Source organism: Gordionus sp. m RMFG-2023, chromosome 3, assembly GCF_954871325.1.
Source record: "Gordionus sp. m RMFG-2023 chromosome 3, tfGorSpeb1-WG-v2, whole genome shotgun sequence".
In the NCBI taxonomy this organism is placed as follows: domain Eukaryota; kingdom Metazoa; phylum Nematomorpha; class Gordioida; order Chordodea; family Parachordodidae; genus Gordionus; species Gordionus sp. m RMFG-2023.
Genome location: NC_088777.1, coordinates 23,031,371 through 23,092,546, shown reverse-complemented (window position 1 = coordinate 23,092,546; position 61,176 = coordinate 23,031,371). Strand labels below are relative to the sequence as shown.

At 26.8% G+C, this 61,176-nt stretch overlaps 3 protein-coding genes across 7 annotated transcripts; 1 reads left to right on the top strand and 2 right to left on the bottom strand.

The window, feature by feature from the left end:
- Nucleotides 1-445: 445 nt before the first annotated feature.
- On the bottom strand, nt 446-1,712 carry LOC135926815 (uncharacterized). The gene is made up of 2 exons (XM_065462746.1): nt 885-1,712; nt 446-811 (listed from the first exon to the last, which is right to left on the bottom strand). Exons 1-2 carry the CDS (start codon nt 1,710-1,712, stop codon nt 446-448), a joined length of 1,194 nt encoding a protein of 397 aa, XP_065318818.1.
- A 3,603-nt stretch (nt 1,713-5,315) lies between these two features.
- LOC135927142 (SAFB-like transcription modulator) lies at nt 5,316-28,005 on the top strand. 5 transcript variants are annotated; one of them, XM_065463092.1, is made up of 15 exons: nt 5,336-5,359; nt 5,402-5,435; nt 5,478-5,519; nt 5,571-5,772; nt 6,529-6,590; nt 6,631-6,725; nt 6,835-6,984; nt 7,033-7,174; nt 7,231-7,340; nt 7,390-7,514; nt 7,578-7,652; nt 7,698-7,819; nt 20,828-20,934; nt 26,361-26,896; nt 26,957-27,836. In XM_065463092.1, exons 1-15 carry the CDS (start codon nt 5,351-5,353, stop codon nt 27,639-27,641), a joined length of 2,496 nt encoding a protein of 831 aa, XP_065319164.1. In that variant the 5' UTR covers nt 5,336-5,350; the 3' UTR covers nt 27,642-27,836. The 5 variants fall into 5 exon arrangements, with proteins under 5 accessions (XP_065319161.1, XP_065319159.1, XP_065319164.1 ...); XM_065463091.1 differs by having other exon boundaries at nt 5,565-5,772; XM_065463089.1 differs by having other exon boundaries at nt 5,316-5,359; nt 5,478-5,772; nt 7,231-7,337; nt 26,957-28,004.
- A 4,449-nt stretch (nt 28,006-32,454) lies between these two features.
- Nucleotides 32,455-33,804, bottom strand: LOC135926814 (uncharacterized). The gene is made up of 6 exons (XM_065462745.1): nt 33,530-33,804; nt 33,305-33,370; nt 33,200-33,259; nt 32,961-33,162; nt 32,585-32,916; nt 32,455-32,462 (listed from the first exon to the last, which is right to left on the bottom strand). The coding sequence occupies exons 2-6, from the start codon at nt 33,333-33,335 to the stop codon at nt 32,455-32,457; spliced, it is 633 nt and encodes a 210-aa protein (XP_065318817.1). The 5' UTR covers nt 33,336-33,370; nt 33,530-33,804.
- Between the last annotated feature and the right edge of the window lie 27,372 nt (nt 33,805-61,176).

Below are 61,176 nucleotides of genomic sequence, written 5' to 3'. Positions count from 1 at the left end.
TTTTAAGCAGTTTCTTTATTGATCTCTTATTCTTATTTAGCCTTAGAAACTGTTTAGTGTTTAAGTTCATATCCATGATGTATTTCATTGCCCTATAGTATCATAATCTTTTAAACTTTCCATAGGATTTGCCGTTGAAGGATCAATTTATGGCATCAAGGACTAAGCTGTTATTGGTATGATTCCTCAGAATATGCGCGAAGAAGGTTATACGCTTTTTCTTTAGAGTTACATGTACCGGAGTATGTTTAGACCCCCTTAAAGGTTGTCGTTCGAAATGATGTTGGGGTAAAAGACGCCATTGATTATTCTTAAGCATTTATTAACAAACGTTTGCAATCTCTTTGTCTCTGTCTTAGTTATCTCCTATGTATCACCCCCGTAAAGGAGGATTGGAATGATAGAAGAGTTGAAAATTATTAGCCTAGTGAACACCGATATCTCCCTAGTTCTCCATAGAATATTTGTAGAAAGCAGCTCTAGCATTCTGAATTCGGAATCTCAGTTCATCTTTATAACTGCCTTTATTGTCGATGTTCACTCCAAGATATTTATAAGAAGACACTACTTTGACAACTTTTCCTCCAACTAACCAAACTCCCAGAGGAAGAGCATGAGACGATGGCATGATTACAGTCTTATCGAAGTTAATATCTAATCCAACCTTAAGACTAAAAGTGTTTAGTATCAAGACCAAATTGTTAGCCTCCTCCAAGTTTTTTGCAATCAAGACCAAGTCATCAGCATAACTAATCGCCCTGTTTTCCAAAAACCACGGCTGATTGGATCCAAGTTCTAGAAGATTCGCCCCCTAATGTATCAGTAATTACTCTATTCATTACTATATTGAACAGTAGTGGAGAGGTGACACAGCCTTCCTTAACTTTTTTTGTCCTGAAAGGAGGTGAAACTTTATTTAAGAATTTAAATGAAGCCATGAGATTATTATAATGCATCTCTAAAATCTTGATGAAATTGGCTTCTATACCGCATCTCACTAGGATAGCCCACAAGGTATCATGAGTGATGCTGCCTGAAGCGCGTTTGAAATCAATGAATATAAAATAAAAAGGTAATTTATATTTTTCACACTTTTGTACAATTATATTCAGCGCCAAGATTGGCTCGTTTATATTTCTGTTTGGGCAATATGCACAAATGTATTTGGATAATAGGTTAGGGGAGAATGCTAGGATTCGGTTTTTTAAAAGGATCATAAAGACTTTTAATACTATCGAGGTAAGGGCAATCGCTCTATAATCTTTAAATTTAGTAGGGTTAGGAATTTTAGGGAAATTGTAAAAGATAGTTAAGTTCCAATCTCCTGTCATTTTCCCTGTATGCCAAATCTTATTAAACAACCCCAGCAAAAGCTGGGAGACCTCTGACGGGGCAGCTTTTAGGTGTTCTCCCAATATGTTGTCGTGACCTGGGGATTCATTGTTCCTAAGCCTATTAATGGCTTTAGTTATTTCTGCCACAGTAAAGTTTGCGTCAGGTGGTTCTATGTTGTGACTAGAGGAAGGGAATAAGGATGGCCTCTTGGAATCAAAGATTTTCATATAATGATCCAACCAAAGGGCGATCTGTTCATCTGGGTCTGTAATCAGGAAGTTATTGTCTAGTTTGATAAACGGGAGAGGTTTAAACACTTTAGCGCTACAGAAGTGTTTAAGCTTTTTATAAACATCAAAGGTCCTGTTGTCCTTCATGTCTCTATCAATCTCAAATGCTTTTTTTGCAATGTAGATCCTTCTATCTTTCCTAATAAGCCTATGAATCGTAGTTCAAAGGTTGCCATCCCGTTTTTCACTTGACTTTAGTTCCGCTATCATCAGAATGGTGTCTTCGGATAGCCATTCATGTCTCTGGAAGGACTGTTAATGCTTGGGAGATCGTTGCAAGCTCCAAATAAAATATTTTTAAAGGACAACCAACATTCTTCCGTGGATTCTGATTCCGATGAACCATGATTTAGCCATCCTAGCTCTTAAGTTTTGGACTAAAAGGAGCTTAACTTCTGAACACTGTAGATTCCTTGCTTTTATTATCCAGGGGGGAGGACTAGGTTGATTTGAGATGGCTAGTCATCTAGAGTTGCCCCATAAATTTCTTATGGTGATACTTCCTCTGACTGGCTTATGATCAGAAATATTAATGTTTAGCAAGGCCCTAACATCGGCAAACCAGCCATGAATGTTGGAAATAAAGAAATCGATTTGAGAGGTGATATTATTTCTCCTATAGATTAATGTGTTTCTTTCACTATGGAGAAGATGTTTTCAATTTTAAGGTTTAGGCTCTTACACAGATCCAAAAGCTTCCTGCTATCCTCACCATTTGGCTGTGGGATGGCCGCATTTCCAATTACTCCATCAGTTATAAAGGACTCCTCCTTCCCAATTTTGATATTTAAATCGCCCAAGATTATCAGATTGCGGCTCCTAGGGAGTGAGCATACAATGTTTTCAAGATCGTCTAGAAAGGAGAGCCTATCACTTCTGTGAGGAGGGGCGTAGACATTGATTAGGATCGTTCGTTTAAACCAGGTTTTAGATACAGCAAACCACATCTTTCAGAAATGGGTAAAAATTTATCTACAAATTTGTGTACTCTCTTACTAATCAAAAAGGCGATCCCTGACCAGCTATTTAAAGTAGTGCCCGAACTGTTTAATATGAAATTACTAAAATTGGCCATATTATTATCCTTAGAGTGGGTTTCTTGTATGGCAATTATATCCATTTTCTCTTCCGCCATCAGTCTAAGAAGAATCGTTAGTTTACTTTTTAAGCCATTTATATTAAGCGAAGATAAAAGTAAATTTCCTTTTAAACCAATTTGACGCTCCATACAAACTACTTCCAGTTATAGTATATCGAGAAATAAAAATAATGGCCACTCAATTTGAATAAAAATTTAAATAAGCAATTTGCTAAATTTTAAAAATGAAATAAAATAACAAGAACTATATTTCGTTCTTCCGATTAGCGCCTTTCTATAAAAAAATAAGAATGGCATTTACATTTATTAAAAAATTTTATTTTTCAAGTTTTTTCCGATTATTATATATAAAATTAAAATAAGGTTTATAAAAATGAGGGACCCGGAGTGAACCGTTAAACCATTATAAATATCTGAACCGTAACCGAACCTATATAATTATTTTTTGAAGGAGTAAAAAGAACTTTTATAAAAAAAAGTTAAACCGGTTCAGTTTTTATATTTTAGAAATGGAAATAATAAAAATATCCAGAATTATTTTGCTCTTATAGTACTGGCGTTTCCCGTATCTTAAAAATGAGTTATTTTGAATCATATATATTTTTTAGAAAAAAATTGAGAAAAGATCAGAAAAATAAAGTTTTAAAATGTTAAAACAAAAATGGGAATAAAAATATAAATTGGAAAATTTTTTTTAGTTTTTTCCGGGGGTTTATTTTCTATGGGGTTTTTTTTCTGGGATTTTTTTTCCGGGGGTTTTTTCCGGGTTTTATTTCCGGGGGTTTTTTTTAACATTTTTTTATATATAAATCTTAGATGCATTAAACATTTTTTTTATTTAAGAAAAATGTAAAAAATTAATAAATATTTTTTTACATATTTAAGAAAAATTTAAAAAATTAGTAAATATAATTTAAATTATGATAATCAACAAATTTTAAATAGTTTTTTCAAAAATGAATGCCGAGATTTTAGTATTTTTAAACAATATCCTTATATAAATGTTATTCATTAGATATAACACCACAATCCTTTTTAATATAGCTAAAAATGTCTTTACAGATAAACGAGGATGCCTTAATGACCAAAATTTTGAAAATATTTTGTTACTGACAAATCTGATAATTATTTATAATCATTTAATCGTATATTATATTATTTTATTAATGATATATAATAATTATTATATTAATCATATATTATATTAATATCTAAAAATCATTATTTTAGTTATATTTTTATAAATGTGATATCGATTCAAAAAATTTTTAAGATCATTTCATGAATTTTCACAATAGAATCCTAATTTAGGTTTATTCAAACCTTATCTAAGAGTATAATTTAAAATGTATCTGTACCTAGATACATTTTAAATTGTATGTATCAAGATAACTTTTTAGAAGCTGTATCGGTATCTAGATAAATTTTTAGATGATGTATCTGTATCTAGATCCATTTAAAATCTAACAACTCTGATATTTAGTATTTCAAAACAGGTCTTAGGGGAGAGGCGGGGATGTTTGATAGATTCTAATTTAAAATTTATTACTTTTAGAAGCTAATAAAAGGTTATAAATATTTTGATTAATAATTTAATATAAATTAAGCTTTTTGATAAAAAAAAATAAGATTTTATTTCGTATACCTTCTAAACAAATGAAAATCAAAGGAGCGGTTATGGAGTGGCACTCCATTACTTGGAGCGGGAGCTAGCTCCTTTTAAAAATGTAGTAGCGGAAGCGGGAGCTAGCTCCTTTTGAGAAGGCGGAAGCGGGAGCTAGCTCCTTTTAAAAAGGAGCGTTAACAACTCAGTATGAGATTGATAAGCTATAGAGACACACCCTTTCTGCCATATATGAGCAAAATCTCAAGGCTAGCATAATATTATTATGGCTGAATTTTAATTGGAAATCGACTTATATTGGGCTGTTTAACAACACTGATTCGTAACAGATTTATGTAAAGAACATAGGTACTTAAGGCTAAAGGAAGGATTTCAGAAATTTTAATTATTCATATATTTTTGATTCTGTATATAAAACTGGTGTTTTAAATGGCCCGATTATTTGGGTTTTAAAAACGGCCCGATTAAGATTTTAGCCAAAATAATATTATTTAAGCCATGCATAGCATATGTAGAATGGAAGAAAGATTTGGTTCACTATTTGCCAAGTTTTAAGACTCACATTATATTGGCCAAAATCTTATCGGGCTTAAAAATTGACGCAAAGTAGGCCGTTTAATAACACTATAATAATGAACTATTAGTATACATGCCGATCAGTTGCAAGATCAAGTAATTATAGTAGCTTTTTAAGACATGGGGAGAGAATTTTATAATAAAAAGATTTATCATCATTCATCAAGCAAGTTCGGTTTGTATTTTATAAAGTGTTGTAAATTTTTTATTATATTATACAACCCTTATCAATAATTCAAAGCATAAAGCTTAAATATTATATACTCCTTGATTAACCCTATTTTACATCATTTAAAATATCTATATTATATTATTTTGATTTAATTTAAAGAAGTAATACATTATATTTAATATTTTAAAATAAATAAATTTTGATCTAATTATTTAACAGCTGCCATCTTTATTCTAAAATTTAGCCTAGATCTAATGGAAAAAGTAAAATATAATATATAGTGTATAAACTGTTCTCTAAAATAGGAAGAAGTCATGGAACAACATATATTTGTAGCAGGTTTAATTTTCTTTATGCGAAGCTATTTAATATATTTTTTAGAGCAATTAAGCAATGTGCAAAAAAATAACGAAATATTTAAATGTAATAACGTCATTATAGGAAATTTTATTAATAATGTTAAAAAAGTAACAGATAAAGCAATTAATCATCAAGTTGATGAAATGACCTATGTTATTGAAGAAAATCAGAATGTTTTAGATTTGGATATTAATAATGAACATTCTACAACCCTTCACAGAGCTACACCAATTAACTCTTTACTGGACAAGGAACATAATGAGAAATTAGAAACAAATACTAATTCAACTAGAGATTCATTAAACTTGTCTGAAAAGTATAAGATATACATGTATTGCATCACATTTATATGGACATAAATTATTTATTTTCATTAAACTTATTGAGCCTGAATTTATATGTTGTTTATGAAATAATATATAAATTTAAATGTCCAATATTGGAATGTTTCCTGATAGATTTTGCTCTGGATCTAAAAGAATTCAAGATTACTTTTACATAAATTCAGTTTTAAAATTTATGTCCTAAATGTTTAGTCTCAAGGATTACCATACTTTTTAAACTTCTAATAATGAATCTAAATTTTCTTTCACAGAAAATTTTCTTTTCAAACTCAAAAAGAGCAAAACTAAATTATGTAAAATTTTTTCTAAATGGATTAGTACAGATATCTAACTTCAGAATCAGTATCTTGTCTTGATAAAGTTTAAATATCTACACAATTTCTCAGCTATTACAATGAAAATATAGGCTAGTATTCAAAAGAATCCTTAATTATATCACATATCTCTAAACAAGTACTTTTAAAAACCAGAATCTTACTTAAAGGATAAATCAACAAAATCTAACATCATTAGTTTACATTAAATATGAAGAAAATATAGCTAGCTACATAATCTACAACAACAAGCCATAAAATAAGATCTTAAATTGTTTAAAAGGATATAAGAATAATTCTACTCAAAATTGAATGATGAGATAATTGAATCAAAATCTTTTAAATATAAGGATAAAATTTATCAACCATCAATTTTCAACATAACAACAAACTCATTATTTTAAAACATTTTAGAGCAAATATAACTACTTCACAAGAAGATTTGTTAAGTATAAATACAACCCATAAAGCTTCTGGTAACATTAATTAACTATTATTATGATTTTTTTTTACTAGAAGCAAAAAGAAAAAGTCAAAATATATGGGTTAAGGAATTAGTTTTGACTACAAAAGCTGCAGATTTGAAAGAACTTTTTGATAAATATGGAAAAGTACTATTTTAAAAAATTTTTTATTTTTATTTTGAATAAAAATATTTTATATTTGTGTTCACATATTTAAAAACTAATGAGCAAAGTAATTTTTCAAAAAATATTTTAGGTTATGGGGGTTAAAGTAATTTCAACATCAACAACTCCTGGATCTAAATGTTTTGGTTTTATTACTATGTCTAGTCACGAAGAAGCAATTGTATGCCTCGAAAAATTGGACAAAACTGAATTTAATGGCAATGTCATATCAATATCTTTGGTATTTATCAAAATTAATTTTAAACCTTCATAACAAACAAAAATGTAGGCCAAATCAGATCCTACTATTCCTAGGAATGTTGATAGCAAAGTTAAAAAGACTAGGCACATTAAACTTTCTAATGACAAAACCTTCACCTGGAACAGTAAAAAGAAAACTATAAAATTGCTAAATACCAGCCAAAAGACTTGTAAAAGAATGCATATATAATATTGATAAAATTACAAGTAATTTTTTCTTTCCTAGCTAAAAAAGTTCCAAAAGAAAATGAAAATCTGAAAAGGGATAGTAAATCTAAGGCAAAAAATGAACTAAAAAGCCTTCCACAAGATAAAAAACCATCCTCAATTTCAAGAGTATAACTCATTTTATAATTTTTACTCATTATACTCTTGTTTAATATAGGAGAAAAAAATTGATAAAAAAATTAATAAATCTATCATCAAACCTACCAAATTATCTTATAGTTCCTATTATATGAGACAAAGGCAAGTCTTCTTGAGAAAACAACGTGAGAGGGACATGTTAAAGTATTTCTCAAAAAATTGCAATAATTTTGTCTAAATCTTGTTATATTGATAATATATTTATAGACTGCAAAGGGAAAAAATGGATGTTGAAAAACAAAGGGATCAATCAAATTTTTATAACAAAACAGCTAATAATTAGTTAATCACACTTTTTAAATATTTTAATTGAAAATAAATTTATAGTGTTAGGCCTCCTGCATACCAAAGGAGGACATACAACTTAGGTACAAATCAATATAGACACAGAAGGGAAAATAATCAACCATTATATAGATCTATGAAAAATCAACCAGCATATACAAATAGTAATATAATTGTTACATAACTACTCTATTAAATTTTTTAAAATTGGTATTAATATTTAAATTTATTCATTGATCATTCATTTGGTTAGGGTAATACACATTACTAACTAATAACCTGTCAAGAGAATGACGGAGTTTAGGGGTAATTAGTTATATGGTATATACTTTATTAATATATATAAAAATATTAAAATTTAGGAGAAATGAGGTAAATTTGTGAATCACACCTTATAAGATATTCATTTAGGACCCACCTTTTTTGATGGACAAAATCAAAAATATATAACTAAGAATATCAGAGCTCCCATTAATCAGTATTGCTGATCAAAAATGACTGGGAATGAGAATTTTCATCTTATTCTTATGATAGTTGTTACCTATTATTTGAAAATAATATCCAATTTTTGTTTTATATCTACCCTTCAAGCCAGGTCCAATCCATTATTTAAGATATTTTTAAAATGTTTTTTTTCAAAATTTTTTGCTTTTTAAATTATTTTTGGTCTAACTTTGCATTTTAATTTTTTTTTGGTGATAATACTATAATTAAAGGAAGATCCTATAAATAAAGAAATATTTAGTGACTACTTTTTTTTGTTGATAATGCCTACAAAGTTTTTAAAGGGGGCATAGGCAAGGTAAAGTAGATGAAACTTTGCATTTTATTTTTTTTGGTGATATACTATAATAAAATGAAGATCTCATAAATAAATTTCAAGACCAGTGTAATTGTACATAAGTATTAATTCTTTAATAAATATTAAAGAACTAAATTATTATTAGGCGATTATGATAGGAATAATTTTTAGATTGTTGTTGAAGCACTTAGAAATATTTCATTTGTCTCCCTACATATTCCATCGATGATCCATATAGCCTCCGAGGTCAAATGCCGACCACGATTATATTTACACTTCCACACATGAGTTTTGTCAATTTCAATAACACAACCAAACCCACCCCCGATCATTTTATGATTCTAAGCTATATGAAACCCACATACCTTGTGAAATTTTTTAAACCTAAATAAGTGAAATAAAAAAACAATATTTTACTTTAAATTATCATCTAGAAATTGTATTCCTAACAATGTTCAACTATGCTTAGAGTGTTGAAAGAAGCACACATATTAGCTTGTCAATTTTATTTTGTATAATTATTGATTCTGATTTGCTAATGGTATTAAATGAGCTAATATACTTTTGTGATGGCATATTTAACTGGGATTCTTTGCTGTTCTAATGTAATTGATACTGTGTGAAAGATATAAATGGTATCTTAAATTTTTAATTGATTCACACAATTTAATCAAATGAAAATATAGTGGAAACACATAAATCTTCCTTAGAATATTTGATCCAATCATATTTAACATTTTAAATAATATTTGTTCCAAATGTTATTCCTATGTGATGCAAAAATTAAAAGATCCATTAATTCAGATAAATGCAAACAATCAGGGCAAAAAAATATATATATCATTAAATTTAATAAATTATTTTAATATTTAACAAAATTTTTAGGCAAGTGTTTAACACTATCGGGTTGCTTGTACAGGCTTGGCCTTTATTTTTCCCTATTTTAATTTTAAAAAACTTCCTTCTAAAATTTTAAGATTTGGATTTGATTTAGGGAAACTTGTTTCTATAATTTTAGTTCCTCTACCATGACTGTATTAATTCTATTAAAAAATTATATTAATTGGCGATAAACTATTCATTTAGATGAATATTTCAAATGTAAATATATGCTTTACTTTATCTTGTTGTTAGCTTTAGATTTAAGTTGTTTTTGTTGTATCATTTTACCTACATTTTAAAATATGACTATAGGAAAGAATTATGAAATTAATACAAGAATCCACGAAAAAGGGAAATTTAAATCAAAAGTATCTATATCGTGTGTTTAAAAGATACTAAGTTCATGATTCAAAAGTAACTTGTATCTTAGATACAAGTTTACATTATACTGCCTAACTTTGATATGCTTATAAGGTCATTTCATGTCAAATCAATCACTTTTCGGCCGACTCCTTTCGATTTCGATAAAAAATTGTAGGCTGGTTATATATATTCACATTTAATCATAAACAAAATTTTAGCACATTAGCAACTATATTAGCAGAGATAATCAGAGTTAAAGCAAAAAACGTCTTTTTTTTGCTCTTTACTGATGTAACTAGTTTTTAATTTCAAACTAAATATGATCATATATTGAATCTAATATCAATAGCTAAGTCAATAATTGATAATTATGGCGAAAACATCAAAATTAATTTTTTATAAATATGGGTCATTTTATGGTCAGTGAAAATTTGAAATTAATATTACGAAATGAATATGATCTCCAATTTTTAATTTATAACAAATATTATTCGTTTACTAATGGCGCTATATATAATAGTTTTAATATGTTAAAATTCATTTTTTTTATGGATTAAAAATATTTTAATGTATATGGTGAATTCCATATCAAATCAACAAAAAGTCGATTTTCAACCCGACCCCCTTTAATTTTTCTTAAATTTTGTATACTGGTAGTATATACTATAACTAAGAAAAAAGATGAAATTATACCTTCCAACACAGTTTACCCGCTAAGATATGGCCGTTTAAAGCACGGAAAAATGGTACATTTTTGACAAAATGCACCTCATTTAGTTTCAAATATCTCGAGAAATAATATGTTAGAAAAATAATTTAAATTTTATTTTGTAGCTTAATAAAAGTTCTTTAAAATCACATAAAAATAAATATGATGGACATTTTATTAATATCAAAAACCGGATGTGTAAAACCGGAAATGGCCATCGAAAAAAGGTATTTTTAAAAAAATTTTTCTTTCCTATAGATAGATATCATACTGCTTTATATTTATACAAAATCCTAGACTGGGATGAACATGGGTTTAGGAGTTATCACTCTATATGGCTAAAATTGAACAAATTTAACATTAATATCATCATATTTTAATTTAATGAATAGTTATGAAATAATGTTTATGTCTAAATGATAGGCCCTTACTTTTTTATCTTTATAAAAAAAAATTGAGAGGTGGCTGGGATAATGAGCTGTTTAAAACTTTAGTTAAATTTTATCTCGAAATTTAAATTAATTGACAATAATTTTAAATTTTTATTTAGCATAAAATAATCTACCAAAATTGAAATTCAACAATAAATTTTCCCCCTTATATTCAAAATTAAAAGAAAGGCTTAATATATTATTTGACGAGAATTCTATAGATTATAAAACATATAAACAATGGATAGCAGTTGATCGAACTACCCTCAAAACATTGACAAAATCCGCTGACGAATTTGTAGATTATTTAATTGAATAATTAAACAATTTAATTCCTAATTTGTTTATAGCTTCACGATAATCATTAATTCGAAACTTTTTAAAATTCAATTTTGGCGAATTCTTAGTTATTGCAGACTTTTCAGAGAACTATGCATTTGTAGTGTAGAACCATGCACAAGGATTTAATCAGACCAATAATCAAGCCACTATCAACTCTTTTATAATTTATTACCGTGAGAACAACATAATAAAACATGTAAATTTAGTGGCTATATCAGATTGTTTAAAGCACAAAGCATGTGCATTTTATTTATTTTAAAAATTGATCGTATTCTTGAAGGAAAGATTTAATAGAGTGGCTAAAATTTATTATTTTTCTGATGGAGCAGTAACCAATATAAAAAATAAAAGATTTCATTAATCTCTACAATCATGAAAATGATTTTGGGATAAAGGCTGTGACATTTTAAACCGCACAAGGTAAAAGTCCATGCGACATTTTGGGGGCCGTTACTAAACGGTTAGCAGCTCGAGCAAGCTTGCAACGTCCATATGAACATCACATATTGACAACAATAGAATTATTTAATTATGCAAATAATATCGATGGGGTAAATTATATATTTGTGAGCAATAATGAATATATGAACATAGAAAGTCATCTTGAAAGCAGATTTCTGAGAGCAAAGAGAATTTCTGGAACACATAATTCCAAGATTTTATTCCCCTAGACGAAAACAAAAGTCATAATTTATTAAAAAATCTTGGATGATTATAATATATGATATATTTTAATTATAAATTTTTGATTGTATTATATGTAATGCAAATGGAGGCAAATAAAGTTATAAATATGTTTAGAATTATTTTGTCAAGTAACTTCGAGACAGAATTTAACTAAAGTGTTAAACAAAGCTCATTATCCAAGCCACCTATCAATTTTTTTTTATAAAGATAAAAAAAGTAAGGGCCTATCATTTAGACATTATTTTATAACTATTCATTAAATTAAAATATGATGATATTAATGTTAAATTTGTTCAATTTTAGTCATATAAAGAGTGATAACTCCTAAACCCATGTTCATCCCAGTCTAGGATTTTGTACAAATATAAAGCAGTGTGATATCTATCTACAGAAAATTTAATTTGAAAAAATACCTTTTTTTTCTATGGCCATTTCCGGTTTTCGATATTAATAAAATGTCCATGATATTTATTTTTATGTCATTTTAAAGAACTTTTATTAAGCTACAAAATAAAATTTAAATTATTTTTCTAACATAATTATTTCTCGAGATATTTGAAAATAAACGAGGTGCATTTTGTCAAAAATGTACCATTTTCCGCGCTTAAAACGGCCATATCTTAGCGGGTAAACTGTGTTGGAAGGTAAAATTTCATTTTTTTCTTAGTTATAGTATATACTACCCAAAATTTAAGAATTGAAGGGGTCGGATTGAAACCTTGGTTGATTTGATATGGAATTCACCATATATATCATACTTAATCGATTACAATGTGCATTATAGATATTTATTTGTAATTCAGATCATAAAATTTTTAAAATCTTGACAAATTTTGTCTAATTAAGATAGTTTATAAATTAATTAAATCTTGCTTCATCTAAAGGAATACAAAGACTGGCTAGCTTGTGAGATTTCTTCAGGAGATATTATATATGTTCGACCGATGGGAGTAGAAGTATTGACCAGCGAGAGAATAGATTTGGGCAACACTAAAATATCATCTATCAGAGGAAATTTAAATGAGGCTGAAGGTCCACAAGGGTGTAAAAATCCGATTTTTACTTCTTCATTTTTATCGATTATAAATCCTAACCACCATTTGTCATCATATACACATTTTACATATCCATTAATATTTTTAAATATAATTTTCTCATTTATAAACGAAACTTGTTTTATATTATATATTTTGGAATTTGAATATATTTTGGTTTTTAGTCTATTTTGATCAATGGGAATAACCCCGTGAATTTTTTGGGTCCCATATATGGGCATTGCAGAATTAAATTTTTACGAAGGGCTAATTCCCCTTCTATATATTCTAGATTGGATATATATTCATTGAATTCCATTAATATTTTCTTTAGCATAATTATATAATTCTAATGGGGTTAGGATTTGATTATTATTTGGTCTTTGAGGACTAGCTCTGACATCTTATCTTTTGACAGTTCCTCCGATACCGTCACATGCATTTTTGCCGTGAGCAGTGGTGAAGAAATGCCATTCGGCTGAAATATTAAAATCGTATTTATGAAGGCATATGTTCAGAAAATTTTTGCGATTTTTATATTGAGACGCGGCTACATCTTAAAAATGAATCCCGGAAAAAAAAACCCCGGAAAATAAACCCCCAGGAAAAAAAACCCCGGAAAATAAACCCCCAGGAAAAAAAACCCCGAGAATTTTTTTTCATTTTTATAGAATTTAATTAAGACCTAATAATATAGGCATATTTTTATTTGGCCTAATCTTCATAAAAAAATGCTTAAATAAGAAAAACTGATGTTTAAATTGGTACTGGGAAAAAATGCCTCAGTAAAATAACTATGTATTGTAAAAAAATTTTGCTATAGTAAAAATACAATCTTTAAATATGAAATTAAATAGACTAAATTTGACAAAATAAGAAATGTTTATTTTATTGGTAAATCATGATTATGTATATACAAATTTTATAATTTATAATAATAATTATATGGGTTGACATCGAATAAAATCTGGAAGGCTTTGCACCCCATCACAGTATTCTTCGCAAAGTTTCTTTAGCCGAATCTGGTTGTTAGAACTCTGCAATTTTGTTTTCGATGTCCAACTACCTACGCGCCATCTTTCAAGTTTGGTTTCATCGGCAGCCACCTCGCATTTTATTTTTTTAATGAGTACCCAGATTGATGGGTGTTTATTCCCAACCAGATTAGAAAAACGATGATTCCAACCTTCGCATTGATTATTTGTTCGTTATTCATCTGAGAGAGTGCTCTGATTCACGTTCCAGGTTTCTGGAGGAAATCGAGGCTCAATTCGACGTGTTTGGGGTTGAGAATTGCTTCTTATGACCTCCCTTGATACTCCATTGACATAATTTTTATCGAAATAATCAAGAATATCCTTACCATTGCTCGGAGTAACCGATCTCAGGAATGTCATTGCATTGCCCATATCACATAACGGAAATGCTAAGCCGTCCATCATGCCACAAAAAAAACTTAGTTTCATCTGTCCTGTATATACCACTCTGTCCTATTAGATATTAGATTCAAGGAATCATCTGTTGCAAACATTATTATGCGTTCTTCAGCTTGTGGGCCATTATCAAATAATAAAAATCGTTTTGAGTTCTGGGAGCCACAATTTGCCCAATCACCTATAATATTAAAATTTTTATGAAAATATAATTATATTTAAACTAATACCTTCAAAAACTAGGTCTTCCAAATTCTCAAGATTTGAAGGGTGTTGCATTGCTTTGTGATTCCTTAGAGTTCTTTTTATAGAATCTTCCGATAACATATGCGACTGAACTCTTTGGTCTAATTTTACAATTTCCTCTGCATAAATTTTAAGAGGTTTTGCCAAAGAGTCTGCACATCGCTTTTTCATGTTAGCAATGGATTTCATTGCTACTAGTCCATCAATATTTGATGGATGATTATGAGCTGTATCAAGAACCGGGTCTTGATTATCGAGTGTTGAAAAAAGTATTGCTCGGCATTTAAAAGAAGAATACTTTGAGCAGCGCCATCTAATCTTGTTTGAGATTTTTTTATGTATGGTATAAGAATAACCTTCAAATATGAGCTTTCCAGGATGAATAAGATCCATTAAATTTTTTTTATAAAATATAAATTTTATGAATAAAATATTTTTGTAAATTAAAAATTTTTTTTGTCTTTATATACGGCATAAAGATCCAAATAATTATTGTTTAATTTTATAAATAAATACCAATTATAGCGTTTTTAATTGATAAAATTTTTTATTCTTTTGATTAAAAATACATTTTAAAACTTAATGATCATAATACATTTTAATATCTGTTCATTTAACTAGTTGCTGAACAATAATATTTTTAACAAATTATTAACTTGCAATTGTCTAAATACCAATTCAATATAAATTATTGCTAGATTATACTTAAATATGAGAGTGTATAAAAATAATCCCAAGGGGGTTTTTTTCCTGGAGGTTTTTTTCCGGGGGTTTTATTTCCTGGGGGTTTTTTCCGGGATTTTTTTTCCTAGGGGTATATTTTCCGGAATTTTTTTTCCAGTTTTTTTCCTATTGCCCTTAAAAATATATTATTTTTTCTGGTTTAGAATTAAAAATGGCTATTAATAAATTTTTTTTGATAAAGGTGGACTTCACTAGTATTATGGTTTAATGATTCGGATATAATAACAAAATTTATATTTTTAAAATCTTCTCCAGATTTATAATATGCTACAAATGGATGTATAGTGGCCTGCACGTTGTTCCAATGAAATCCCTGAACTTCTTGTTTAATAAATAAATAATTTTCAGAATAATCTAGAATTGTTAAAAATTTTTCATCTTTTAAATTTTCTTTGCAATCAAAAATAAAGTTTGTTGTTTAGCTATAAACGAGTGACATTTGAACTTTTTCTAATAGATAATCGATGAAATCATCAACGGACTTTATAATAGTTTTGATTCCATGTCAAATGAGCAAGAAAATCAAGATTTTCATCCGACCCCTTTCAATTTCGATAAAAAGCTATAGACTGGTTATATATGCTCACATTAGATCATAAACAATTGGAAAATCATGTATTTTGATATAAATTGATTAAAAAAACAAATATTCTTAAATACATCTAAAAAAGATAAATATTAATAAAAAATATGAAAAAATTACCAATTATTGCATTTTAAATGAATTTTGCTTCAAAAATGCTCAATTCAAAAAGAGTACAAATTAAAAAAGTGGATACAGATATCTGATTTTAGTATAAATTGATCATAAATGCATAAAATATTACTAAATACAACTAAAAAAAATAAATATTACCTTAATTTTGCTTTAAAAATGCTTTTGCATAGAAAATTCAATAAAAGTGTATAAATTAAAAAGTTCAAAAATATCTGTACTAACTTTTTTAATTTATAGATTTTGGTTGAATTTTCATGGCATAGAGTACTTTTGAAACATAATTAGAATTAATATATAATCTTGAGCATATTTGAAGCAAAATTATATAAAATTTATCTTCTAAAGTTAATAATTTTGATAGTAATTTAAATTGAAAACTTAAGGCCCCCAAAACGAAATTCTTTACCATTTTTCTCAAAAACCAATCGATAAATAATTATAAAAATTGGTAAATTTATAAAGAAATATAAGTTTAGCACTATCACCAATTTTCAGGGATTTTTATTTAATACTTTTTAAAATATATCCGTATAAAGACCTAAATTTTACCATTTTTGAGATTTCGAAAAGTTGTCTATACGGTAATATTTTTAAAACTTGACGTGTAGGGAAAATTTGGAAAACGGATTCGAACTCAGCGTCAAATTCTGCATCAAAACTTGTTTTTATTTTCTTCTCCCATTTTTCTTGTCACACAGTGTAATTGATAATTATGGCGAAAACATCAAAATTAATTTTTTTTAAATGTGGGTTATCTTATGGTCAATCTTTCGAAATGAATATGATCTCCGATTTTTAATTTTTTGAAGAAATATTATTCGTTTACTATTTTTTTAATAATATTTTCAACAATTAACTTGGCTGGATATTTATTTTAAAAATTATTGCGATTTTATACTTTTTAAAAAATAGATAGCGCTATATATAATAGTTTTAATATGTTAAAATTCATTTTTTTTATTGATTAAAAATATTATTAAGTATAATTTATCAAAAAATTCGGTTATATAACTTTGTAAACTTCATTCCCCTGAGATATTCGCAGGATAAAAAATTTTAATAATTTTTTTAATATATAAATGTAAATAATAAAAAAAAATCTGACTAGCACACGAATAAAAAAGCAGGATTAAAGGAGTGCGGGAAAATTATTAAGGGAAAAGAAAATCACATTAATTACCAGGCCTAAGATTCTTTTATGGAATTATCATTATCTTAAATTATTATAATAACCAGAGATAAAGAAAATTTTCGAAGATTTTGAAAAAATTTTTAAGCAATAAAAATAACAAAAAATTAACTTTATAAAATTTTGGGTATCAAATGAATTTGAGCATTCTCTATAAAATCAAAATTTCTATGATCAAAGTCTTTGAATTTTGAGCAAATGTTTATCACTAAAAAAATTAATCAAATAAGCCAGATGTTTTTATCTTTTATTATATAAAAATAAACTGATTACTAAAATTAATAAGCGAAATAAATCGTGAAAACACAAACAATAAATCGCAGTTGTTAAAAAACAAATTGATTTCTTTAATATTTTTTGCAAATTGTAAAAATAATACTATATTTCTTTAACAATAATTAAAAAAATTAATTTTTTATATTTTTACTTGTCTTTAAAAATAAATAAATTTTTTTAAATGAAACTTTTAAAAGATAAGCTAAAGTGTTGCAATCCACTAAATAAACAAAACATAAAAATTTTAAAAAGAATTTATCTGTACTACCTTGGATGCTTAATATAAATAGTTATTTATATCTTAAACAAAAAATATGTAATTCGTGCCGCTACCAGTTAAGTAAAATTGGTCCACACATTTTCTAAGAATTTATATCCCCAATAACCTATAATCAGGATGCCTTTGAATCGATTAATGATTACACAATATTGGAGAATCACCAATTAAAAGAAAACTTATAATGGAGAAAAAATAACCCAAAAATAAAATTTAAAAGATTGATAAAGCATTTAGAAATATCTGATTCCGAGAATTATAGTCCAATGAAAGAGGAAATTCTCATTATATTAAAAGATAACTTTGATAAATTATCAAAAAAACAATATCAAATTCTTACAATTTTGCTTCAAAGATAGAGTGTAAATAAATTTCAAGAGGAATTCAACATAACATCCATGACAAGAAAATCCAAAATGATGGTATAAGAAAGTGGAATTCTTTCCCAAAACATAATGCAGGAAAGACACTAAAAGAAAAAACATTTAAACTCGTCAAGAATTTTTATAGTTCTGATGAAATAAGCCGACTCATGCCCGGAATGAAAGATTGTGTACTGTTAAAGGCGAGAAAGAACCAGTCCAAAAAAGACTAATATTGAATAATCTAAAAGAAATATTCAAGATGTTTAAGGAAGAATACCCAAATATATCAATTGTATTCTCTAAGTTTGCCGTTAGGCCAAAAAACTGTATTTTAGTGGAGCTAGTGGCACACACTGTTTGTGTGCGCCATTCATCAGAATGTGAAATTAATGACAAATATAATTGAAATCATAGCAGTAGAAGATTACTGTATAAATTCTTATAACTATCTTTTGGCGCAAATTATTGGTAATCCCTCTCAGCCAAAATGTTATTTAACAAATTGTGACCTGGTATAGAATCTCTTAAGGGCCAATATACCAATTGTTTCAGAGAAATCATCTAGAATATGTTACTTTTAAACAATGGATCACGGTGGATAGAGCAAATCTTGGAAATATTATAAAGTCCTTTGATGATTTCATCGATTATCTATTAGAAAAAGTTCAAATTTCACTGTGTCACTCTTTTATAGCTAAACAACAAACTTATTTTTGAAGATTAAAGAAAATTTAAAAGATAAGGAATTTTTAACAATTCTAGATTATTCAGAAAAATATTCCTTTATTTTACAAAATGAAATTCAGGGATTTCATTTGAACAACGTGCAGGCCACTATACACCATATTATAAATCTGGAGAAGATTTAAAATATATTAATTTTGTTATTATATCCTAATCATTAAACCATTATTAATTTCTTAACAGCCATATTTTAATTCTAAACCAGAAAAAATAATAATTTTTAAGATGTAGCCGCGTCTCAATATAAGAATCGCAAAAATTTTCTGAACATATGCCTTCATAAATACGATTTTAATATTTCAGCCGAATGACATTTTTCGCCACTGCTCACGGCAAAAATGCATGTGACGATATCGGAGGAACTGTCAAACGATTAGTTGTCAGATCTAGTCTTCAAAGGCTAAATAAAAATCAAATCCTAACCCCATTAGAATTATATAATTATGCTAAAGAAAATATTAATGAAATTCAATTTGTATATGTATCCAATCAAGAATATATAGAAGGGGAATTAGCCCTAAGATTTAATTCTGCACCGTCCATACATGGGACCCGAAAAATTCACGGGGTTATTCCCATTGATCAAAATAGACTAAAAACTAAAATATATTCAAATTCCAAAAAATATAATATAAAACAAGTTTCGTTTATAAATGAGAAAATTATATTTAAAAATATTAATGGATATGTAACATGTGTATATGATGACAAATGGTGGTTAGGATTTATAATCGATAAAAATGAAGAAGTAAAAATCCGATTTTTACACCCTTGTGAACCTTCAGCCTCATTTAAATTTCCTCTGATAGATGATATTTTAGTGTTGCCAAAATCTATTCTCTTGCTGGTCAATCCTTCTACTCCCACCGGTCGAACATATATAATATCTCCTGAAGAAATACAAGCTAGCCAATCTTTGTATTCCTTTAGATGAAGTAAGATTTAATTAATTTATAAACTATCTTAATTAGGCAAAATTTGTGAAGATTTTAAAAATTTTATGATCTGAATTACCAATAAATATATATAATGCACATTGTAATTTAATATGATATATATACATTAAAATATTTTTAATCAATAAAAAAAATGAATTTTAACATAAAAACTATTATATATATAGCGCCATTAGTAAACGAATAATATTTGTTAGAGATTAAAAATTGGAGATCATATACATTTCGAAATATTAATTTCAAGTTTTCAACTGACCATAAGATGACCCATATTTTATCAAAAATCAATTTTGATGTTTTCGCCATAATCATCAATTATTAACTTAGCTATTGAATTAAATTCAATATTTGATCATATTTAGTTTTAAATTAAAAACTAGTTATTTAACATCAGTAAAAAACAAAAAAAGACGTTTTTTGGACCTTTAAACCCGATTATCTCCACTAATATAGTTGCTAATGCGTTAAAATTTTGTCTATGATCTATTGTGTATTTATATAACCAGCCTACAATTTTTTATCGAAATTGAAAGTGGTCGGCAGAAAAGTGATTGATCTGACATGGAATGACCCTTTATATATGAATCAATATGATAGTATTAAAATACATCTGGTATTATATAAGATAACCTCAAACAATGAATTACTATTCTGATTGTCACGGTACTATACATAATGGAAAATAATGTCATCATCCTGGTATACAAAGGAAAAAGTATGAAATGAGAATTTTGTGTAATTCGTTCATTTCCTATAAAAAATTAAATTAAGTTTTATTTTACATTTTTGTTTGTCTTCCTTATATCAGATTGATATTTATGTTTAGATTCAATATTACATCAAAATTATGATTTTTATCAAATTTATTGATTTTAAATAATAAGATATTTGAAACCTAATCCTTCGAAACGAAAATATATTAACGATTATTTAGTATTTACCAAAATAATTACAATTTAATATATTTTTATTAGGTTTTAGATATTTACGAGCACCTTTGATTAGAAACCAATTTCAAAAAAATGAAAGTTCCAGCAAATATGGTGGCATGAGCATACAACAACGTTATACACAACATAAGGTTAAAATTTTCCATAGTTTGTTGGATGCTTAATTTACAAAATACATGATGTTAATTTGCTATCATTTAGTGATAAATTGTTCATCGCGGTTTTTCGCGCATATAAACTAGGCCTTAGTTTAATTTAGTTGTATTGGGATATATTTAATTATAATTAGGGTTGGTAGGACTTAATTAAATTATTTTTTGTATAAAAAATACGAGCTTTTTTTATTCATTTAACCATCATAAATTTTAATTAATGACTAATTTTTTTATTATAAATAGTTTTCTATGTTGTGTTATTCATGATGATTATTTATATTGTGGGGACCTATGCAATTTAATTTTTTAATCCTAACTCAATTAGTTCTGGAGATATGACGGGTCAAAGCTAAAAAATCTTCAGCCGATAAAAATAAATATTCAAAAAATATGAATAACTAGATAGCCCTTAAATAAGAGGTCTGCTTTAGGCGGGTTTTTGGACCATACGCCCGCCCACCTAATGTTTAAAAAAATTAAACTCGCCCACCAAATCCGCCCATAGTTTTCAAAAAAATAAACCCACCCGCCCATTAGTCTAAAATTCCTTACTCGCCCGCCCACCCATTAGCCTAAAAAATTTTACCCCCCCCCCTTTCATTCCCCTCACTCATAAATTTTTTTAACTCAAGCCCGCTATTATAAAATTTAATTATGGCCATTATTTCAATTTTTCAAGCATCTAATTAAAAAAAATTCAGCATTTATTTCTTTAAACAGTTTTATAATTTAGAAAAATACTATATAAAGCATAAAAAATATTCAATTTAAATTATGGATAATTTATTTGATCAAATAAAATATGAAAAAAATATAAATATAAAATTGATATTAGGGATGTACCGATACCACTTTTTGGAGGCGGATCCGATATCATAATTTTGTATTCTATAAATATACCAATGCTTTTAATTTTTAATAACTTTTTATTAGTATAACATCTATAATTTAACTATGCATGTCATTTAAATATATTATAATGGTCAGTTATTATAGCTTAAGCTTATATTCAATTCAATAAGTATATAAAATATTTTTATTGATAAATCACATATTTATATAAAAAGTAATAACATTAATCTATTTACAAAATAAAATAAGTAATAAACACATATATTATAATATTTAAAATTAATATATCTAAGATTTCTTTTTAGAAATAACAAAATTTCTAATTTATCTGAGGTCAGTCTGCGGCGATGGGGACTGTCAATATCACCAGCTTCACTAAAAACAGATTCAGATGAGATACTTGTGGCAGGTGTTGCTAGATATTGACGAGCAAGTTTAGATAGGGTTGGATATTTTTGGCAATTCACAGCCCAATATTTCAATGGATCCGTAGGGGTATTATCATTTAGTGCTTTGAAAACTGGTTCATTGAGATAGTTTTCAATCTCAAGGGAATAAGGACAATTTACACCGGTAATGTTATTAGATTTCTCGTTATCTTTAACCACATCAGCATAAGATCCCCACAAATTAAATATGCCAGTTGAATCCATTGCTGATGTTGATGGAATTTCTTTTATCTCCATATTTTGATTATCCTTTTCTAAATTGTTTAAATTATAAAATTTAAATGAAATATTTATTAAAATGATTTAATTCTTTACCTAGGCTGGATGAATTAATTATCTCACCAGGATTACTGTCAAAGCATACTAGAAGTAGTTTTTGTCTATAAAAGTTAGATATCGATTGAATTGAAAAAAAGATGGTTTTAAATCGTGGATCCAAAATTGTTGCTATAAAGTATATTTTAATCATTATAAATAGAGGAAAAACGTTTGGTAAGATCTTTATACATAGCATCCTTCATAGTTTGGACACCTTTATCATACTCACCATGACTAGTAAGCTCCTTTTTAAGTAATTCTACAAATGGAATTACTATGCTAATAGATGCTTTTTCTCCACTAATTTCTTTAGTGATGCGTTGAATTGGTAATAGAGCCAGATTTACCTTTTTTGCTAAACACCACTCATTTGGAGTTAACATATTGAGGGTAAAATCATTACAATAAATAAGTAAGGCTTTTTTTGCTCCAGGAGTCTTTCTAGCATATAAAAGGTCGAATCCCACCTTATGTCAACATCTTGAATAAGTTTGTGGGTGGGTAAATTTAATTGCTTTTGGATAATTTTGAGTCTATTGTTAGCAATAGATGAATGATTAAAATGACCAGTAACCTTTCTTGCTCGAGATAACATATCAATAATAGCTCTCTTTGTAAAAACTCCTTTTACTACTAATTGTAGGGAGTGGGCAAAACATGAAACAGATGAATAATTCCCTAAATAAGGTTTGTAAATATATATATAATTTAATTACCTAAATTGCAAGCAGATTTTATATTTGGCGCATTATCACGTACAATAGCATGAATTTTACATTTACTGATATTCCAACTGGTCAACATTTTGTTCATAATATCGGCAATATTTTGTCCAGTGTGTGAATCATTGAAAGTTGCAACATGAAGTAATCTTGCAATTGGTTCAAAATTTTCATTAATCAGATGACAAGTCAAGCTAATATGTGAATCCGACCCAGAACATCTAGACCATATATCACTTGTAAAACTAAAGGGAATTTTTTCCCTATCATATTGACATTTAATTTTATTAAATATATCTTGATATATTTCGTTGGTTAATTTTTCCGAAAAATATTTTCTAGATGGAATTTTGTAGTTTCCACATAGATGATTCATTAGTCGATTAAAGCCAATATCCATTACAATAGAAAACGGCTGATTATCTACGGCTATCATATGGTTTATATGCATCGATATCGCTTTGGATCTTGGGTCATCAATGTCCCATATTGTCTGCTTATTTAACAGACCTGGCAAAGTTTTTTGGTTAAATTTAGATTTTATTTTAATTTGATCTTTTTCCATTTTTTTCTATTTTCTTTAGTTAATAGAAGTTCAAATGCATTTTTATGATTATTCTCGAGATGCTTCCTCAAATTTGTGGTGTTGTAAGACTTTTGACATTTACCACCTCTGGAAATTTTATCGGTACAAGAGTCAACTTTACATTTAGCAAAATTAGAACATGGCGAATCCAATTTAAAATAATCCCATATAAGCGAATAAGAAGCCATTATTTTACTAATTTTAATACCGGAAATTTATGTAATATGCGAAATAAAACAATAGATTATATAATGAAATGTATAAAAAAATTTTATTTATAAACATATTCCAAATAATATTAAATAAAAGAAAAGATTATTTTAAAAATTATCGCACACTTATAAACAGAATGAGAAAAAAAAATAACAATATGGCAAAATGTTTAATTAATTATTATTAAAAAAATAAACATAAAAATGGATTTCAATTTATTTATAAAAATAAACATAAAAATGGATTTCGATTTTTTTATAAAAATAAATGGGTTTTATAAAAAAAAGCCATTTTTTATAAAAAATAAATGGGTTTTTTCAAAAACGCCATTTTTTATCGGATCGGAATTTTTTTAGTATTGGCCGATAACCGATATTTAAAAATGGGCGAAATATCGGCCCGATCCGATCCGATAAAAAATATCGGTACATCCCTAATTGATATTATAAGTAATAATAATGAATCGACATTTTCTGGATTCAAACACGTCTTTGTTCTATAAAACTTCCAGCAATGCTAAATCTTCGTTTAGAAGAAGCACTAGTTCCAGGAATTGCCAATATTTTTCTTGATAATCATGATAGCTTTGGCAAATTTCTTTCTTGTCGTTTCCACCAAAGTAGTTTTAAATATCTAAAAAAGTTCATGTTACTTATAATGATTATAATATAGAAGAATCTAAACTGTGTAAAAGATTTAGTAAAGCAGATAAACTAGTTGAATTAGAGCTTAAAAAATTAATTTGCTACAACATATATAATTATCTTGCAGATTCATTCGATTTGAAAGAGGTCCACGAAAATGGGCATATTTGTCATAGAATGATTTTTATATTTATTTTAGCCATTTAATAAATCATGAAATTAAATCAGGTTTATAAAAATTTAAATTATTTTATGATGATTATTTTTTAGTCTTAAATATTGCTAAATATTTATTGTAATAAAATTAATATATGTTAGATAAGTTGCTTTGACTTATTTTTTTCTAGGATATTTTTTAAAATATTTTATTATATATTTAATTTAAATTTATCAACTCTAATTATACCATATATATCGGAGACCTGCTGGTTTGGCCCGGCCTACAGGCCGTATTTTAATTATTTTTAAAATACACAAGCTGGACGTATAAAAATTTTTTTAAAAATACCAGGGCCGAATATTTTTAATTTCCATTTATATCTATAAAAAGTAAAAATAAATGTAATATATTTTAAAAATCTGGGCGGGGCCTGAAAATATAAAACCTGAACTGGGCCTATTAAAAATTTTTTAAAAAGAAATCCGTGCCACAATGGTACCTCAGCAAATATTTTATATGTATAAAAATATGTAGGTGGCATGAGATGGGATGCATATTTAAAATAATGTCTGTTTAATATCAACCATTATCTTCATTTAATATGTGAAAAGTTATAATTTTTATGTTATTTACAAAATGTTTTGTAAAACAGGATAGGAATTCCATTTATTAAACTGTTATTTTATAAAAGGCGATAATTTTTTTTAATCCAGGGTGTATTTGAATCATTTATTTTTTAAAAAAATTTTGTATGATCAAAGCTTTAAACATGGGGGTTATAAAATTTTTATACTTATTTATATGATTTCTTTGTTTATTTTTAATTAACAAGAAAAATTAAATTTTTAACACTTTACACAGAGTTGTTCATATTTTAACATCCTAGCCCATATAATTTTGTAGTTATTAAGGGTCAAAATATGGGTAATGACCTATTTTTACTTTTATCGACTGTCAATCATAAAGTATATACATTCTATTTTTATGGTGGTCTATTTAACTCTATTTCAAAATTCTTGAAATTAAAATTTTCATGTTATAAAATCGATCTATATTTGTATAAAAAAATTGAAATGCTATGTTGCTTTCATGGTAAAAATCGATAAAAACATTAAGAGTTCATTTTTGATATTTTTACTTTTGATATGATATCTCCAAAAATATAAGAGTTAGGAAGCTAAATTAAAAGTTTTATAAAAATATTTTGAGTAAAATATCAAGTGTGTTGTTGAGTGATAACTTTTGATAATTATTTGGCATCTTCCTATGCGAATGAATTTTTAATAGGATTATATTTCCAGTAATTTATTTTTTTTCGAAATCGCCTTTTTTAAATATATTTAAAATGGAATTCATATGCATATGATTTATTGATAATTAGTTTAAAATATTTTTAAGATATTTAGTTTATATCACGACCTATTTTTTTACACTAAATTATTAATTAATGCTTTTTAGAGAACTAATTACGGAAACAACTATCTCAATGCAAAACAATCATATGCTGTTGGTTATAATGAAAAGCTACGTTTTTCTGATAAACATCGAGACGAAAGGCCAGATTACAGTAACTATAAACTTCCTTACCAAGACACAGATGCACCAATCCGAAGCATCGTTACCAAAGTAGACAAGCCTGCTTATTTCTCCAGATTTGTGCCTGATAGACATAATGAACCTATATCTATTAATTATGGTTACAATACACGAGGCGGTAATTTTTCGCGTGTTACTCCAAGAATGAGAAACAACGATCGATATGGAGAAAAGGAGAGAGGTGCCGATTCCTCTCAACGATATTACTCTGCAAGGTTAAAAAAGGAGAGAACAGACGATTCCTTTCAACGATACGACTCCATTAGGTTAAGCAGTAAACGTGCAAGTCCTTTTCATTACAAAGATGGGAATAGAAGAATTCTAGAAGAGACAAAAAACATTGATCGTTTTGCAATCACTCCTAGGTCCAAAGTTTATTCAGATGAAACTAGATACAGGTTACAAGCACAATAAGCAAATGCAATTCTTATCAATGAAAATTTTTATATTTTGAACAGACTCTCTTATGTAGATGGCCAGGCAACATCTCTACACAAGAAACAGAACAGGCAATTTTCTCCACCACCAAATCTAAAACGTTCGATGGTCTCTCAGCATTATCTCTCACAACCGCATACTCATTATGGCCGAGAAATCGGTAGGGATAATGATAAAAAGTATTATCAAGCTCTTGTGCCTCCTCACCACTTACCAACCATTTCTCATTACGATGCTCGTAAATACTCTGTAAAAGTTAATGATTACATACCTGCACCACTAACGTCTAATACAGCCCAGCGTGTTAGGAGAAAAAGTCAATCACCCTCACAGATGGATCGTTCCCATCGTTACACCAACAATGCCACTGGTAGTAACAAAAAGAGGTTTTGCAATGAAGAAATAATACCTAGATTGTCGCCACAATCAGTTAGGAACCATGCTCAAGTTAAGCGTAGATCGGGGATTGAACCTTTCAGATATACATATGGAGATCACCCAATGGATAATTCGAGCAGTTTGGCTAGTCTAATCTTGAACAATAACCCCAGCAATGATAGATATGGTCATCGACCTCATACTTATTTTCGATCAAACAAACCATCCTCACCCCCTACTTCCTCAATTCCCTCTCACCTTCATAGTAGAAATAGCCGACGTCAAGATGTTGTATACAATCAAAGAGAGAGATTGCATAAACGTTAATATGTATGATGAAAAGATTTATGAAGCCAATGGATATATTTTAATGCTTTATGTATCTATATCATATAATTAGATGTAAGAAGTTAATAAACATTATTTTAAAAATTAATTAAATTTATATTTTTTTATTTGTATTTAGTCATGATAAAAATAAATAAAATATAGGGATATTTATACATTTATTTTCTTTATTTCAAGACTGTACAGATCTATTTTTTCCTCTCCATTTTTGATACGCTATTTTTATTGATTTATAATAACTATGAACATTGCATAACACCTATTTGAGAAACTTTTATCGCTTATTATAGAGAATCCACATTTGCAAATACAGTGCCACGAAATTATCGGGCTTGTGTTTTAGGAAAATATCAAAATATATAATGATTACATTTTACTTTTTTATTTTTTCTATTTGGAAATTCTTAAATTGGAATATTTTTTTATTTTTGAGATTTTGATATATTTTGTTATTTTTGTCAATCACTTTATTGCAAAGAAAAATGTTGTGTTCGCTTCTTTTATTAAGAAAATGATAATAAGTAATGAGTAATTTATAACTTTATAAAAATGCGTTTAATTTATATTTATTAATTTAAGAATTTTAAGCTTAGATTTTTATAAGTATTTTGGGTACCGGTCTAAAAAAAATTAGAGACTTCTTGATATTAAAGATTCAGGACGGACACCTACCTTTTATATTTAAATCGGATCCTACCTATAAATAAAAACTTGGATATTGTTTTTGATTATTTTTGTAATGTATAATTTTTTATTTTGCAAATTTCCTCTTACAGTGAAAGATGCGATTTTTTATAGCACATCTTATTTTAGGCTATGTCATAAATATCAAAAGTATAATTAATGAACTTTCGTAACTTTAACTAAAAAGAAATAAGCTATTTTTGATAAAAATAGTGGCCTATTCGAATATTCGTAAGTTAGAATTTTTACAAAAAAATACTTAAAGACCTGGAATTTACTTCGGACCCCGATAAAAATAAGCGGCGCGTCGGCGACGGTTCGGCCTGTGGAATTTTTAGAATGCTATTTAATTATATTCATATATTAAATTTTTATTTAAATTTGAATATTAAAATTAATAAAATATGAATTGTTGTGGTAATATAAAATCTAATCGGGCAAAATTTATTTAGACTTAATGCTATTTGATTCTATAAACAAAAAGGAGTGATTGATGAACTGATTTTCTAAAGGTTGAAATTTAAATAAAATGATTATTAAAAAATAAATTGTCTAAAAAATGGAATATAAGATAATTGATTCCTCATCAGAATTCACTGCTAGGACAACCATTATTCGGGGTGCATTCATCTATAAAGGAACATGTAAATCTGATCCTGGATCAAAATTATTTTCTATCACTTTTGATATATGGACACATCATTTCAATCGTTAAAATTATATCACGTTTAGTCTTCATCATTTAAATAAAAAAATTTAATTTAAATATTTTACCCTGGCAACTAGAAACCTAACCCAAAATATACTGGTGTGAAACCATTTTATCTGAGATTGAGAGTATAGAAGTTGAATCCATTTAGAAAATAAGATAATAGAGATGGTAACTAATACCGGGGCAAATGTCAAAATTTAGATTGGGAGATTAGGGCATTGACTTCATAATTTAGTTATAGTTGATGGCATAGAAAAATGATTAACATTCTGATAAAAAAAATTAGAGAAATAATTTCAGCCTTTAGAGATCGAGTTGATTTAAAATGTGAAATTAGGTTGAGTTTCATAAATGTCTGCAACCAATTTACAAGGTAGGCCATATTTTGGATATTGATGATTCTGATCCATACCTTGATGAACATTTTGATATCTCTGGTGATGCTGATAATATACAACAGATCTAATTAATGCGAAAACTTTATAATTAATTGCCCAATCCTCAGCATATTCATTATGCTAGAAGGTATCCATATAGTAAACAAGATTGTTTTAAATAATGTTCCAAATAAAATAGAAAAATAATCCTTAATACTTTTAAATATAGAATGAGGTTTAAAAACGAACTTTACATGATAGAAGTACATTAACAAAATAAATTTGATCCTCAGATATCATTTCCCTCAAAGAAAATATGCAAAAAATGCTTGGGTTTCCAATTTCCAAACTTCAAGTAATTTATATTATATTTTAAACATGAGATATTAGCGAGACACTACTTGATCCGAGATTTCAAAATCTTTAAATTATTTAAATTCGAATTCTACAACACCATTTCAATTTTTAATTAGACATTTAAAACTTTTAGTCCATGATAGAAATGAACAAAGTGAGATTCAAATTGATAATAGACAAACATCCAGTTCATATGAAGCTAAAATAATTCGTAAAAGTTTTTTTTCAAGCAATGATTATAACAACATTAGTGATATAAAACAAGAATGTCATCCTTGCTCAATCAACATAGTATACCAGAAGAGGATGTACTAACTTTTTGGAGGAAAAAGCTACTGGTACTTTATAAGCTTGCTAATTTAGATAGGAAGGTTCTTTGTATACCTGCCACCAGTACACCCAGCGAAAGAATTTTTTCCATCGCGGGTTTAATACTTAATTCAAAAGGGACTTGTTTATGTCCCACGAATCTTGATAATACTATTTATTCATGAAACTTGTAATTTTACTAAATTTGATTTCTAATTGAATTTCTTACTTTATATTTTGCTTGCGTTTCAAATTTATATTCTAATTTGTTTTATATAGAATATGACTGATCTGAGTTAAAGTGCAATTACTTACTTTTTTACTGAGAAGGAGAAAATACATAAATTTAAATAGGAGTGAAACAGGAAATAATTTAAGAAATGAATTAATATTAAAAATGTTTTAGAACTAAGAGCGCTCAAATATATTATAAGAAAATTAGCGGCGCGCCGTCGAGCACCGATAAAAATTTTTTAAAAAGACCGCAGTGTCAATTAAGGCTTCGGTGCACAAGTCTAACAATAATATTTGAATTTTTTAAATTGTAAAGAAATGGTCTGTTATATTAATCAAATGAAAAGTATTTAAATTAAATGATTAGTATAAAAATAATTTTGTAGGAATAGTAAATTTTAAAATTTATAATAGAAGATGACATCTTTCATAATTTTATAGTGTTGAGATTTTAAAAAGATAAATTAGTAGCATATTTATTTCTGATATAAATGTTGTAATATTTTAATGAAAAATGTCTTATTTAAATTAGAAGAATTATTATGATATTATTTAATTTTATCGACTATGTAAATTTTTTATAACAATTTACATTCCTTTTATATCGGGAATAATTTTTATATTATAAAACTACATAAAATATTTAAAAAAATATACCTCATTCTATAAAAACGGAGGTGGGACTACAGGTTCCCTAAAAACATGAATAATTGTAATTAATAATAATTTATATATTTTGTTTAAAAAAATAATATTCTTTAGGTTCTGATGTAAGGGCTCTTATTTTGCAATCTATATTTTTTAAAAATTTTAAAGTTCCACTTGTCCAAGGGAAGAGATATTGGTAAAAAAATATAATTTGTTAATTTGGAATATTTAATTGATTTTTTTACTCTATATCAACCGGGTCAGAATTTAAATTTTTTGGAAATGAAAATAGGCACGTGAAGTCCCAAATTAAGGATTTCTTTAAAGACCAAGGCACAAATTAAGCCAGGTCATAGGCGTAGCCAGGATTTTCCTAGGGGGGAGGATTAAAAAATTACTGCCCCCCCCCCAGACCCCATTTGGGCGGGCCTTCGGCCCGCTTTTGCCCGGCCTTAGGCCGGGTTACTTAGTCTATATATAGTTATAAAATATTTTTACAAGATAGGGGGTTAATTATAATAAAAAATAAGCCTGGAACAAATATGAAATATATTTTTATTAGTTTATATAAAATAGAATAAATTACTTGTATATACATTAATATAAAAGCATGGTAATAATTTATTCCAAACAAGTATAAGAAATTTATATTGATAAAAATTTATCTAACTCACGTATGATGCTGATATCAATTGTGGCTAATCTATTTAATTCTTGCTTGCTAAACAAGTACAACTATATTTCAGAATATGATTTTAAGAAACTCTGTATCATGATAAACAGAATTCCATCTAATTATTCTCGCTATTACATCTTGTTTAAGGGTGTTTGCTATTAGCTGTAGATTGTTTGAAATAATGTACTATTTTTTTACACCATTTATATTTTTGGCTATTTCAGTTAAACAATTGTCAAAAATATAATGCATAATATTATTTAGTATATGGCATATACATGCAAGCATGTCGTCAACTTTGAATGCACTTATAAGATTTGCGCCGTTTAGAGACCTTCATGGGCCTAGATTTTAGGACCAAACTCGGCCCAGGCCCATCGTAAAAAAAAATTTTAAGCCCAGGCCCTTGTAATGTTTTAAAAATACTCCATTTTTTTATATACTCCAATATTTAGTGATATTGACGTTTATGTCTGACGTGCATATATTAAATATTACATTTTTAGTGATATTGACGTTTATGACTGACATATAAATATTAAATATAATAAATTTAGTGAATTGGCATTTATAACTGACATATGAATAATAAATATTATTTTTTCTATGTCCTATGATATTTAAGGCAATTTTGCCTTATTCTCTTTAGAAATTATTAAATTTAATATTAAGTGTTAAAAATTTATATATTTATTTAAGGTTTAATTCGAAAATATCAAAGATTAACATATAAATCTTGCACTATCTATTATCACGTTACTGCTCAAAGTTAGAAACAATTTTCAGAATAATTTATTAAAATCCTTTATTTAATTTGTAAATATAAAGATCAAAAAAATCAATTAATTATATATGCGATATAAATAATATATGCTATATGCGATATAAATAATATATGCGATATAAATATTAATTATAATTATGCGATCAAAATGTTCGCTATGATTTATTAAATAAATATTTACATTAAATTTTTTAATATTACTTAATTTTTTAATGGGCATATAGTATGCCCATTTATAAATAGTATGTATTAAAATATTTGTCTGGAGCATAGTTGCCATTGCAACTATCTCCACCTCTGTACCATAAACGGCATTTTGAGCCATGCCCGTCCTCTCCAGGTACGCGTCAACAGGTTCTCCCAGAAACCCCCCCATCTGCTCTGCCATGTCTTTACTTTTCATAAAGCGCACACATTCCGATCTCAGGAAGTGATCTTGGCATTCATCCTCGCAAATTTCTTTGCTTATACATCTATAATAATGATTAACAATTTAATTTATTTTATTTATCCATACCTGAAAAGACAATTACCATCGCCAATTATCCTTTCAGTGGAAAAATTTTCACTCATGATGCCATTTTTAAATTTGGGATATCTTTTCTTGATATCCCAATTATAGCGAAGTGAGTGGTATATTTTCCAATTCCTATTTGTAGGAATAAAAAGATTTTTGACATCTTTTTTAGAAACCACTGTCTCTAATATAATTTCATCATCTATATGTATAAATCTACTAATTATGCAAATTTATACCGTTCCTATTGAGCTTGTCTACTTCGCCATCTACAATCTTCAAGTTGGAAGGCGGGGCACCTATTAAATTAAAAAATTAATTTTATCAAATCTTAAAAATGTTACCAAAAGGTCGAATGTCATCAGGCTCTAGCATTTTCGATGCTTTTTCTGGTGTCTTAACTCCATCATCTAAAAAAATATGTATATTATTATGATTCATATATTATGGCATTTATGAATACCTTTATTAATAGTCCCTAATAAAACATGAATTTGTTAAATATTGGAAGTATTTGTGTAAATAAAATTTGTTTTTATATTATTTTAAACATAATCTAAATATTTTACCTATCAGCCAATTTTTTGTGAGTCTTGGTGATACCAAAATGGGCAGCAAGTGATGTAGCTTCAATATTGGTATCACAACCACCGTGGACTGTTTTTATAAGCTCCTTTCTTTTTATAGAGTCGATAATTACTTCACCATTGTGGGAATGGTGAAATAATTTACCATTGAGCATTTTATATCTAGCGGCTTTGACACGGAAATTTTTTTTTCTCCATGGTTGCCAGCTAAATATAGTGGATACTTCTTGTGTAAAATGAAGTTTTTTATTTCTTCAAAATCTTTTATATTTAAAAATATGAAATAAAAAATAAATTTAAAGAAATAAATATTATATATAAAAATAAGAAATAAATAATATATTTAAAAATAATAAATAAATAATATATTTAAAAATAAGAAATAATATAATTAAAAATAAGAAATAAATACTTGTTTCTAAATCTAATGTCATTTGCAAATACAGGAAATACAACTAAAAATTATCTTAAATATAGAAATAAATAATAAATTTTCTTAAAAATATAGAAATAAATAATAAGTTATGTGATACGTGATATATTGCGGATACAACAGAGCTACGCTAGGTTTTCCTCAAAAAAACCATCAAACTGGAAAATTAATTTGGGGGAAGAAAATGAGGAGTCCTTCACACGTTTGTGGGCAAGCCGCACGTACTTGTACGCACAACAGTTCGAAAACTGTTGTTTAAACGTCTATAAGCTAATAACAAAAGAAGTTGGACAAAACAAAAGCCTATACCCGAGAATTACAAGATAATTTAATTATTTTAAGGGTGGGAGGTGGCTGATTTTAAGCTTAAAATCTACTATAGATATTTTGATTAATATTTTCATATCAATTGCAAAATAACCTAAAAGAGAAAAAGAAATTAAGTATATATTATTTAACTTCTTGTGAATATTTCAATTTGGTTAATATGGTTATAACATAATGTAATGTTAAAATACCTAATTATAAAACAATATATATAGAATAAAAAAAAATTGATAAAAAGATTTTAATAATATTTTAAATCTTTAATAAAAAGTTTTAATGAACAAATCTTAATAATATTTGGAGCCTTTAAAATTCAAAAAATATAAATGTAGTTTGGCAACTAAGAGTTATTTAAAACACTTGTGTACCTTTTAATGATGAAATAATGGGTTGCTTGTAAGTTGTAGCAAAAGTATAATGTCAAAAAGGTAACAAGAAAATAAACTAATGTAAAATTAATAAAAAAATGGAGAGCTTGGTTTAATTATTAAAAAACAACTAAAAAATAAAATAAGGGGAATAAATTAGTAAAATAGTATCTGGGAGATAATATATTATTCTTAATAAGCATCTTGGTAAAAGGGGAATTGAGGGTGAAAGTAACAAGGGAATAGATAAATCAAGGCTTAAAGGTATAAAGCCCAACCAAAAATGACTAATTAAACAAACAGATATGTAATACATTTTAGAGTTATATGTTAAAGTTTAAGGTCCAGTAGAGAGTTTAAGTTTAAGGGATGCAGACAAAAACTAGTCACAAACTTAATTCTAACCAATCAGGATATTGATAACTAATATTAAGATAGGAATTTGCTGTTTTGATAATTGAGTTTGAAATGTTTAACCATGAGTCATTATTGTTGATTTGATTCAAATTATGTAGAAAATTATTTGCTGGGGTTGGTAAATTAAGATTAGAGATATTCTATTTTTTAAGGATTATAGGAGTATATTTGTTTGATTTATTGAGATTATGTAAAAATAAAGGTTTAATGAATAAAGAGATACAGATTGGTCTATTATCTGATAAAAAATCAATTTCATTTAAAATGTTAAAATTTTTAACATAAGAGCTCATTTTTATACTTGTGATGAAATAATCTATCTGGCTTTTATATGGAGAATTGGGTTTGAAGTATGAGTGATATTTATTGTTTCTTTGTTTATAAAAAGAGTTGATTATTTAAAGTAGCAAAACAATAAGAGAATTAGTGATTTCATTACATAATTTCATGTTAAGGTCCCAATGATGATAAAGTGATTTTTATTGATATCTATAAAATATAAAAGATTAAATAAAAAATTAAATAGGCCTGTTTTCCATTCAAATAAAGATATGGCATTCCATTATTTCTCGGAGATGGCATTTTAAAGGCAAATATTTTAAATGTATCTACTGAAGAAAATATATAAAACGATTTAACATCAGCCATTTTCCCGCAGACGATTTTTTCATCTGGTACCAAGCATCATTAACCTAAAAAATTTGACGGGAAATTCAAAAAAATCGCCTCAGCATCATCAGCTCCAGAATAATGTTTCTTGATTGACATGAGTACTTTTTCAAAAAAAGATCATTATAAAAATTACATTGATCTAAATATACTCTGATATGTAAATACATTATAATCGAACAATATGATCTGAAAATACTCCACAAATAAGCTTAAAGGAGTATATAAAAAAATGGAGTATTTTTAAAACGTTACACTTCTTTCTTCAATAACCCTTCCAATAGTACTGAAATTCCGTTCACTGGAAACATTAGATGCTGGAATTGCATGAATTTTTTTTGGCTAATCTTGCTAATTTTGGCACGATTTTTTCATGCTTCTTCCACCAATCTAGGATGCAGTCATCATAGTTGATATCCTCTTCATTTATCATCAGCATCCGTTTCATTATGAAGTATTGTATCATCCTCCCATGAAGACATATCCAATAATGAGGATGAAGCTCAAAATATTATATAGCTAAAAAGATTTATAAAGAATAAATTACTGGTAGCTCTAGTAATCCTCGAAGTAGGAATAGGAACATACACATGCACTTCATCCAGATCTGAAGTATCTAAAAATATTATATAGATAAAGATATTTATAAAATATATGTTACTTGAAGCTCTAGGGATATTTGCTTCATCTAGATCATATATAGGAATTGGATGATGATCTGAATAATCAATCATTAAGGCCCTTGTACTATTTTTTACTTCAAGTGCTTCTTCCAAAGTAAGCATTTTTAACTGGCGGAATTTAGGATTTAAAAATGTAGCGATTTTGTGCAAAATATCTATTTGGAATTTCGATATTAAAAATTCCTTTGCTCTTAATTTTAACTTTCTAATTTCACTATCATTTTGTTACGCTTCGTATAAAATATCAGACACTGGTAACTTTTCCAATGTTTTATAAATTAATAAAACTTTAAATAATGTAGGACTTCTATCTCCCTCCAGCTCCTTGGTTGCCTGATCATATGGGGTCAACATGTCTATTAATGATTTCAACCCATTTTTTATCAATAGAATTAAGCTTATCCTCCATATTTCTTTTCTGTAAACAATCTAAAATTTCTTCATATTGTTCATAAATACTTTACATTTTTAATTTCGAATTCCACCTTGTTAAGATATCTTGGTAAACAGTCTTTGATAAACTCTTATTTAATCCACTTTGCTTAAAAAATCTTGTTAGTGATTTACATTGAAGAATAAGGTTATATAATAAGAGTATAGATATTTGCATATATTTTGGAGAAAAAGTTTTTCTTAGAATAGTGTTAATGAGATGAGCAGAACAGTTTAACCGTTTATATGGTTCTAAAGCCTTTATCAAATTGCTACCTTGATCAGTGATGAATATGATTTTATAAAATGTATCAGAAGCATATCCAAGTTTAGCAAAATTAGAAACAAGTTCTTTGTGTATATTTTCACTTGTTTTATTATCTTCTAAAAAAGAGAAGTTAACAAAACACGTTTTATTAATTTCCATTTAATTATGTAGTGAAGAGTTAATGTTATATATGTGTACTTTTTGAAGTCATCTGTGTATAAATCAGTTGTTGCACTACAAAAAGAATTTATTAAAGCATTTTGTACTTCTGGGAATATTTTTTTGTGCAAATTTTGAGAAATATCATTCATATGCCTTGATATAGTTATAAGACTTGGCTATATTTTCAACATCAATCAAACCCTTCTTTGAACCAACTTCAATAAAATATTGTGCTAAATGTTTAAAGCCTTTACCAGCTATACATTCAAATGGGCGAATATCCACAGCACAAAATTTTACACATCCATTGATAACTTCCTTTTTTTCATTTGTATATGATGTTTTATCATTTTTAATTGGATAAAAAGAAGATAATTTAATTATAGGATTTGGTTTACATGTCTTGATAAATGGGATGATCCTACTTTATTTGAATATGAAAGTATGTCTTGGCATCTTTTACATTGGACATATCCGATTTTATTATTATGATTGTCTATTATTATACTAAAAGAATCCCAGACCTTGCTCTTCAATGAGTTGTTTGCTAATAATTTGTATTCTTGAGAATGTAATTTTTTAACTATTTCTTGATTTTTATTCATTATATCTAAAAAAAATATTAAAATACTACAATTTATTACAAAGGAAAAAGTCATATAATACCCATCCCATATATAAAAAAAACATAAAAAAATAAATTAGTTCAGAAAAAAGAGTATGTTATGTAATTTTTCTCAAAATATAAATAATATTTATTACCTATATTAGCTATACACTCTAAACCAGTTGTGTTGAATTCGGTACGAAACAGCGAAAACCAAAAGCGAAAAATAAAAAATGTTCCCATTTATGTATGACTCCACTAAAAAAGTCATAAATTTAAATAATATATATATTGTTAAAATATTAATAATAATGCTATTATCTTATATATTTTGATATATTAAATATTTATTATATTTTTAATTAAATATATTATGATTAATATTAATTTTTTAAAGATATTATAAAAATGATTTATATAAAATTATTTAATCTAGAGCAATAAATATGTAATAATTTTTTTTCAAAATTATTACCTAATGTGCCTAATATAAAATATATTTATGTAGAACAATATTCAATATTTTTATCATAGCATAGACCATTTATAATACAATAATATTGCTAAATATCTACCAAAATTATACATAGCATACAGTAATTAATTTTCAAATATATATCTCCTTTTGTATATATCCCCTTTTGTATTTAATATTTTGGTATAAATTATATGTCATTGATTGCATATAGATTCCTTCAAAAGTCAGGATAATCTGATCATTTTTGTTGTACTTCTAAATATGGTTTAATAAGTTCCATTGATATTTTATATATATAATTACTTCTTAAAATGGATATTTTTATGTTTGCTATATCATGTGAATTAATTGATATTATGTTTAGAAGTGTGTAAGACCTGCTTAAAATTGTATCATTTTTTGTCATTCAATACACCATATCTAACCTACCTTTAGTCATATTATAAAATATTATAATTTCAGGATTTCTTGTATCATTTGTATCAACATTTTTATTATGGTATATGAAAAATGATATTACATTATAAATTTTATTATACTTACTTTCAGAATATGTGAAAATCAGAATAAATGATAAAAATAATCACCAGAGTATTGAAGGGTTAATGGATAATTTTCTAATCTTTTTAAATTTAATTTAAAAGCATGCCAAGCACTTTCTATCTTATAAAAATTTACTCATTTTAAATGAAGGGTTTTTTAATTATTTATATTTTAAATAATAACTCATTTACATTCACAATTTATCTTAACTATTTATACTTTCCATAGAAGGATATCATTTATATTTGCACTGGATAATATATAATATTATAATAACTCAACCATATAGAAACAGAATAAATACTTTATTAAAAATTCATATAAAATATACATCTCAACAATATTTATAAATAATATGTAAATTAAAAGTGAATGGAATATTTACATTGTAATTGTATGGATTTATTTGATTAATTGTTTAAAGGAATATTATACATTATTTACAATTTTCAATTAAACTTGCATCTAAATTTATGTACCTTTTGATTTGCAAGATATATCATGTTTCATACTTATGATTTTTTATGGTGTATATATTCATAACCTTTATAGTTTATGAAATTATGTCCTTTTTGAGTTTTCTAATTAAGATTTTATTTTCAAATATTATAAAAAGTTTACTTGAATATCTATTTGTCTACGTCTAACAATTGTTTTTAAATTTTCTGCTACTGTTGGGATTTTGCTTTGAATTTGACGCTAACTTGGGAAAATATATGTCATATCGAAAATGTTGGTCATCTTTGGGAATATTCCCTGATTTTCGCTGTTTCTTTTTTCGCTGTTTCGTGCCCAGGCCGTTGTGTTAAGTTAAGTAAAATTATACCAATTTCCAATTTAAAAAATATATACTCTCCCAAGGTGTATAGGAAATTTGATAAATAACACTAATAAAATCAGAATGATTTGTTATATTTGTCCTAATATCCTTAAAATAAGCGAAATTTGAATTTAAAATTTTAGGCTTAAGCCCGGCCCAAGCCCTATTGCAAAAATTTTTAACGAACCCAAGCCCGGGCCAGGCCTGCTAGAAAATTTATAATTAGGCCCAAGTCCGGCCCATGGGCGGGGCTTTGGCCGTGGGCCTGCCCGGCCCATGAAGGTCTCTAGCTCCGTTATCACTCACAACACATTTATTTAAGTATTTTCTACTTCTGTATATTCTCCTAAAATTGAATTGATTTCACTTTTATTTTGACGTTTTTTTCATCCATTGCCCTTGTGGCCAAACAAATGTTTTTAATTTAAAATCCTTAATGATAATATGTCCTATAATGGTTAAAAAACTTAGATTTTTATAGTCATCCGTCCAAATATCAGTGATTATGGACAAGTAATTATTATTGATCATGCTTTTAATTTTAAATTTTATTTCATGGTATATTTTTGGACCTATAGTATTCATGAGAGTTTTCCGGTTCACAACTTTTATATTTTGTTATCCGTATGTAACACACCAATATTTATCTCTTGGCCTAGCTTGTAAAATCATTGACTTTATGTTGCATTTAAAGATTGAAGATCTTTATAAATAAAATATAACTGACTTTTCTGTAAAAAGTTTAAGCAAAATTCAGCATAAAGTCTCACGACAAAAAACACCTAAACATAAAAAGAAAATAGAACTAACTAAATGATACCGGATGTTGTTTATAAAATGCGGAAGATTTAATTTTCATAAATTATTCTTTTTTTAAAAAGAACTAAATTAAATAAGAAAATATATAATATAATTATGAAATTGCAAATTTTATATTTTTAGAATTATGAATTGTGGTAACATACCTAACGATAGTGAAAATTCAAATTTAAGTGAAACGTCTGATGAGGAGTTTCTATCAACACAAAATAATGATTTAGATATATTTAAGATTTATGCTCTTATATAATCTATAAATATCTAGATTTCAATGAGATAGATGAATCAGAAGAAGGAAATATCAATAATAAAATACCTCTTATTGTTTACGAATCAAATTTATATGCCATTCAATGAAATTCCAATAAACCTTTGAATTTATCGAGAGATGATTTAGAAAAATTTATAGGAATTATTTTTTATATGTCAATTATTAAACTTCCCAGAGCACGTCTGTACTGGGCCACTAATACAAACAAGCCAAGGTGGCAGATGTCATGACCCTCGCTGGTAACAAATAAAATTATTCATTCATATAATTGATAATGACAAATTTATTCCACTTGTAAGTGAAGGCCATGACCCACTTCATAAAATTAGACCCCTAATAACTCTAACCAATAATATACTAAAATCTTTATCGATAGGCGAAAACATTTGCGTAGATGAGCAAATTATCCATACAAAGGGATGAGCAGGTTGAAGCAATATAGCCCTCAAAAGCCCCAAAAGTGGTACGATAAAGTTTTTCTACTATGCGGAGATGATGGCCTTTTTCGTAATTTTGAAATATATTCTGGGAAAATACTACCAGCGGAAAGATTGTCTGATGTTGGAGCAAGTGGCAATGCTGTGCTCCGTTTAATTTCTTATATACCGCAGCAAATTAATTATAAATTATTTTTTGATAACTGGTTTTGTTCCCCAAATTCGCTAGTCGTACTCGCTCAAAGAGGGATATTTTGCGCGGCCACGGTCAGAGGTAATCGACTTCCAAATATAAACTTCCCAACAGATAAGGAGTTGAAAAAAAAGGCAGGATTTTTTGTTTCAAAAAAAAGCAATAATAAACGGAGTGGAGTTAAATTCAGTGAAGTGGCACGACAATCGTGCTGTGACTTTATTAAGCACTTTTGTAGGTGCACATCTTCTAATAGACTGTGAAAGATATGATAGGAAAAAAAAGGATAAAATAATGATAAAATGTCCAAATATTGTTAAAATTTATAATAAATCAATGGGAGGTGTAGTCATGGATTCTTTACTTTCCTTATATAGAATTCATACGAAATCAAGAAAATGGTACCTTAAAATTTTATTTCATATATTTGACATGTTACCTATAAATTCATGGTTGCTATATAAACGTGAATGTAATAGTATATCAATAGCACGCAAGGATTGATTAAGTTTGTACAATTTCAAAATTTCGGTGGCGGAAGTCATTTGCAAATATGGCAAATGCACTTCAAACAACCAAAACGAAAATCAGTTCAAACTGGTTATCGGGAAAAATGTAAAAAAAGACCAGCCCAATATTTACCAAATGAAGAGGTTAGGAAAGACCTCACGGCTCATTGGCTCAAATATAATGATAAGGGTAGGTGTAAAATGCCAGGATGCTTATTTATAACAAAAGTATCTTGCAAAAAATACGGTGTATATTTATGTTTTACGCCCACAAATAATTGTTTTATAGATTTTCATGAAAATTAAAATGTTTAAATTTGTTGTATTTAAATAAAATTATATATATTTATAGTTTAGAGTACAATAAAAAATTGTGGAAAAAATTGAAATTTGTATCCTTAATTGCATAATGTGTATTTTAATCCACATACCGTTCATCTTCTAATAAATTTAGAATTTTTTTTAAAAAAGTGAGCCATGAGATTATCAATAGTATCGACAGAAATAAAAAATCTAGTTTGACAAAAAAAAATTTTCTTTCTTTCTTTCTTTCAGGGTTAAAAAATTAAAATTTCCGTGATTCACGGGAAATTTAGTTCACGCCCAATCACGCCCGGGGAAAATTTTGGGAAGGCCCGTCACGCCCAGTCACGCCTTGGAATTCAAAATTTATTCACACTCACACCGTGACCCACCGTGACACGATGAGTCCCGCCCAATTTCACGGCCCGCGCCCACCTCTACTTCATATTATTCATCCCACAATGTCTTTAAAAGATATTTTCTGATGTCCTTATCAATATTTTATAGTTTTCTGTAAAATATATAATTCGCTATATTGGTAAAAATTACTTGATTGTCATATAATTGATAAAATTAGATATACTGTAAATCTACGACATATAATATTCAACTGTTTGTATTGTGCTTTAATTTTTTCATTTAATTTATGATTTAATTTTACTAATAGTTTTATAATTTATTAAGATAAATAAATTAAAATAACTCACTTTATAAAAAAATATATTTGATATATTATATTATTTAATAATTTTATGGATCTATTATTAATAATTATAATACATTTCACTTTTGTCTTAAGACTTATCTTTGGCTTATATTCCACTTCTTAAAAAGCATTTTAGTTCACTTTTTTTTATATATAAATGCTTTTTTCCAAAAATGTATAAATTATGATGAATAGTTTTAGTTTATAAAATTTAACTTTTACATTCTTTCTTTCAAATTATTGTTTAAGATATATGCATACATTTTTGGAGGTCAGGGAGTGGAGAGAGGACTAAGGGGGATATTTTTTATTAGCTTAAAATGATATTCACAAAAAGTGATAAATTTTTGAAGGGGAGGGGAATTTCCCCTTGTCCCCTCCCCCTGGCTACGCCTTGCATCTGGTCTTAGGCCATCTAATGATAAATTAGCAAGCTCCAGGATGTTTGGTATTCGGGCCCTGGTAAGAGAATGGCTAATAGCTGAATTAATTGCTGCATGTCTTGCATGTCTGCCATGACTATATATACAATTAAAACCATATCTCCCATTGGAGTCAACTAATACTTTACATTTGATGCATGTATGTGGTTGAACTATGTTGCATCAAATTCGATGGCCTATGGCAACTCTTAATTGTTCATCTGATAAGAGGTTACCTAGATTACGACTTGGTAATGCTTCCAACCATTCATAACCACTAGTACAATTAGCATACTGTAATGTTGAATATACTCCAAGGGGGAGTTTGATGAGAGTATTTAAAAAATTTTTAAATTAATTGATTGATGTGTTAAGATAGTGGGTAAAACAGCTTCAGGTCGAGCTAAAGATACCCAAGCTGTCAAGGCCAAATTTAAAAGGTTATCTTTAGGAGTGATAAAAGAAGAAATCATTGTGTTATTTATCAAAGGCGATGCCTAAAAAGACTTATAAAAATTTATGCGATTATATTTTTCTTACATTACTATTATTATGGCATTTTGAAAAAATTGTTCAATATTTGTTTAGACTGTTAATATCAAAATGGAGAAATAGGCTATTTTTAATGTAAAAATAATATAGTTTTCTGAATCATTTGAAAAGTATTAATTTTTTAAAGTTCGAAAAATTTAATATTAGGATTTGTGATTTTGTGGAAAAAAAATAAGCAATAATAAATTTATATTTTCAATTTATAATAAGACATGGGCAGTTATCTATATTATAATTTTCCGATGTCTTCGCTACGTCATTCGTGATGTCACGTCATCGGTACGTATTGTCACCCATACATATTTATTTTTATTTAAAAATATCAAAAAAAAATAAAAATATATACGTTGTTTAAAAATATCAAAAAAAAGTAAATATTTTATTATAAGTTACAATGTAATTCAGATTTGAAGTAAAAAATGATATTCAAGTTAAATTACAACTAATGGGTGCCATATGAAATTTTAATTACTATGTTGTGCAGATTTGAAGTATTATATGCATGTATTTTAGATATCAACAATATTACAAAATAAGGTTAGTCATCTATATAAGCGTAGCTAGGATTTTCCTAAGATTTAAAAAATTATTGGGGCTTCGCTCCCAGACCCCATTTTGGGTGGGTCTTTGGCCCGCTTTTGCCCGACCTTCGGCCGGGTTACCTTAGTCTATATATAGTCATAAAATATTTTTACAAGATAGGAGGTTAATTTTAATAAAAAAAATAAGCCTGGAACAAATAGGAAATATATTTTTATTAGTTTATATAAAATATAATAAATTACTTGTATATACATTAATATAAAAGCATGGTAATAATTTATTCCAAACAAGTATAAGAAATTTATTTATAAAAAGTAAGTAGACATATAGTTGATATTCCTCTATTATATAGAATTAGTTACAAAATACTAGATAAAATTCCACTTTTACAGACATATTTGACAGTTAGAGAATATATTACAGTTAATATTTTAACAAATTTTACTAATCAAAGCTCTAGATAAATAATAATAGCAATAATTTTTATTCTTATTTAACGCCATCTATTTATTTTAAATAAAAATAATATTAAAAATTAATCTTCATATTATTCATTCCACAATGTCTTTAAAAGATATTTTCTGATGTCCTTTTATAGCTTTTGTAAAATATATAATTCGCTATATTGGTAAAAGTTACTTGACTGTCATATTAATTGATAAAATTAGATATACTGTAAATCTACGACATATAATAAATATTCCACTGTTTGTATTGTGCTTTATTTTTTTATTTAATTTATGATTTAATTTTATCAATAGTTTTATAATTATATTTTACTTTTATTAAGATAAATAATTTAAAATTACTAACTTTATAAAAAAAATATATTTGATATATTATATAATTTATTAATTTTATTGATCTATTATTAATAATTATAATACATTTTACCTTTGTCTTAAGACTTATCTTTGGCTTCTATTCAATTTCTTAAAAAGCATTTTTGGTTCACTTTTTTTATATACAAATGCTTTTTTCCAAAAATGTATAAATTATGATGAATAGTTTTATAAAAAAATATCAACTTTTACATTCTTTCTTTCAAATTATTGTTTAAGATATATGCATACATTTTTGGGGGTCAGGAAGTGGGGGGAGGACTAAGGGGGATATATTTTATTAGCTTAAAATGATATTCACAAAAAGTGATATCTGGGCTACGCCTACATCTATATATACAAAAAATGCATAAATGTTCTATTGGCTCCTCTGAGGTTCAATACATTATCATTTTTAAAATTTTTCTTTTGTTTTTATTTTAGTAAAAAGACCCTATCTTACTCTTAGTGATTGTACAAATTTGATTTATATGTCATAAAAAATATTCCGAATGCCCATGAATAAATAATAAAATAATTACTTTTTCTTTTTTTTTGCGGCTGGCACCAAATAATAAAAAGAGAATTTAAAAAAAAGTAAATAGTATAAAATTAAGGCATATAATGAATGAAAAGGGATGAGGTTAAGACTTTTTGGTTTTAAAAAAATATTAAAAAAAATATTTATAAAAAATCCGAATTATTGCAACAATTATTCAATGCAATATGGCATTTTATTGAACATTTAAGCAGGGACCCGAACATTTATAACTGTTCAGTTTGGTTACGGTTCAGTATATAAAAAATTATAATGGTTAATTTTTCTGGATGTAATATTGAGTTAGCCGTTTTTAAAAATCAATTATGAATAAGGAAAAATACTATGTATCTTTAGGTTGAGCCAAATAAGGTCAGACTCATTTAGAGATTGTTAAAACTAAATTATTTAAACAACGAACAAATTTTAAGTTGAGATTATCAAAATGTTTTTTTAAAAAAAGGCTAAGGACCAGTGTCTACATGAGCGGGAGGGAGGGGAGGGTAGGAACAGTTTGCATCCTTTTATCTATAAAGGGGTAGGGGGTAGGTAGTAGGGGGTAGGCATTTTGGGGGGTAGGCTATAATAATCTAGAAAATTTTCCATTACATTTTTAAATAATCTATGGATAACATTTTGGTATTTTTAGGGGGTAGAGATATATTTTTGAGAGGGGTTTGCATCCAGTGAATATACTGTCACGTAGACGCTGCTAAGGACCAATATATATATATATTTAGTAATTTTATATATTTTTACATATTTTTATATAGTTTTAATATTTTAGTGTTTTATCATTTTTTGATAAATTATACCAATATCAATATTATCAAAATAAAATTAAAAAAAATAAAACAAATAACAAGGGCAATATTTTGAAGTTGAAGCAGGAAAATTTATTTCCTTTTTTGATAAAATTAGAGAGTAAAATTTTGTCAGCCCTGGCAAATTCGGCTTCTAGTGAAAGGTTATTTTCTGTAGCCAATCGCCTATTAGAGGAAACACAATTGAAATAAAAAAAATAGACATTCTTCTTTTTCTAAGTAAAAATTTGGATTTATATTATGTATTTATTTTTTGTTATTATGGATTATGGAATTAAAGAAATAAATAGAATAAATTCAAAAAAGTGTAAAAATTTATAGCATTAAAGTTTTGAAAAATTTAAAAACCGTGAATTTTCGGGCGTGAAACAAAATATTGCCTTCGAGTATTTAATGATTTAAAGCATAAAAGTAATACATATTAAATATCTCTAAAAAATCAAATTTTCTGGTGCCAGCCAGGGGGTAAAAAAATATAATTTAATTGTTGTTTAAAAAAAAAGATTCCGAATCCCCTTAAATATTATTTTTAAAAAAATTTATTTTTGTTATAAATATCTGAACCATAACCTTAACCGAACCGATATAATTATTTTTTGAAGGAGTAAAAAGAACCTTTATAAAAACGGTTAAACCGGTTCAGTTTTTATATTTTAGAAATGGAAATAATTTCAATATCCAGAATTATATAAACGTGCTCTTATAGTACTGGCGGTTCCCGCAACACACGTTTCTGTAGAAAGGGCTTTTTGTGTTATCGTCACAACGAACAAAAAGGAATACATTTATACTTGAAAATTTATTAACTATAAGTTCAAATAATATATTTAAAAATGAGTTATTTTGAATCTTATATATATTTTTTATATATAATTCATAGATGCTTATAATAAAAATAAATTAGAAGATGGTGTTGCTTCAATAAAAAAAAATGTCTAACCGTAATGAATATTTATAAACCTTTATAATTAGCTGAACCGAACGGAACCTTTATATAAATTTCTTCTCAAGAACCGTAACCAAAACGTAACCATTATAATTTTTTATATACTGAACCATAACCAAACTGAACCGTTATAAATAACGGTTCGGGTCCCTGTTTAAATGTTCAACGATGCCATATTGCATTGAATAATTGTTGCAATAATTCTGATTTTCTATAAATATATTTTTTAAAACAAAAAAGTCTTAACCTCTTCCCTTTTCATTCATTATATTTCTTAATTTTATACTATTTACTTTTTTTTTAAATTCTCTTATTAAATCCCTTATTTTGGCATTTTAATTATATGGTGCCAGCTGCAAAAAAAGAGAAGAAAAAGTAATATATTTTAATATTTTTTAAAACAAAAATGTCTTAACTTCATCCTTTTTCATTTATTATATGCCTTAATTTTATCAAAGACCTGCAGGCCCGGCCTAAAAAATTTTTTTTTAAACATATCCGGGCCGGGCCTAAAAGTTTTTAAAAAAAATATATCCGGGCCGGGCCTAAGATTGTTAAACCCGGGCAGGGCCGGGCCTTAATATTTTTTATAAAAATTTTTACATTATGAGTTAATGATTATAAGATTATATTATATTATAGTTATGATTAATATAATATTGGGTGATGGTTAACACTACCTAACACCCACAGATCGATCTAATTATTAATTTCCTGCAAATTTATTCAAAGTATTAATATTTTTTTTTATAATTCATATCTAAATTTTTTCAACATATTTTACCAAAACAATCAAATAAAGGAATATCTTAAATAAGCCCCAATATTCAAGTATTATTAATATATTTTTTTATAATTCATATCTAAATTTTTAGAATATTTACCAAAACAATCAAATAAAGGAATATCATGGCACAAAATACTAATGATATAATTAATAAAATTAAAAATAATATTTATTCTTTTAGAAATACAAATAATAATTTAAAATCTGAAATATGGGCTAAATTTAACATCATCATAGATGAAAATAAAAAAAACATTGGCTACGTACAGGGTGGGTCTATTTATCGCTCGGCTAACCACATAATAAATCATTTATTACTAAATATCGCTCGATTGGGAAATAAGGCTCGGCTAACCACATAATAAATCATTTATTATTTAAATTACGCTCGGCTAATTACATAATAAATTTTTTATTACTAAATATCGCTCGGTTTATATTTATGTATTAAATTTCCAAACATTTTCCAGTGGGTTTTCACTTTCCTAATATTAATTAAGAATTAATTAGTTTATAAATAAGATAAAGGTTTGGACAGGTGTAAAAAATTATCTATTAGATATTTTAGCTTCAATACTTTTATAAAATTAAAATTGCTCATAACATTCTTTATTTATTAAAGTAAATGAAATAATATTCTATCCGCTAGATGGCGTCTTTAAAATTTTTATATAAAATTTAAAAATAATATTTTTGAATGTGTTTAATAAATTTCGCCATATTCTATCATGATGACTAAAATATTTATGATTTTTTTATAGCATTATCTATATTTTGGTAAAAAATTAGTAGTCTTTTTTAAATTTTGCAATTTTTATTAATCAGATAAATTAATAACGATGGTAATTCATTTTATTCATTCATATATAAATCATAATTATTTTTACCAAATTGATATATAATGTTATTATAATATAACTAGTTGATAACCCGTCAAAAATGACGGGGAATATTATTTTTAATGAAACAATATCTCTTATTAGCACCCTAAATACTATCATTATTTACCATAGCTCCTGTTAGTCTGATGTTCACTCCCCACCGCGTGAAGGTAGGAGATGGATTTTAGGGGAGCAAAGATATGAGAAAAAGAATGAACAAAAGAAGGAAGAAATAGAAAAAAAGAGACAAAGATATGAATTATAAGAAAATATAATAAATATTTATACTTCAAGACTTGATGATTATCGGGTTACAACACATATGCATTTGTAGCCATATAAAAATATAATATAATAAAATTTATAATATCAAAAATTTTACCAAAAAAAGGAGATTTAAAATATTTTCAAAATTGAGAGGGATGTAAGCTTGACTTTTATTTGTTAATGTATGGCAACACTGAGATTTGAACTCGCAACCTATCGTTCGGAAGACAAACTTTTTTCCATTAAGCCCCCCCCCCCCTTCAATATTATATTTTGATATATTTGTATATATATGAAACTTTTTTTTATAAAATTAACTTAATTTAATTAGAATGACGGGTTGATGGGTAATTATTAAGTTAGGTGTATATGATACTAAATATGCTTTATTAATATATTTTATAAAAATATTAAAATTTAGGAGAAAAAGAGGTAAAATTGTTACAATGTAACACGTGAACATTAAGGGTATTAGAAATATCAAAATTTAAATTGTGATAGAAATCATATTGGCTAAAATTTAAAATAGAGATCCTTGAAAATTTAATTTTAAATATGGGATATAGATATTGGTCTGAAAATTTTTTTTTACAAACATAGCCAGGCCTGATCAAAAAACCAAGTCCCATGCAACTTTCATAAAATTTTCATTTTTTTTATTTTGATTTAATAACAATGTCTTAAATTTAATTTTAATATTCCATTTATTTCTATTGTGGGTAATTACTAATTAGTTAGGTGTATATGATAAGAAATATGCTTTATTAATATATTTTATAAAAATATTAAAATTTAAGAGAAAAAGAGGTAAAATTGTTGCAATGTAACCCGCGAGCATTATGGGTATTAGAAATATCTGGGTAAAATTTAAAATAGAGATTCTTGAAAATTTTTTAATTTTAAATATGGGATATAGACATTGGCCTGATATTTTTTTTTGTAGACATAGCCAGGCCTGATCAAAAAACCAAGTCCAATGCAACTTTTATATAATTTTCATTTATTTTTTATTGTAATTTAATAACAATTTCTTAAATTTAATTTTATATTCCATTTATTTCTATTGTAATTTAATAACAATGTCTTAAATTAAATTTTATATTTAGATTTTAGAATAAAATTTTAAATTGTGATAGATATCATATTAAGTAAAATTTAAAATAGAGATAACATTGGCCGGGAAATTTTTTTTTGCAGACATGGCCAGGCCTTATCAAAAAACCAAGGCCTATGCGACTTTCATATTCTGATTGTATTTTTAAATGAATTATGGGGCTGGGCTTGGGAATTTTTTTATTATTAACTATGAGTCAGACATTGAACTAAAACAAATTTTATTGCAGGCCTGGGCTCGGCCTGATCATAAGATCTAAATTTTAATAATTACTTTTATGAAATTTTAATCAAGAATGAAGGAAGCATGATAAAAATGGGTAGCTAATGTCATTTTAAGAGATTCCAATATTGTTTTGGGTGTATTGTGAGATTTATTTTTGTTTGTCAAATAGCTAAATATAATTTAAAGAATAGTTATAAGATCTAAATTTTAATAATTACTTTTATGAAATTTTAATCAAGAATGAAGGAAGCATGATAAAAATGGGTAGCTAATGTCAGGGTGTATTGTGAGATTTATTTTTGTTTGTCAAATAGCTAAATATAATTTAAAGAATAGTTATAAGATCTAAATTTTAATAATTACTTTTATGAAATTTTAATCAATAATGAAGGAAGCATGATAAAAATGGGTAGCTAATGTCATTTCAAGAGATTCCAATATTGTTGGCGGTATAATTAATTGAATAACGGTAAAAATATATTGGTGAGAAATTCAAAAATTACGTCAAAATTAGGCGCATGCGCAAAGTATATAAAGCTTCATATATATACACAAATATATCAAAATATAATATTGAAGGGGGGGGGCTCAATGGTAAGAACGTTTGCCTTCCGAACGATAGGTCGCGAGTTCGAATCTCTGTTTTGCCATAAAAAACTTTTTAAAAAAAGTTTTAACATTAGCGAGATAATAATAGCCCTCGATTTATTTAACATTAAGATGATAGGAAAGTTGATGGAAAAAAAATATTTTAACATTATGAGATAGGAAAGTGAAAAAATTAACGTTATGAAGATATGAAAGTTGATACAAAAAAAAATTAACATTACCAAGATACGAAAACGTTCATTTCTTGAATATTATTATATATATAGATTATTGCGTTCATAAAATATAATTTGTTCGGCAGAGAAGATTTAAATATACATTTAGGATAATAAAATTATATATATTGATGAAATAGATTATGAGCAGGGGAAAATTGGGGAAAAATAAGGAATTAAAATTTATAAAAAGTATTTTATCGAGTCCTTTCTGCTTTAATTCTACGTCGCTGATGTGGTTTTTTTGAGCCTTTTGGTTTTAAAACAGATAAAGTTTTATCTAATGAATGTAATTTATCTTTGCTTTGACTATTAAGTAAATTATTTAATGTATCATGACTTTCTATCGATTCGGGTATTAAATAATTGCGATATTCATTATTTAAAAAATATTCTCCTTTTCCTGAGAAGGATCTTTCAAATTCTTTTTCTTGTAACATTGTGATATCCTTAATTTTTTTGATTAATTCTTTTAAAGGACGTTGTTTCCAGTTTATATATGATTTTAAAACATGGTTCATAGATTCGCAGTTGTTATTTGTCCATAAACAATTTATTATTTTATTTTTTAGGGGAATGTAAACATGTTCATAAATTACTTTTTGAAATTTATTTTTTATATATGGCAAAAAAATATTTAAATTTTCATTATTACAATAATTGTATAAATCGTTTAATTTTTCATTATATATTTGGTCATTCCGAGAAAATAAAATCCCATTAAAAGAAAAAATATCCTGTATAATTTTTTTAGACATAACAGCATTTACACCTTGTTTTTCCGACAAATATTTTCTTATATTGTCTTTTAAATGACGTGTGCATATTAAATGAGTATTAAATTTAAATATTTCCTGAATAGGTTTTACTATAGCCTTTTCTTGGTCACTACCAAATATGATATTTTTAATATTTATTTTATTTTTTAAAAATACAGAATGCAAATGAGAGAAAAAAGTATGATAAGTGGTCATATCAGAATCTCCATGCAAATATATTGGTCCTAAAAATATAGGGGATTCATCTGTTTTATATCTCTTAACTGCTATATGTTTAAATACTATAGCAGTTAGGTATAGATCACCCAAATTAAATGTTTTATCAACGCCTAATATACAGAAGTCAGATTGGTTTGACAAAAACTTAATAGTTTTAATAATAAAATGAGTATAACAAATTATCGATGGTGTTTTCTCTTTGATGTGAATTATTGATTGGATAAATGGCGAAATATGTAGATCATTAGTAATTTGTAAAATATTATCCGCAAAATTTAGAGGTACTTTTGTATCTTTTTTAAGTTTATAATTTAAGTTATAAATTTGTTTTAAATTTTTTGGTTTAATTGGGTCTTTTTGAAATATATAATTATTATAAATATTGCGACATGTTTGATTGTCCTTTATTTGATTTCTAATGTTTGATAATAACTGATTTGAAGTCCGTACATAAGGATTTACAATCTTTTTGGAATTCCCATGGCAAGCGGGACCTGGCCATTGTCCTATATATTCAACTAAATATATATCTTTGAAATCGTAATTAGGCTTTTCAATAAAATTAATTTTTAAAATTCGGCGTTTATACTCTTTAAAATACTATAGTATTTATAAAGAACAATTATATTTTTGGTTAAAGGTTGAGGTTCTATTTTTTTAAAAATTCTAGAACCATCTAGATGAGTGTCCTGCCTAAATAGGCCATCTTTAAAAATATACGGACCTTGAACAATATCATTATATATATTATAATATAATTTTCTTGAACTTGATTTTGAGCCTGTCCATGGCCCACAATCATCTATATATAAATTTTTATTCTTATAATTTGTAAAATTATTATTAGAAATTAAAAAATACATATTATATTTTATACCTAAAGGTATTTCGTGCAATATACTATTGGGAGAAAGCAAAATTTTTATGGATTTTACAATGTTTAAAAAAAACCCATAGTTTGGATGACCTCCTTCGGCTATAATATTGTTTAAAAAAAAAGGTAAAGATTTTAATCGGATATCTTCGCTACATGGTTTTTTTAGAATATTTTCTATCGAAAATGATAAATCTTTTATGATATTGTTGGACAGTTGGGGTTTTTTTGTTAATGTATTAATATAATTATTTGGTATGAGAGATACAAAGTGATTGATTCTAATATTAAATATATCATTTGGACATATGGTAGATGTCCACATGATTAAAATATGAGGCTTTAAACTCTGGCTTACACCCCTGCCATAAAGGATATCGGTAAAAGCCTTTAATGAATTTGATGGGCAAAATACGTGAATTGGTTTGCCAAGAGCAGCGCTTAATGCACATATATGAATTTGCTCAGCCCAAACATTTATATTTAGAGCCGAATCGTGTATCTCATAATACTCATTCACCCATATATTTGGATTAATTTTATAGTTTTGGAAAAAATCAGGATGGTTTTTATCATAATATTGAGGATTCATAATTATTTCTATTGCCGTTATCAGTCTTAAAAAAATATGATGTGTTTGTGTTTTATATAACGACATTGAAACCGCCCGGTAAAAGCAATTACCATCAGATTCAATTTCCTGCGGAATATAATTTTCTAAGATTGGAGATTGCGCCATTTGTATAATTTTTTCACTTATAGAATCTTTTGATATTTTCTTTAACGTTATTGGTTGTGGCTCTCTTAATTTATTTTTTTCTATTAAGGCCATAGCTGGATCTCTTTTTAATCTGCAAAAAAAGAAAAAATTAATTTTTTTTCAAGTGATGAATCTTGAGTAAATAAAAAGAACGAAGATAACCCTAAATCAAATAAGATTTTTATAAAATGTAACCATATCAAGGTTTTATTAAAATTGACTAAATAAAATTTCTTGATATCAAATAAAATTGCCAAAATCTTTGATTTCCAATTTGGATGTATGAAAATGTGAGTGCTCTGTCTGAACCCTTGTGCGAATATTCAGAGTCGGCACACAACATTGGGAAAAATTAATATTTATATTAATATTTTTTAAAACAATTCAAAAACTACCCTACTAGTCTAATTTCCTAATAAAAACAGCGATTTGTCAAATTTTATTAAATTATGGCCCTACAATGATATTATATAGTTCCATATTGTTTTTTTAAATGATGGTCACCAGAACTCCAAATGATAAATATTTTTACGGTGAATTCTTAAACTAAATATAAGATTAATTTTAATAAAAAATTTGTACTGTTATTTTAACTAAATTAAGTTTTTTCTGGGCACCGAACCTGAATCCCAACCTGGTTCAGATATTTTTTGCAAATAAACTCGAATACTTTTTTAATAGGGTCACAGCATGTAACAACCTATGTATCTTTATTTGAATAAAAATTAAAACCATAATAAAATAATTGACTATATTTTGTGAATCATTTCATAGATAAAGAAAATATGAAGAGTAAATGAATATTAACCTTAATATAGCATCCTCCATTGTGAATATGAATTCGAAAAAAAATTGATGATATGTAATAAATAAATGATTATATTTTGAAGTGAATTGTGATTGTGAATATGAATTCGAAAAAAAAATTTATGATGTGTAATAAATGATTATTTTGAAGTGAATTGTGATTGATATTATGTTATTTTAATTTTTAACTATTAATACTTTTTGAATCCTTTTGCCGCCTGGCTGGCATCTTAAAATTTGAGTTTTATTTTTTTTAATATTAATAACTTCCGTTTTTTACATATTTTATTTTCTCATAATAGCATAACTTTCAATTGTATTTCCCTCCCTTTCCTTTTTTTCCCCAAAAGAAATTAAATAATAAAAATATTATTTGTTTCCCTTTTTCAAAAGTTGAAATCATAATTTTCATCTATTTCTATAAAAATCTATCATGTTTTCTTTCCAAGATGTCACAAATCTATACTTTTTATGCTATCTACTAAATTATAAAGTATCAAAGCTACCAACCGATTTATCAATTCTCATATTTTGAGATTGCCCTATATCGCTTAGAATTAAAACAGAAATAATGCTAAAAAAATCCTCAAACGTCGAGAATAAATACTTAACTTTCAGAAAATACTGAATATAATTTTTTAGAAATATTTCCGTTATTTTAGGGGCAGGGTTATTTTTGAAAATCTAAACAAAAATTATTTGGGAATTTTTTTCCGGTTTTTTTTCAACCCCTATATTTAATTTAAAACTTAAAAAATGGGTGTATTTGCATCTAGATCTATTTAAAAAGTGTATTTTAACAACTCTGGGGATCATATATATAAAAAAATAGTTTGTATAATTCTTTATAAATTTGATAATATATAAAATATTTTTAAATATAGAATCGGCTCAAACGGCTTATTGAGCCGCACTAGTCTGAGCCGTTTTTTACGACTATGGCTCGAGTTCAGGGTCAATAAAACTCGACTATTTAACTATACTACCCTGAACCGGATTCAGAGATTTTTCACTGAACTCTCACCCGAACCCATTTTTTTAGAAGGGGGGTTTACAACTCTGATATATATTGATGAAATATATTCGATATTCTAGAAATATTGGATAATTATGATTATCCTGTATAATTTCTTAATACAATAAGGCAAAATTTATTAAACGCATTCAAAAATATTATTTTTATATTTTATAATAAAAAAATTAAAAATATTTAATAGAATATGGCGAAATTTATTAAACACATTCAAAAATAATATTTTTATATTTTATATTTTATAATAAAAAATAAAAAATATTTAATAGAATATGGCTAAATTTATTAAACACATTCAAAAATATTATTTTTAAATTTTATAAAAAAAAAATTACAGACGCCATCTAGCGGATAGAATATTATTTCCTTTACTTTAATAAATAAAAAATGTTATGAGCAATTTTAATTTTATAAAAGTATTGAAGCTAAAATATCTAATAGATAATTTTTTACACCTGTCCAAACTTTTATCTTATTTATAAACTAATTAATTCTTAATTAATATTAGGAAAGTGAAAACCCACTGGAAAATGTTTGGAAATTTAATACATAAATATAAGCCGAGCGATATTTAGTAATAAAAAATTTATTATGTAATTGGCCGAGCGTAATTTAAATAATAAATGATTTATTATGTGGTTAGCCGAGCGAAATTTTCTAGTCGAGCGATATTTAATAATAAATGATTTATTATGAGGTTACCCGAGCGATATTTTCTAGTCGAGCGATATTTAATAATAAATGATTTATTATGTGGTTAGCCGAGCGATATTTAGTAATAAATGATTTATTATGTGGTTAGCCGAGCGATATTTTCTAGTCGAGCGATATTTAATAATAAATGATTTATTATGTGGTTAGCCGAGCGATATTTTCTAGCCGAGCGATATTTTCAGCCGAGCGATAAATAGACCCACCGCTACGTACAATGTAAGAATTGTTCAAGTATATTATCTTATAATTATAAACATGGTACATCACATTTAAAAAGTGGTAAATCCATGAAAATTAATAAAAAAAATTTTACACCTGAAAACCCAACCTATAAATGTAATATAAAATATTTAAAAGAAAAATTTCCTTAACACTTTGCGCATAAGATATTAGACCTTTCGAAATGATAGCTGGAAATGGGTTTCTTGAATTCAGCGCTCTAGTCGATGTTGGGGCAAAGTATGGTAAAATAGATATCAACTTATTGATTTCACATCCCACCACTCTATCACGCCACCTTAAAGAAAAATGTAATAAAATAAGAAACATTTTGGTTGATACTATTGCCCCTGTAATCAAGAATCGATTTATGGCTGCTTCCACTGATATATGGTGCGATGACCATAAAAAGAACCCGTTTATAACAGTTAACATGCACTATATATCAGATGACTGGAAGTTATGAAGAGAAACCTATTTACCGCTAAATTTAAAGAAGTGTCAAAGACTAGCAAAGTAGTTAAGGATGAACTATTAAAAAATTTTCATAATTTTAATTTTAACTAACGATTTTATTAATATAATATTTGTTACAGACCAAGGTAAAAATATTATAAAAGCATTGGAGTTAAATGAACGATTAAATTGTTCTTGTCATATATTAAATACAATTTTAAGAAATTCATTTAACTTCAAATATTTGGAAAGTAATGCCCCATTAATAAAATCAAAAATAGATAATACTAAAATATTAGTGGGGCATTTAAAACAAAGTAATAAATGCCAGCATTTGAAAGCCCTTTATCAAGATATAGAAGTCCGCTGGAACTCTAAATACAATATGCTCAATTCTGTTTATTCTCAAAATGAAGAAATTATAAAAGTTCTTCAAGAACATGGGGGATCGGAAAAGTATTATATTATAGACTTTCCGATCCTTCAGGATCTAGCCAAAATTCTTGAGAATTTTAACAGAGCTATTGTTGAGTTACCGGACTCTTGTACTCTTTTTAAAGTGGTAATTTGGTATTATGAACTTCTTGAAGTTTGTAATACCTTTCAAAGCGAAAAAGGATAAATAAAATTGATTTTACTTAATATAAAGAATTTTTTAATTGAAAAATTTGTTTTACACAAGTATCATTTTATTTCTCTTTTTCTCTGTCCCAAATTCAAGCAATTACGTATGTTGTCAGGGACAGATCGCAAGATGACGGAAAACTATATAAAAGATTATATTAAATTACAAGAGGCTCAGGAAGTAAATGAAATACCATCGACCAGTCAAATTACGACTGTTGTTAAACAAACTGAATCGTTTTATGACAAATGGGGCAATGGTAATTCTGGTAATATGTCAATACCCGATGATGAATATTATAATTACATTAATAAAAAAATAGATGAAACATTTTAGGTGGATAATTTGTTAGAGTGGTGGGCGGCTCATCAAAGCGAATTTCCAATTTTAGCAAAATTGGCAAAACGGGTATTGGCAATTCCTGCTTCAAGTGCAAGCTGTGAGCGGAATTTTTCCACTACTGGGAGAATTCTTGAAGAAAGAAAAAGTAATCTTCAACCTGAAAAGGTAGATATGCTTCTCTATCTTCATGATAATTTGTGATTTTTTAATATCTTTCTTGAGTATAGGGTTTCGTCAATCATGCTGGTTTTTTACTTTGCAAACTGTCAAATATTTATTGCATTTATTATATTTTACCTTGAGTCATGAAAGTTTTTAATCCAACATTTTTCATTATTTTTTTTTACAATATTATATAATACAATTATCTTCTTTTGTTAAAAATTTATATTATAAAATAAATTATATTAATATTGTGCAATTAGATTATATTTTCAAAATACTATTTATTATACATGCATTTTTTTAAATAGTAAATTAAATACAATATATTATATTCTCAAAATATTTTCCATTTTTATAAATTAAATATTAGTTTTATTTTTTAAATGCAATATAAAATATAGTATATGCTCAAAATATTATTACCATTTTTATGAATATTAGTTATATTTTTATAAATGCAATATAAAATATAGTATATGCTCAAAATATCCATTTTTATAAAAAACAGTTTTATAATTTTTATAAATTTAATATAATATTCTCAAAATATTAGCTTTTTACATGTATTTTTTTAAATAATAAGCGATAATACTCGCTGAAAAATATGGTAAAATACCTCATAGGTGAATTTTTGTATATACCAGGTCGAATATAATTTTAAAAAATTCCGAGCCGGGCCTGAAATTTTTAAATCCAGACCGGGCCGGGCCTTAAAAATTTAAAACCGGGCCGGGCCGTGCAAATGGTGCCTCTGCAGGTCTCTGAATTTTATACTATTTACTTTTTTTTAAATTCTCTTTTTAAATCCCTTATTTTGGCCTTTTAATTATATAGTGCCAGCCGCAAAAAAAAGAGAAGAAAAAGTAATTATATATTTTTTTTTTCATGGGGATTCAGAATATTTTTTAAATATTTAAAATAAAAATTATTTAAAAAAAAGATTTCGAATAAAACGTGGGGATTCAAGATCTTGAATTCCCACGGGATTCATCCCACATGATTCCATATCCCAATACGACATATATATATACGACATATATATATATTAATCATGCATAGATAGTTTATTTTTATCTTTATGCGTACAATAATTTTTTAAATATGGTTTTCTTATACTTTCTTACATTTTAGATTACATCTATGTTTTACAAACATCTGATGATATTCCCAAGATTGCTAGAAAGTTGAACCTAATATTGACTCCTCTGCATGTTCAGTGCATTATTTTATTAATTTTTTATTTTGTTTTTACTTAGAAAACAAGTCCTGTCTGAACCCCTCTTAATGATTGTCCTTGCCAAACAAAATAAGAGATGACTGGTTAATCAGCAATCACGAAATCTAACAAATTCTAGCAACTATATAAAATAAAGTAGTCATCTATATATGTGTTAGCGTCATGTTATTTTCGGCAATGTGTACATTGCCTGATTTTTTTTGCAATTTGTTATAGTGGTAGGCAGGGTGAATTTGTTATTTTGGCAAAGTGTACATTGCCAATAACCAGGCAATATGTTATTTTTGTAATATTACATTATTAATAATTTTTTAAGATTAATATTTTACTTGATTAATTTATAACTTTTTAGATATAATTTAATGTTTTTTAAATATGATATTTTTAAAACATATTTTTTTAGTATGATTTTTTATATTTCTGATATATCTTTTATTCAGAGTTGTTAAACGCTACTTTTAAAAGTAGCGCGCTACTGCTATCGCTATTTGTTAAAAAAATTAGCGCGCTACCGCTATCGCTATTTGTCAAAAAAAGGAGCTCGCTATTAGCTACTATTTTTTTAAAGTAGCTTTAGCTACTTTTTAAGCTACTTTTTATAAAAAAAATTTACAAACAAATTTTTTATTTTTTGCTTATAATGTTATTGTATAGTAAATATTAAAAATCAACATTTATAAATATTAAAATATAGTTAGTTTTGAAAAAATTTATGGTAATTTATTGCATTTTAATAATAAAATCATATCAATATTATCATCCCCAAGTCTAGAGCGACGATCAGAAAGTATAAGTTTTGCCTTATTAAATAATCTCTCGACACTAGCACTTGAGGGTAAGGGCTTATTTAATCTTATATACATATTTTTAATATAAGATAGATTATCAATAATTTTATTTGCAAGTACATCGTATGTCAGGCATCCTATTATCATTTTGAGGGCTAATGCCACAGATCTTCTTTTTAAAGTTCTAGGGTCTAGCCAATGGCCTGTGATAGTGTTGTTAATTGGTTGGTTGTATAAAACCAGACCCGGGGTTTGGGTCTAAAAAATCGACCAAACCAGCTCTGAGCACAGACCCGGGGTTCAGACCCGGGGTCCAGACCCGGGGTTCAGACCCGGGGCCCAGACCCGGGGTTCAGACGGGGTTCAGACCCGGGGTTCAGACCCGGGGTTCAGACCCGGGGTTCAGACCCGGGGTTCAGACC

Excerpts from the sequence above, each read along its gene's own strand:
- LOC135926815 (XM_065462746.1), bottom strand. The coding sequence starts at position 1,712 with ATGAAGGACAACAGGACCTTTGATGTTTATAAAAAGCTTAAACACTTC. Across the intron at positions 812-884 it reads CTCCTTTCAGGACAAAAAAA|GGGGCGAATCTTCTAGAACT; the intron begins GTTAAGGAAGGC and ends CTGATACATTAG.
- LOC135927142 (XM_065463087.1), top strand. Across the intron at positions 6,591-6,630 it reads TACAACCCATAAAGCTTCTG|AAGCAAAAAGAAAAAGTCAA; the intron begins GTAACATTAATT and ends TTTTTTTACTAG. Across the intron at positions 6,985-7,032 it reads ATGTCATATCAATATCTTTG|GCCAAATCAGATCCTACTAT; the intron begins GTATTTATCAAA and ends ACAAAAATGTAG.
- LOC135926814 (XM_065462745.1), bottom strand. The coding sequence starts at position 33,335 with ATGCTAGAGCCTGATGACATTCGACCTTTTG. Across the intron at positions 33,163-33,199 it reads AGACAAGCTCAATAGGAACG|ATGATGAAATTATATTAGAG; the intron begins GTATAAATTTGC and ends TTATACATATAG. Across the intron at positions 32,917-32,960 it reads GATGGTAATTGTCTTTTCAG|ATGTATAAGCAAAGAAATTT; the intron begins GTATGGATAAAT and ends TCATTATTATAG.